General features: G+C 32.8%; 4 protein-coding genes, 1 long non-coding RNA gene and 1 pseudogene across 8 annotated transcripts in view; 2 read left to right on the top strand and 4 right to left on the bottom strand.

The window, feature by feature from the left end:
- The window catches only part of LOC7492378 (plant intracellular Ras-group-related LRR protein 3), a 2,917-nt gene extending 2,311 nt beyond the window's left edge, over positions 1-606 (bottom strand). The window contains exon 1 of the mRNA XM_024609423.2: positions 1-606. This exon is cut by the window's left edge and continues 92 nt beyond it. Coding sequence (XP_024465191.1) covers positions 1-475 — 475 coding nt within the window. The 5' untranslated portion in view covers positions 476-606.
- A 2,856-nt stretch (positions 607-3,462) lies between these two features.
- Positions 3,463-4,925, top strand: LOC112328768 (uncharacterized). Its single transcript, XR_002983917.2, has 2 exons — positions 3,463-3,811; positions 4,717-4,925. It is a non-coding gene; the product is annotated as an uncharacterized LOC112328768 (long non-coding RNA).
- A 4,511-nt stretch (positions 4,926-9,436) lies between these two features.
- LOC7460752 (uncharacterized) lies at positions 9,437-10,684 on the bottom strand. Its single transcript, XM_002315632.4, has 2 exons — positions 10,358-10,684; positions 9,437-10,199 (listed from the first exon to the last, which is right to left on the bottom strand). Exons 1-2 carry the CDS (start codon positions 10,593-10,595, stop codon positions 9,733-9,735), a joined length of 705 nt encoding a protein of 234 aa, XP_002315668.3. The 5' UTR covers positions 10,596-10,684; the 3' UTR covers positions 9,437-9,732.
- Positions 10,685-54,116: 43,432 nt separating this feature from the next.
- LOC7460753 (inorganic phosphate transporter 2-1, chloroplastic) lies at positions 54,117-57,714 on the top strand. Its single transcript, XM_002314562.4, has 3 exons — positions 54,117-55,151; positions 56,337-56,528; positions 56,721-57,714. Exons 1-3 carry the CDS (start codon positions 54,396-54,398, stop codon positions 57,543-57,545), a joined length of 1,773 nt encoding a protein of 590 aa, XP_002314598.2. The 5' UTR covers positions 54,117-54,395; the 3' UTR covers positions 57,546-57,714.
- Positions 57,715-58,075: 361 nt separating this feature from the next.
- LOC7460756 (uncharacterized) lies at positions 58,076-70,512 on the bottom strand (annotated as a pseudogene).
- On the bottom strand, positions 61,445-63,024 carry LOC7460755 (uncharacterized). 4 transcript variants are annotated; one of them, XR_002984231.2, is made up of 5 exons: positions 62,513-63,024; positions 62,071-62,325; positions 61,874-61,932; positions 61,680-61,784; positions 61,445-61,595 (listed from the first exon to the last, which is right to left on the bottom strand). XR_002984231.2 is itself a non-coding variant. In XM_024610269.2 (4 exons), exons 1-4 carry the CDS (start codon positions 62,746-62,748, stop codon positions 61,732-61,734), a joined length of 603 nt encoding a protein of 200 aa, XP_024466037.2. In that variant the 5' UTR covers positions 62,749-62,830; the 3' UTR covers positions 61,591-61,731. The 4 variants fall into 4 exon arrangements, 2 of the variants coding, with proteins under 2 accessions (XP_024466037.2, XP_024466036.2); XR_002984230.2 differs by having other exon boundaries at positions 61,680-61,932; positions 62,513-63,019; XM_024610269.2 differs by having other exon boundaries at positions 61,591-61,784; positions 62,513-62,830.
- Positions 70,513-72,089: the final 1,577 nt, after the last annotated feature.

Genomic DNA, 72,089 nt, shown 5'->3' with positions numbered 1-72,089 from the left:
TCACTCGTTCCACAGCCCCACCACTCTCTGCTTCTCTAAGTATAGCAACAACCTCCTCATCAACTTGCTCACCGCTCTCTATCTCTCTTACAACAACATCCTTATAAACACCAACAAGCATCTCTTCTACTTCCTTTAACTGCCTCTCATATTCCTCATGCATCTCCTCAAACTTCAACACTGCCTTGTATATCTCCGTTTTACCTGGTTCTTGCATCTGGGTCAAGTTGGATCGGGCCATGGAGACAACGTCTGGGTTGGGTCGAGGACCGAGAGATTTGAGGAGGAGGAAGATATTGGTGGCGGAGGAGGGGATGGCTTGGGTCAGCGAGGAGAGGACCTTTGGGTAGTTCAAATAGGGAAAATGGGCTGACAGGTTTTGATCAAACTGTTGAGAGTTTGGATCAGTTTGGGATAGAAGATAGGAAAGAATTGGGAAATCATCGTTTTTTTTGGAAATGGAATCCATTTCCATTTCTTTTCAGATCGAAACAGAGAGAGATGGTTGATGATGGAGTAGCAGAAGTCGTTGAAGAGGATGATCAAGGAGCAAACTGTGGGTTTTTCGGAGGTTGACCGTCACTATGGTTGACCTTTGACGGATTTTTCATTCAGGAGCTTGATAAATGCCACGTAGAAATGTATGAGAATTGACCGTTTGACCGAGCTCCTCTTGAATTAGTTGGTACTTGCTGCTGATATGCATTAGGGAAGAAAATTACATTATTCATTGGATGATAATGGGTGAGCAAAATAACTGAATTATTCATAATATTTGTAAAAATTGATTTTGAATTAATCAAATCAGAGTTTTTCTAAATCTATTGGATAATCTCGGTTAACAAATTAAAAAAAATCAATTCAATTAGTTTTGTTTTAAGATTTTTAAAATAAAAAAATCCAAGAAATCAAACCAAAAAAATCATTATATATAATCAAATAGAATAAACAACCTTCTTTTCTATATATAAAAAAAAAAGTGAAAAAAAGCTCAACTTTTTTTAATCCCATTTAGACTTATTCGATTTAAAAAAAAAAAGATGCAAAATCAAACCAAAAATAAATAAATAACCAAATTTAATCATAGGTTAATGAAAAACTTTCCCTTCAAACAAAAACTTGCTTCATGGATGTTAAAAGAACGCTAAATGTTTCAAAAAAAAAAAAGCATCCTTGACTTTGTTAGATAATAATATAAATTATATCCTGGAACCTCACCTAACAGCTTAAGTTATTGGGTTGAGATGGTTCTTTGACATGGTATCAGAGCCTTAATGACCAAGTGGTCACGAGTTCGAATTTCACCATCCCCATTTATTTGATAAAAAATTAAGCACAAGGTAATGTGGGCTTGTGCAAGTTTCAAGTCCAAAGGGCTTTCACTTGAGGGGGTGTGTTAGATAATAATATAAATGCTATTGGGTTGAGATGGTTCTTTGACAGACTTTCAGTTAAATTTGAACAAGTCCTAATTTGTAATATTAAAGAAAATTTATTTAATTCGATTTTCGGTTTTGGATTTTTCAAAAAAAAAAAAAATCTAGAAACCGAAAAAAAAATTACAAATAATCAAACCAGATAATTAAACTACCCATTTTGATCTTAAAAAAAAAATCAAAACCTATTAAAAATAACACCAATTCTTACATATATCTATCAGTTCTAAAAGGAAATGAATTACCTAATTTAATCACAGGTTAATGAAATGTAAAAATAAATCTATTCGGTTCTATGCAGAGGAGTGATCCCGGCTAATAAATGCTATGATTGGCGGTGCTAGTGGTGTTGAATGATGAAGAGATGGTTGGATGCTGGTCGGTGTTGTTGAAGTTTGCAGTGACGAAGACAAGTATAATTAATTTGTTGGATATTGTAAAAATCAATCCCAAGCATAGTTTTTAAACCCGGTCTGGTGGTCGGCCTGATCAAAGACCCGAGTTATCGGGTTTTGATTGGGTTATCAGGTCGGTTGGGTCAATTTCTATTTTAAAAAGAATTCAAAACGGTGTCGCTTTAGTTAAAAAAAAAAAACAAAAATTAACGGGTTGCAACCAGGTTTTTGACCGGATTTTACCGCCAAATCAATTAAATCACATCAAATCATGATTTATTCTATTTTTTCATCAATGATTTTAGCCGGTTGCAAAACTATGATCGCAGTTTTCGACAAAAGACATTATCATTGTAAATAATGTTACATGCTCGATACTTTCATGGTTTCAAGTTTCAACATAGGGCTTGGGCTCATGGTGTTGTACCTTGTTAGTGTCCTAAATTGTCTGCATATCCTATTCCAACAAGAAACATTATCATTATAAATACTTCAACCATCAATTGAAATTCCTTTTCAATTCATATTAAATCTAATTTCTATGTCACATTATCTATTCATTTATGTGGATTTTTTAACCATATATTTTTATTTTATTATTCAACATAAACATATCTTTTTTATATTTTAAGTTTAATTATTTCACAAATAATTTTACATCACAGCCTCATTAACATCAATAATTCATACATGAAGCTTAATCTATATTACACTAAAAAACTAATTTCACCAATTATGGCATCATTTCATAAACAATATTATCCAAATAATAATAATTCACATTAATCCTACACAATTACAAAACATTAATGAGTTTCAAACACGTCTTCCATTCTCTTCCTATTAGCTTCCCTCAATGTCTCTTTTTTTTTTTTTTTTTTATCATGATTCTTTCTTACTATTATCATATGATTCAACACCGAACAAAAAATGTTTCACTTCAATTGGCTCAATTTAATCAATTTTAATAATTCCTCTAATTTATACCAGAAATCCTAATTTAATTTTTGCTAGGATTTACTCAAAATCAATTAAATTTTGTTTAAATTGGTGTGGACGGATTCTAAACACCTTAACTGATAATAATTTAAACTTCGAATGTTAACTAGTTGAAGTTTGTTGTTCCTCCCTTCTTTTTCTTTTTTTTTCCATGAGTTTTTTTCTGTTCCTCTCTTTTTCCTCACTTGACTTATCTCTTAATTATTGTTTTAAAAGTTTATAGATTCTCATCCCTTCACTGTCTTCTTTAAGTTTTTTTAGTATTTTTTAAGGAATTCTCTAAATTTCCTCTTCTTCTCCTCTTTCTCCTTTTACAGTTTCGGTCGGCTGTAAATGGAGAAAGAAGAATTGAAATTCTTTGTTTTTCCTTTCTTTATAAAAATGCCATTAATGAAATTTTATTTTACTTTTCTTTCTAAATACTGACAGTTTTTTACGGCATTCCCAAACTCTGATCGCTTTAAAACTTTACCAAAAAATAAAACAATATGATAAGAGATCCCTCATAAAATTTTAGCATGATCCATGGTTGTTAAAAACGAGTTTTAACTCGTAAAATCGACGATTTTACGAGTCAAAAGGCATAAAACGTGTAAAATCGGGTTTAAAACTCGAAAACCGGTAAAATCGGTCAAACCCGGTCAAACTCGCATGAAATCGGGTCAACCCGTAAAAAACGTAAAAACCGGTCCGAGTTTACGATTTCTGCTAAAATGAAAAACAATGTGAACTGCCCTTTGTGCTTTATCCTTTCCCCTGGCAACGTCTCCATTTTCCTTTTCTGCTTTACCCTTTCCCCTTTTCTCCCATCCAAATCTGCAAGAACCCCAAAATCACCAGCAGCCAAGCTGATCAAGAAATCAGACTGAGAAGTGAGAAATCGGCTTCACTCTCCAGTCTCCACTCTCCACTCACCAGCAGCGCCTTTGATTTTACACGTTTCGACTCTCCACTCACCAGAACATTATTGGCGAGAAGAAGGTAAGAATTTATAAGGATGTTGTTGTTGCATGAGAATTGTTTCCTTACTGTTCCGTGTTCTGTGTTTTATTCATGTTCTGTGTTTTATTCAATGGTGGTTCATTTTGTCATGTTCTATATTCTTGTATGAGAAAGAAATTAGTAACTGAACCGAGAAGAGTACCTATCAAAATTCTTGGAATTTGCTTTACCTTTTGGCCTGTACCCAAAAATTACCAGAAGAAGATCAAGATCATCAACTATATTTCATTTAAAAAAATAACAAAAAGCAAGTCGGTTGAATCTCTGTCAATATTATGATGATTATGGATTTACTATTGGTAATGGTTTCTGGGTTTTTGAGATTTCACCTTTTGAATTTAACTGCGGAACCATCACAGCTATGCGATTCTCTGCTTTTCCTAGCATTAAGAGGATGCATTCCTATCAAACTGCTCATAGGGTGTGTATGTGCCTTGTAGCATAGGACTAGCTTCCCATCAGCAACTGTATTATGATTCTATTCAATTATTTTAATGCTCCAGATATTGAAGGAACAAATATAAGCTACTAAGAAAACAGAAACTTATTTGAAAAGGAAAAACAACATCATGCCTGTGTATCAGTTATATGCCGCAAAATTCCATAATAATCTCGATTATTTTGGTTGTGATTTCTATGGCTAAAGAAGCTTTCTTTTATTAATTAATTGAACTTTTTTTTTGGCACTGCTGCTTGCTTGTGTGTGAATCTGAAACGAGGTTGGCACTGATGTATGTCGCCACTGCTGCTTATTTATGTAGACATGCATGTTGTGGGAACTAAGTACATTTATTTGGTTGTTGTGTGATTATTAATTGCTTTGTTTTGCACACTTTTGGATAATGTATTTGCTTATTTTTAGAAGCCTAACCTGTTTGAAACAGATTGCTTGACTCACTGTGAATAATCCACGTTTGCCTGTGGAAGTTTGGTGGGGCTTTGTGATGCTTGCAAAGGAAAATGGCATAGCAACTCTGCTGTATAATTGGCCATGGAAATCATTTGGTTGGGTTGATTACAAAAGATATTTCAGGGTATATGGCTAGAAAAAGAGTCTCTTTAATTTTCAGGATTCTTGCTAGCAAAGAGAAAACTGTGTAATAGTTTGGAATGCATTTTTCATATCCTTAATTTTTTACTTGCGATTTTACGATTTTTAGTTAAAAAATTTTACTTGCGATTTTACGATTTTACGATTCGAGTTTACGATTCGAGTTTATATTGCATGTTCCGTGTCGTGTCAAAAAAACGTTTTTGACAACCTTGGCATGATCTAATGATCAATTGAGACTTCTATTTATTAGCGTAAAACTGTTCAGTAGATGATTTTAATTACACAATAAAAATTTAAATTTTATTGTGTCATCCCTACGTATATAATTTCTCAACTAATTTCTAGAGATCATTTTATTATTCCACAGTATCTCCATTTTACATTTTTCATCTTTTATTACTGTCTCACAATAATATTATTAGTTTTATTCGGTGTTTACACAAAAACTTTTTCATGTGTTATCCCTTGATGAAGGGATGGCTGTCGTGTTGTTTGATATTGATGAGGTGTGGACAACGAGAAAGAGTTTTAAGTTTTCTTGACTTTTTGTTCGTGAGACTTGTTGTCCTTTAATGATGAAAAAAGGTTTTGGGGTTTTCATTTTTATAATTTATTTTTTTGTAGTTTTTTTTTTATTTAAATCATGTGTTTTCAAAACAGGATATATTCATCTCCATATTAAATCATGGTATAAATTGATGAATTAGCTTATTTTTTGATTAAAAAAATTATGGTAGTCAAATAAAAAATATTAAATATCATAGACGTATTCTAGTTTAATTGAAAATTAAAGTATTGTAGAGTCGTTTAACCTTAAAATAATCACTTATAATAACTAATTTTTATTCTCTCCTTTAGCTTGTCACTTGTGAATGAGAAAATTGTTTCTCTTTTTGTTTTTTTTTATAGAGAAACTAGTTTAATATTTTTATATTCTTAATTATGTCTCATCTTCAATCTTTCTCTTAAGTCTAATTACTTAATTATCCCTAAATACTAGGACATTAATTCTCTAATCTATTTTTATATCAAACATTTAAAAATTAGCTTCATATGAAATCTCAAGACTAAATTAATTTTTTAAACATTAACTATGAAAATGAAATGAAACTTAATATGACATATGAATTTTAGAACATATTTTTTTAATAAATTAGATGAGGTTTGAGTTTTTTAAAAATATCAACTAGAAAGATACATTAAAAAATTAATAACTTAAAATATAAGAACATGGTAAAATTAAGTAAAAAAGCATTTAACTTGAACTACCTTGTACACAGTAAATAGTATTTGGATGTGATTAATTAGGACAAAACTAATAAAAATAAATGGACACATATATAGTTGATGTTTTTCAGTCTCTATATTTTGTAAGAAGGAAGTTTTTCTACCAAAATAATTATATTTTATTACCAAAATATCAAAATCAGATCAAAGGGAACTTAAATAAGAGTGGCAGTGATAGAATTATATATATATTGCACACCTATATGCCGAATTCATGTTATTTTCTTTTTAATATCATCTTATATATTTGATTTTTATCTTTGTTATTTCCTTTCATTAGGGTTTAGTGAGCAACGTGTAAAACTTATAATAATAATAATAATAATAATAATAATAATATGAAGATTACAAGGACCACGCAAGCATTAACCTAAGAAAACAAACCATCTTCTAATATCCCTGCTCCGTTTCAAGGTAAGGCCACCAGCAATGAATCAATCACGTCCTCGTCAATTTCCAATTTTCCACTGCAGCGACCTGTGCATTAAAGCACACGACACTCGCTTTGTGGGATCCATGAAATACCAGTTGTTTAATTTTTTATGCAGAAATGCTGGTCCTTTCGTTTTTCTTTCTCATGGCCTGGATGGGTGATAGGGCAACGGCATATACTGTTATTATCCAAAAAAACTAACCCCCCTTATTCTTTTATTATCAGCACAGCAACAAAAAATTAATATCAGTTCATATAAACAAAACCACAGACATATTTTTTAATATATGTCAGTGGATGCCTTGCATATATATTTATATATCGAGTTCTATTTGATGCTCGAATATTTGCAATGATATCTGTTGTTTGATGCTGCTGCACTTCCCATGAGAAACAAATTTAAAATCTACCGAAATGTTTGTGCTTGTGGACTTCTTGCTTTTCACAGTCAATGGCTGGTGAGAAATCAATCCCTGCATTCAACTGAAAACCAGGTTAAGTGTCTGTTTTGGAATCCAGCACAACCCGCGTTCCCAATCATTGCTTCCAGCTTTTGTTCGTAAGCCAAATCAAAGAATATGTTTATCAGAAAAAAAATAAAACTAAATAGTGTATCCGTTTCGTTATTGAGAAAATAAATCTTCTTATTCTGTTTTAATGTTTCTGTACTGTTTTTTTTTCTCTTTCTCGAACAGCACAAGTCCTGCTGCTTTCTGGGGGCTTGAATTTAGAAATCCTGCCTGGATGTTCAGTAGATTCTCTTCCGTTTTCGATTTTGAAGTATGAAAAGATTGTAACTGAAATTGTATCTAATTATTTTTTTTAATTTTATTTTTTGTTACTTTTTAGGTTATACTTGGTTATGGTTTTTTTAATTGTTATTTGTTTTGTTTTTTATTATTTTTTTTGTTTTATCCATTGATTGAGAATTTAACTTCATTATTTTCTCGGGTTTTTTTATATAGGTTTATTCTCTGCTTCATAACTCGAGCCAAGTTTCAAATATTAGCTAGGGTTAACTTCTATCTTTTTAGGTTTTTTTTTTAAATTGATTTTTTTTCCATTTTATTCTTTAATGTTTGGTTGGTTAGGGGTTGGGTTTTGTGTTTTTTTTTTTAATATTGGATTATCTCAATCTCATGTCACGGATCGTGAGCTTAGAGGGTTCATCTGGGTTGATCATGATATATTTTTTTTAGTTGATTTTTTTAATTGATTTTTTTTCATTTTCATTATTTAACATTGGATTGTTTGAAAATCATTGTTTTATTCAATGTGCTTTATAGAGGTTATCCCAGTCTCATGACTAGGTCATAGATTTGACAAACTAACTCGCGTGGACTCGGATCGGTTTTTTTATCTTTTTGTTATTTTTTTTTAATTTTATTATTTAATATTTGATTTGCTGGCAATTGAGTTTCAAATTTTTTTTTATCTTACTTTCTTTGAAGTTATCACTTTTTTATTTAATTTTTGTTTCGATATCACATGAAATCATGAAATTTTTTAACAAATATTAAGATAATAGTTTATTATAATATTGAAAGGCATTAATTTTTTAAGTTATTCATTGCCAAGTTTTTTGTGTGGTTCACTTTATGCATGGTTGCCTATTTTTATTAATTATTTTATTAAATTAATCAATTTTATTATCAGTCGAGCCACTTGAGCATCCAATGATTGCCTATTTTTAACTGCAATCTTGGGATTTTCTATCTTATTTTTTTTTAAAAAAAAAACACTATTAGCATCACACGAGCAGCTTTTTAAAGTTGGGAAAATTTTGACCCAGCCAAGCCACCAATCTTTATTTCGAAAAAGAAAAGGATAAAAAAAAAAAAGATCTCACATGGTGGTGGGGTAGGATAACCTTAAATACATTTTATCGTTAAGTTCCAGAAAACTCCCTTTCAATTCTTTTGTTTGGCTTATAAGAGTAGTCCCAAGCCAAAAATACTACTGTCAAATTCTTGGTGTCTCCAAAACTGATCCTCGAAGCCAAGGACGGGAATCTCCCTTTGAATACCAAGTGAGTGGAGATCCTTTCTTAGTTTCTTCGAGCCAACAATCATTAATTAGCTCTCCTAATCTCTTAGTTTCAATATTTTATATTATCATCTCTTTAATTTTATATGTATAAGCTGTCATGGCCCATGGGACACTCTTTTTGTAGCTCTATCCACTGCTCAACCAAAATTGGAAGCCTTAACGGTCCCTCCCTGCAGTTGTAATAGCTATGGAAAGTACCTTCAAAGCATAGATGATCACTCCATTGTATCTGGTCAGAATGAAAAACACCCATCAGCAGCTGGTTATGGCCCATAACTCACTATCACCAGTTCCAGTCTATCTCAATTCACAGAGGAAGAGAACCATAAACGCGGGAAACAAAACGAAGCATGGGATTCATTTAAATTGCTTCTCTGTCATCTTGGATATTGATTCTTTTAAGCTCCGCGTGTTCAACCTGCAATTCAAAGTGTTCGGCATGAGATTTGTAAGACTGAGTAACGTTGATAACAAATCAACAAGAAACAGTAAAGGATTGCAACAAACACATACCCTAGCGCTAACACACATTAAAAAATAGAAGGAAAAACAAACAGAGGAGGGATTATTGGCAAATAACTGGAGCTATCAAAAGCGAACTATGAAAGATGATACAGATCGATTGATAACGAAGCATCACATGAATGACGTATGATGAGCACATTAATTTTAGGCCATAATGGATAAGGAGTAGAGCATGTCACCGAGCTCAACAATGGAGAATCTTGCAAACAACAAAGGGGCATTGATCTACTGTACGCGAAAGGACAAAGGAAATGGCTAGAGATGAATGAAAGAGCTGTTATATATGCACAGTGGTACTGGAAATGGTTATCCAAAACTCACCATCACATAAAGCTTTTTAAGTACCCAAATGGAAATATTGGACTGGAAATTCATTAATTTTCACGGACCAAAAAAAAAAAAAACAATCCCTTCGTAACGATTTACAGTCCCCAAGTACATATATCTCATATTAGCTACTGCCAGCTCCAATATTCTTCCCTTTTCCATGTTTTTTTCTTTAGTTATATATTGTTTTTCTTTCCTATTTATATAAGCCAAATATGCCCGGTCTCAGCTCAATTGGGTCTGCTGTAATTGCCAATGATTCCCGTTGTGAACAAGGTAGACATGGCTAGGATTTCCATGAGCATGGTAACCATATTCATATTGATGTGGAGCAGGTGGAGTCTTCCTTACAGAAAACGCTACCGGCTTCGAGATCTGATGATGGTAGCACCACGGAGCGGTAGAAGTTGAACCAATAGTGGGCCCACCATAACTACAAGAGGAAGAGGAGGAGGAGGACGACGACGACGACGACGAGGAAGAAGAGATTTTTTTCGGGAACGAAAGGAAAGCCCTGATCTTTAAAGATGCAGTTGGTGTTGCTGCTCCAGCTGCTCGATCGTATTCCTCGATGAGATTAGCTAGATCCTCACCGGAGGTGATCGATACCAGAGCGTCTAGATCTTCTTTTGGCAACTGACAACGGAGATTCACCGATGTCCCACGTAACTCTCCAAGCTTCAACAATAACTCTGTATAGCACACACGCAAAAATATTCCACCCCGTATCACTTACTCCATATTCACACACAAATAACACTTGATACGGTAAAAGCTAAAGAAGGAATTAGCAAAAAGAAAAGAAAAGGGGAAATAGTGGAAATTAGTAGTGATATACAATAAGACTGACCAGCAAAGGAGATGGAACGTTCGACGCCGAGGACACGGGTTTCGCCACCGTGGTAACGGAGTTTGCCATCTGGGAAACGGGGGATGATCTTGCCACCGTAACTGCAGAGGAATTTGATGGTGGGGGTGGCAGATGAGGGGGGTTTGAGATGGAGCTTGGTGGTGTCAAGTGATGGTCCGACCATGCTTTTTTTGGGTAAAAGAGAAATGGGGTCCAGTCGAGAGAGATCTGAGAGCATGTTTTGAGAAGCGTTGAGCTTGAAGGAATTGGAAAGCTAAGCTGGCTACTTTAGAGTTGCTTCTTGAAGCCTAACTATGGAACTCTTCGTGCCTTATTTATAGTAGTTTCTTACATTGGTGAAGGTGAACTGTAAACTTGAGGGTGGGGCTCAGCTTGCGTCAGTCAAGATTCCTGGAGAGCCCAGACATTCTGGGATTAAAAGTAAAGTTTTAAACTTCAAAGTTCAAACCATAGACTTATTGACTCGCTGACGTGGTAGTATCGGGCTGGACACAAATGGCGGTCTTACCGACTTTAACGGTTTTCACAATTGAACATTATTGATTTAAATTCTCAAATAATTTACGGTTTTATTAAAAAATATTTTTAATAAAAACTAAACCATTATGCTAACATGAACAATAAATGAGGTAAGTCATAACTCGGCTTTTTAGTTAGTTTGTTGTATAATTTCCTCTTAAAAATATCAAGTTTGCACCTATTCTATACAAGAAAGGAAAAATAGTTATAAAATGTTGAAAGGAATTTGAATGCAAAAATCTTAAAACTAGAGTAACTCTAAATTTTTTTTATTAACGTGGATATTCAGGCTAGCTTGCGCACATCTCAACTAATTTTATGAACTCTGAAGTTAACGATCATATAAACCTCCAGTAACCATCATATTAGCAACCACAAAACTCAAACATGAGATCACATAAGAAGTAAATATCTTGATTCCAAGCTTTTACCAATAAGCCACCTACTAGATAGTTTAGTGTAACCCTAATTAGTTAGCATTGTAGTTGTGAAAATTTGTTCTCATTCTTAATTTATTAATATATTGAATTTAAGTCCTGAAGTCATTAAAAGAAACTTATTAAATTTCTTTAAGTGGATATAGAAAATATATATTTAGAATTATTTGAGAAAACACTTAATTTTAATTAATGTAGACGTAGATTCAAGAACTTCGTTAGCGTGATGACAAAAAACTTGAGATTTGCACAACAGGTCTCGAGTTCGAGTCAGGACATGAACCTCTTGTAAGAGCCTGAGATAGCCAGAATTTTACTCACTCATCTGGGCCCATAAAGTATACTTTTTGAGGACTGGGATTTTCTCAAATCCAAAAATAAAAAAAAATCTTAAAATTGATGGACTTATGATTGCCCTACACTTAAAATATCGAGATAATTGTTATATCGATGCACGTCTCCTTCATCGTATCCACTGGACTACAGAGTCGTGGCCCCTCCACTGTTGTCCATGGTCCACTCGTTTGTGTGGACACGTGTAATATCGACTCGAGTTACCAAGAACAGTAATAAGGCACCTACCAGGTATAACCTGAAGGAATCCCTGTCTCGTAACAACTTGCATGTGAAAAAGATTTTTGAGGCAGAATACATCGCTAAGGTATTGATTTCTCTTTTTACGCATCGTTGCAAGTGTTTGATCTAGAACTCAACAATAAACATGAATGTTCCTAGTTCATACTTGCTAAATTTACTCTTCCTTTTTTCTACTCTTAACCCCTCATCAATGGTTTGGAATTTGTTCAGATTTGTCTAATAATGGTGCTGACTGATTCTCACATCTTTCTCGATTGAATTACATGAAGAAATCATCGTTGGCCATGGTTCCTTCCTTGGCCTTACCTATGCTACGAACAAGCACATCACATCTAAGCCAACATCTATCAAGTTGTTTGACCAGAGTTTTTCCTTCCCAGATGGGACATTTTTAGTACTATGTATAGCCCAAACCAAATATCCCATGCCTATCTACTTCTCCTCTTTGGTGGCATATGCCCTTAGTCAAGCATCGCTTTTAAGAGGATGTTTGAAACATTCGTTCTAACAAACGACATGGAACAATCTTATTTTATGTTTTAAAATATCCAAATATAATGTAGCTCATTCAATCGTATATTTGATGATTAGGATTCTCTGCACCATTGATCAAAATAAGAGGGTTTTTGGCTTGCTGCTCCAAATGGCTTTATGGTGTTTGATAAAATGCCAATATCAAAATTTAAGCTTGCAGAGTTCACCGGTTGAAGAATCTTTTGAGCATAGATTGTGGGTCGATATGAAGTTTATTGGATTTAATTCAAATGAGTTTTTTTTTTTTTTTTATGAAAATGAAGTTGATTTTGTATTGCAACAAGGTGTTTCATAAAATATCATTATAAAAGTTTTAGTTCTAGACAATATTATAATATTAGTTTGATGGAAAAGTAGTAATTATTAATTTGATGATAAAGTTGTGATGTTAATATTGCAAGAGTTTTTTATTCATTAAATATAAAATAAAAATAATCATGTAAATAATTAGATATTTTTTGTTGAATTTTTTAGATGAAAATATTAAGTGCTAATATGGATATTATGTAATTTTGTAATTATATTTTTAATTAAAAATATATTAAAATAATTTTTTATTTTTTTTATTTTTAATATTAATACATTAAAATTATTGAAAAATATTGATTTAATGTTATTTTAAATAAAATATAATTTAAAAAACACTTTAAAAAACAGATTAAACTACAAAAACAAATATACCCATCTGATAGCCTATATTTATAATAATTATAAATTTTTAAATAATCTCTGTAATTTCACGGTAGTTTAAAAAAACTACTCTAATTTACTCGAGATCTATTGATAGAATTGACATATCCTAACTTTACTGCAACAATATTAACAATTAATTGTTTGAGAGAATAAAATGCCATTATAAATATATATTGTAAAACAATTTTAAACATATGCTTCTATAATTTATCTAATTATAGAGGCAATTATAAACTTGGCAATTACAATGGATCAAGAAATTGTTGAGTATCCCGCAAAATATATTTCTTATTTTCACAAAAATATACAGTGAATCCATGTTTTTATAAAATGATTGTAAACCTCAGTTTAAAATCTTCTTCTTGTATTAATAAATTTAAATTTAACCCAGAGATAAAAATAAGTTAGTTGGAAAATAAAATAAAGAGATGATGAATAATTAGGAATGAAGTTTTATGGAATAAGGATACTCAATTACAAGAAAAATAAGCAAATTTAACATAAGGGTAAAATTATAAATAAATGATCATGACACATAATACATAGCTTCCATGAGAAGCTTTAAGCCCGTTTGTTTTTGTGGTTAGAAAGTGCTTAGGTAAAAATTAATTTGTTTTTGCTTTAAATTAATTAATTCTTGGTGTTTTAAAATAATTTTTATGTTCTGATATCAAAAATAAATTTTTAAAATGAAAAAAAATATTTTGATGTATTTACAACCGAAAATCACTTTAACAAAATAATCGATATTATAATGCCAAATAAACTCTTACAAGAAAGAGAGATTTTTTATTATTAATTTTCACCAAAAGTTTCAAGAGAAAAACACTAAAAAAGAATAGAGTGTTTTAGAGAGTTTTAGAAAGATAGAACTCTAAGTATTTGATAGTTTTCAAAGCTTGGAAGTTAGGGTTTTAGAAGGTAAGAGGGAAAGTGAAAAGTAGGGGAAGAAAACTAAGTTTCTTTGCAAATTTCTCTTGGATTTGTTGTCTTTAAAAGTAAGAAACAATATATAATGATTAATTTAAGTTTTCATTGTGATTTAAAGCTTGATAAATTGTGGTTGGATTATGGAATGTTAAATTAAGGATGTTGAGTTAATTAAGTTGGTGTTTTGTGATTGAAATATGTTGTTGTGAATAAAAAAGGATTGAGAAAGGTGTAAATTGAACTTATATTAAGAAGAAAGGTCTAAAAAGTCACCCAAATATAGCGGAATGTGAAATGTATTGTGGATTAATAAATTGAAATGGAATCATGAATGCTAGTGTGTGTGTGTGTGTGTGATTTGTTTATAAAATTATTGTAATATGATCTAATATGATGAAATGATTCAATTGATAGATTTTTTACATACCAAAACATATTTTTATGTTAACTTAGTAAAATTGGTATTGAAATTTATATTACTCCAGATAAAACTTTAAAGATATTTATAATTCTAAATTAAAATGTTTCTTTATAATGTTTAAATAAGCATGCTAGGTAAAATTTGAGTTAATTAGTTCTTGCTTATATTGTTTAAATTACATGAAAAATAAATGTATACTATTCTTGAGTTGTGTTGACGTGAAATAAGGTTCAGAATGGTTGGTCATAATTGTGATAATGATTGTGTGATGTGTATAACGATGACGATAGCTTAATACAATTCAAATATAAAGGGAAGTTTGATAGAATTTATGTAGAGTGATAAAAAAATATTACCTCGATTGTTATATATAAGAAGCAATATTGAGGAAACTATACTTAAAAAAAAAAACTAGGGGTGTTACAATGGTAGAATATGACTTTAGACATACTTTTTAGTTTTTTACTAGTTATTTGATTAGTGATTTGCCATGGGTGGTCGGATAAATATTGTTTAGCAAGACACCTCTCTCTCTCTCTCTCTCTCTCTATATATATATATATATATATATATATATATATATATATAAAACTGTGAATAAAAAAGTTAATACTTACATATAATAAAATAAAGATCATAAGAGTTAATAAAGACGTGTATGATTTCAAGTTAATTTTTAATATAGTAGAAAAATAAGACAATATTGCAATTGCTAAAGTAAAATATTGTTTCCTTTAAGTTTTTATATAATATATTTTTAAAAAAAGTGTAAAGAAAAAAAGAAAAATTACAAAAACAATTATAAAATAATGAAGAAAAGAATAAAAAGAATGATATAAATAGGCAAAGTGAGTGATTAATATTCCAAGTGTAAAGAATAAAAAATAATATTTTTTCAAAAAAAAGTGTAAAGAAAAAAAGAAAAAATTAAAAATAAATTACAAAACAATAAAGAAAAGAACAAAAAAAATGATGATAAATAGATGAAGTGCTAAATATAAATATGTCAGGTATAAGAAAAATAAATTCATAAAAAAAAATTAAAAAATTATAAATTTGGCACTGCTACAGTAAAAACAATCAAAAGTTTTTACAATTATACCATTTCTATTGTGATATACCATTTTTTTTTAGTTGATATATAATTTTTATTGTAATAGAAAAATAAAATAATATTGCAGTTGTTAAAGTGAAATACCATTTCTTTTTAGCCTTTGTATAATAATATTTTAAAAAAAATGTAAAGAAAAAAATGAAATATTACAAAAATAAATTACAAAATAATAAAGATAAGAATAAAAAAAAAACGTTATAAATAGGTTAAGTGTAAAGTGATAAATATTTTAATTATAAAAATAAATAATAATATTTTTTTTCAAGAAAAGTGTAAGGAGAAAATAAAAAAATATGTTAATAGCAATTATAATATATGAGGCCCTTTTCAGTAGGATTTTTAAGACGATGCCATTATGAATCGATTCTGCTGTCGTGCATGTAATAATTGTTAGCATATGCTATATGAACTGAACTTTATATGAAATGTTTAAAGGTGTCCATATATATCTACAAGTAGTATGATATTATATTTAAAAGTTTGGTATATATTTAATCTATTAAACTTTATAGTTGAAATTCAAATAATATATAGTTGAAATTTAAATGTCCATAATTATATAATAACAAACAAGGAGCAGATATTTCTATCGCAACTACTCTGTAGCCGACCTCGCTAGAGAGGGACGGGTGGAGTATGGGTTTGGGTTTTCTAGATTCTTCAATTTCTCTTATTAGAATAATTTAAAAATATTATTTAGAAAACGCGGAACTCCATAGGTTGCGCTTTAATGGATTGTTTTATTAGAATATTATATTTTATATGGGTAGTAATTATTTTTTGAAATATTTTTTATTTAAAAATATTTAATTTTTATTTTTATAATTTATTTTCATATGAATCATTAAAACTAAACTAAAATATTAATTTGAAGAGAAAACATTAATATTTTTGCAAAAATATTCTTCAACTACAAAAATAAACAGGATGGGATAACATAATTATATAAGAAAATGTTTTATTTTTTAAATTGTATTATTCTCGTAATCTTTTAAATTAAAACCAGCCATTAATATGTTATTAGATGAAGTCGTTTTGCTGGATACGAAAGAATACGCCGCACGCATTCTTAATTCCTTTTGAATATTTATTTAATTGCGAGCACTATTTTGACTACAAGGCTGGCTGGCTGCCTGCTTGTTAAGGATAACTTCTGAAGGATTAGGCTATGCTTTAATTAGCTAATGTTTTGTCTTTTTCAATGGTTATGTCATGTAATAATCCAGAGAGAGGTCCGGTCCTGTCCCAAAGTTGTTGTAATATTTCCATAGTTTTCAAAAGGTGCTGAAGCATATCCACCTTCATCTCCTTATCCTCTTCATGAGAGAATCATGCACTTTGCTTGGTTCACTGATGTTACATATGGGACTTTCTTTATTTGGGAACGGCTACAGCACGTTTCGCATCTTTTATTTTCTAGCCTTTATTTATTGTTCGGTTAAAAAAAAAAGTTTAGATAAATCATTTTTAGTTGTAGTTTGTTTAATTTGAATATGTGTTTGATAAAAATTATAATTGAAATTGAGATATAGTAAAAAATATGTGTAAGGTATTTCGATAAAATTATGGTTTATATTGATGTTGCTAATGATATTACCAAAAAAAACAAGTAATTATTTTTTAATTTTCAATTACATTAATTTGCATTTCATTAATATAAAATTTTACAAGCATCCACACAAATTACAACACCTACACCTTTTCTATTGTTTCATTAAACTTGTTGCAATGTCATATTGAACAAAATCCATACGCAAAGACCTATGGTTTCCATGAGTTTATAACTATGGAAATATATCGGTTAAAAAATTATCGGTTAAATGCAATATTTTCTTATAATTTTTTTCTAATATAATTATATAGTGTCATGGATACCACTATAATTTAAACTTGTATTTTGTAAGGAAAATATGATATATTTTTTAAAATTCTTCACTTTTTATTCCACACTTCAAATATACATTCAATGACAGAATATACTAAAAGGGTGAGCATGATTGAAAATTTCTTCTTGTGTTCATGGTTTGTTTTTTTTTATAGGCTTATATTGTATTGCGATTATGAAAGAGTTTGAGAATGCTGTATAGATGGAGGTAGCTCTGGTTTCTCTCGAAGTTTAGAGCTTGAAGAAGCAGTTCACTTTTTACTTTTTTTTACAAATAGCAAGAAGCAGACCAGCATAGATTTTTTTGGTAGCTTTACGAGATGGCTGCATAACAGCTGCGTTTTGAACTTAATTTTTTGTATGGGCCCCGCAGCACAGAAATCAATTTATTTAGGAACCAAACAGATTGTTAGCTGAGGTTTTGACCGTTAACGTGAAAGCTACCTAAAATACAAACACAGTCGAAAGACGACCCGTTGTCGTTTCGCTGAATTTTTCTAAGGCGTGTGAGGCCACACGTGTCAACACAAAGCCCTATTTGTCCCGATATTGACTTTTTTTTAATCTAAAAATGAATCTCAGACAAACAGTAATTTAATCTGGGAGAGGATCCGTACAGTAACATGATTCAGAGATGACAATGAAGATCCATGCATTTTACATTTTTACCTCTACATAAGTGTCTTAATCTTTATTTTTGTCTCTTATAATTTCTTTCATCATCAATTTCTATTAAATAAAACTTTATATAATCTATTAAAATAACAAAATAGTTTACATATATCATACAAAATAAATAAAAAACTATATAAATTATTTTAAATATATATTAAAGATTACAAATATCATACATTATTTTTATATATAAATCTGATTACGAAAGCCCATCAATGTTCTTATGAACAATTCTCATCTCTATTTGTGATTGCTTTCTAAGAATATATTTCTAAGCATTTAGAAATTATCTTTTCTCGTCTTTTTAAAAGAAAGTTTGGAAATGTAGTTGTAATCGTATTTTTAAAAAAATTTAATTTTTTTTACTAAAATTTATTTTTTTTATTTTGAATCAAAACTAATTTTTAAAAAATAAAAAAAATATCATTTTAATGTATTTTAATATAAAAAACACTTTAAAAAACAAATATAATTACACTCTCAAAAGATGCTAAAATTACTTGCGTGCCACATTGTCTATAAACAATTTTTGTGCTGCAAGGACCGAATTCATGTCATTAATATAAAAAAGGACATCGCTCTCAATCTCTCTCGTCTTCTCCAGCCCCCACCTCTCTCTCTTCGGCCCCAAGTTGCAGCTTTCAAGCCTCTTTGAAAGCATGACCTTCCAGTCAAGTTCTAACTTAAATAAAAATCACATGTTGGTCTCTTCTTTAAATTTTGTGATTGCTTATATAATGATCATTGAAGATTTACATGGTCATTAATTTTAGAGTCCATAAAATTAGTCGAAATGCACGCAAGCTGATCCGGACACCCACATTAAACTAAAAGAAATAAAATCACATGGATAACAGAAATGAAAGCTTGGGCAAGAAATAAAATTCTAAAAAGAGGAAGGAAGTGGATTTAAACATTAATATTAATAAAAGAGCTATTATTCTATTATACAATAACCCAGGATAAATTACTTTGCTGTAATATGCATGTAATTAATATGCATCCACACCCCTCTCCTGTCCAAGGTTCTAGCACCTGCCTGGGATATGTTGGGTTCGATCCCATTACGGCTGGAATGGAATTATTCCAAATTAACTCAATGAAAGTCATAAAGACAGGTATCTGTCCTGCCGACGTGCTCTTATTCTGGTACATCACGAGGACGCATTTTATTATTATTATTTTTCAATAAAATTGATCATTGCTTTCCCGAAAGGAAAAAAAAGAAGAAGAAACCATTATTTTTTTTTACGAGATTGCTTATTTGGTATTATGGTAGTTCCTGTATTTTATTTGGAAATACATCAAAATGATATATTTTTTTAAATTTTTTTAAATTTATTTTTAATATCAGCACATCAAAACGATCTGAATATATATATATATAAAAAATTTAATTTTTTTCAAGAACACTTCTAAAACAAAAAACAAATGGGCTCTTAGACTTGTTACAAAACGCTAATACATTTTCCATCGCAATAATAATAATTTAATGAATAATAATATGACTACCAAAAAATTATTAGTTACAAACGGAAATACCGATGGAAAAATATTGTCAGTAAATTATGCTGATATTTACCGAAAGAACATGGCATCGCTATTTTCGTTGTTATTCACGAAAAAAATTGTTTTCATTGGTGAATATCGAGGGAATTATAGGTGAAAATCAAGGAATAAAAAAAATTGGACAGATATTCCCTCGTTATTTCCGTTGAAAAATATGATGTGTCAATATTATAGATGAAATCACCGATGAAAACTAATCGTCACTAATATTCATCGATCAATCTATCAAAAATATTTAAATTATAACCTGCTAGACGACCCACCCTCTCCCCCTCCCCTATTTCTTCTTCATTTTCTTCTTTTTTATTTTGCAAAAAACATCACCCTCCTCTCTTATTTTGTCACAAATCAAGCTCACATCATAAAAATCCGGCCACCCTAACACTTAGTCCGCCAGTATCCCTATCTGGTTCAATTTTGTTTTGAAGATTTGCCATATCAAGTAATTAAACCTATCCATTTTTTTTAATTGTAACCTATTTTTTTATTTTATTTTATTTTGGCATTTTTATGTAGTATATGTAGTTTGTTTCTGTATTTACTTATTTTATAGCTTTTTTCTATAACAATTTATTGTGTGAATAAATGGTTTATACTTGTTAGGGTTTGTTCAAGATTTGAAAAATTGTATTTGTTTGCCATTTGATGGCATTATGTTTGATTTTATAACTTAGATGTTTTTATAATGAAGTAAATAAGGGGTTATTTAATGGGTACATCTCACATTTTATCATTTTATTGCTAAATTAAAAATTTAGGTAAATTTAGAGGAATCTGATTTTTTAAAAAAGAAAATTGATTATCATTAAAGTATACTATTAAAATAGATTGAATAATTTTGAATTCAACTACTGATGACTATTTAATTGGGTATCGATAATTTATTTAGTTCATATTATTAATTAATACATATTGTCATCAATATTCTATATAGGTTTCATATAAGTAATGAATGATTGTTCTTGAATGTATTGAATTTCACTTGAAGGGTTATGCAAGATAGATTATTGTAATGGGATTGAAGATCTTATTAATTACACACTATCTAATAAAAAAATATATTAGTAAAGGCAGATTTAATGTCCATGTAAGAGGTGTAATAATAACAAGTTTTTTGATCCAGATGTTGTTACGTATATCTTCTACAAAAAAAGGTTCATGGAGAAATACTTATATTGGTTTACATATGGAGAACTTTGTGTTCCTTGTGAGTCCATGGCAGAAAGGATGGTTGAAACAACTTATAGTTCTAACAATGTGCGTGAAATAGTAGATGATAATAATAATCATTATAGGAGTATGATTATCGATGTAATAAGAATAAATTAGGGTTATGCATGTGAATGTTTACTTGTAGATGAATAATCAAATGCAGAAACAACTAGGTTTTTTAAGCTTTTAAAAGATCCCAACAAACCATTATGGAATGACTGCACAAATCACAATAAATTATTGGTTGTTGCACATGTGTTCACCATGAAGTTAGATCATGGGCTGAGTGAGGTCGTTACAACAAAATCATTGAATGAATGAGAAGCATTTTACCTTAAGAGAATAGGCTGAAATAGAACTTTTATGCTGCTAAATTCATGATGAAACCCCTTGGCTTAGGATACTCGAAAATTGACATGTGTCCAAACTTCTGCATATTGTACTACCGTGAAAATGCATATTTGATCGAATGAAAAACTTGTGGGCATACTCGGTATAAACTCAAAATTAGTAGTGGAATGCCTCTTGTCGCACATAGAAAACTAAGATACTTTCTAATCACTATTAGATTGCAAAGGTTATTCATGTCTATAAATATTACTGCATATATGACATGACATCATTTACATAATACGGTGGATATAGTCATGATGCACCCTTCTGATGGTGAAGCCTAGAAGCAATTTAATATGGTGTATCCTTAATTTTTAATGGAACCACAGGACTTACATGTTGGGTTATGTGCATATGAATTCAATCTATTCGGGTCATTTGCTGCACCTGATTCTTGTTGGCTGGTGATACTTATGGTTTATAACTTGCCACCAGGGGTGTGTATAAGGCTGGAGTTCATGTTCTTATCTACGATCATAACTAGTCCTAGTAGTCCAAGTAGAAATATAGATGTTTGTCTTTGACCGTTGATTGATGAGTTAAATCAGTTGAGGTCTTTCAAGACTTTGATGTATGATGTCTCAAGTAAACAACATTTTTAGATGAGGTAACTTTGATATGGACTATCAATGATTTACCTGCGTATGAGATGGTTTCTAGTTAAGGCACGCATGGAGAATTAGCATGTCTATGCTGTATAGAAAATAACAAGGCATTCACTTTAACAAATGATGATAATTTTTTCTTTTATTGCTACTAGAGGTTCTTGCCAACCAATCATAACTACAAAAAAAAAAAATAGAAAATGACTTTTTTGCAGGTAAAGTTTAAATGGATGTTGCATTGCGGTACTGTTGGATGGAGAATTATATGATGTGGTCTCATAATACGAGGGCATTGTGTTTGGTTTTCAAGACTATAAGAAGAAGTTTCATAGTTTTGGTGTGACCCATAATTGGGTAAAGCAAAGTATTTTTGGGAAGCTTCCTTATTGGAAGACTAATCTACTTTGCCATAATTTGGATTGCATGCATATAAAAAAAAACATGTTTGGAAATATTTTTAACACAATGATAGATATGAAAGGGAAGACAAAAGATAATATAAAGGCTAGAATGAGTATACCTTTGTTTTTTCTTCGTAAGAATATAGAGTTGGTTTACGATGGGCAATGAGTCCCAAAGCCCAAAGCCAGTTGCACCTTAGATAATAATACATTGTTACTTGTCTACCAATGACTTAAGAGTTTGTGTTTTCCTGATGGATATGCTTCGAACATTCTAGATTGGTGAATTTAAAGAATGATAGATTGTATGAAATGAAGAGTCATGAGTACCATATATTTATGCAAACATTCATTCCACTTGTTTACTGAGATTTATTACTAAAAGGAATATAAGATGCACTCACGGAGATCAATCACTTTTTTAGAGATATATGCTCTTACAAGTTACATATCAACACATGAAGAAGCTTGAAATGAATATCGCCAAAATAATTTGTAAATTTAAGATGATATTCCCTCCATCATTCTTTAACTCAATGGAGAATCTACCTATACATTTATCATTTAAGGCAAAAGTTAAAGGCCCTGTCTAGTATAGATGGATGTATCCATTTGAGAGATTAAGGATTACACATGCATTCTAATTATTTTTTTATTTTCTTTATTTTTTAATTTAAGACATTCATTTAACTCCATGCAAATATTTGTTCAACCCTAAAAAAAGTTAAAAACAAGGTGCATTTTTAGGTTTCAATATATAAGAATTATATTGTTGAAGAGATCTCAATATTTATCTCGTACTATTTTTTAGCCTCACTTAAGAACAAGAATCAACAGCGTTCCAATACATGATGATGGTGGAGAAGAGGAAATTTTTCAATATTTTCTCATCCTGGATGACCTTTATCGAAAAATATAGTTAGGGGAAGATAATTGGTAGAAATCGAATTCAAGCATGCATATAATTATGTATTATTTAACTACAATAAATTAAGACCTTTTATATATTAAGTGCAATAATTATATGTTATTTTTAAACAATTTTTTCTTATACTCTCATAAACTGATAGGTTGAATAATTCTTCATAGGAAACATCGTTAATTTTTACTATCTCAAAATTCGCATCTGACTGAATATTAAAATTTTCAATTACATGATGAATAATTTATCACATGGTTCAAAATACAAGTAAGCAATATTTAATAATTATTAACTCTTATGGTACTTAATTTCATCACACCTTTCTCTTTAACTGTTAATGGTTGTAATCTTGTACCAAGTTTATCAAATGAGAGACAATTCTAGTGGTAGTTTGAATTTACTATGTCAGGGCCCTGAAAAGAAAGGTTAAGTGATGTAACAAGTATTTCATAAATGAATATGTCTTTTATATTGAAGAGTATAGCCAGCATATAAAGACCTATAATAATAGAGTTTGTGTTACGAGATCCACTTCTAATGAGTTAGAAGATGTGATTGAAATGAAATATCATAGCTAGCATAATAGTCTTTTTATTCAAATGTTATTAGTATGATACCACCGATAGAGGAATCGGAGTAGATCATCACCATGATTTATGTCATAACCCATTTCTGGGATATTCCCTAAAATTACATATTTTTTCTTTTCAAAATAAATACTATAAAAAAAACATAAAATAAAGGCTGGTGATGTGGAGGCAGGTAAAGAAAGACTTCAAAAATATATAAAAATCAAGCTGCAATTTTGAAGGAAATTCAATGTCTAATTGTACCCAATTATGCCCAAAAAGGAGAAACAATGCAAATTCAAAGTCAAATTAAATGATTATTGAAAAAATCTGCATAAAAAATTAAGTCCAGGAACATAATTAAATTTTTAATAGTCCAATTTTATTTAATCATGGGCCAAATTAAAGTTTGATTATGTTTGAGAATTAATTTGGGTCCAATTAAAGGATTTAATTAGATGGAAGAACTTAATTATACTTTAAATAGGTCACATGAATTTTATTAGGAGCTTAATTGGTGAAAACTTAAGTTTGGGAGCCTAATTTGGGCTTAGTTGAGAAGATTGAAATTTTAAAAGACCAAATTTAATTTTTACCAAATCAATTGATTGAAATTAAGGACAAAATTACAAGAAAATCAAAGTTTTGGCGTCAATTAAAGGCCAAATTGAAGGAATTCACAACCGATAACCATTTTACAAAAGGCGGAAAACTATAGGGGTGAAATGGATTGAATCCGAAGGTGAAATTGAAGATATTGAAAGTTTAATGGTCAATTAGGAGCTAAATTGAAGAAATCCGAGACCAATGACCAAAATGAAAAAGGTGCGCACATTGGGGGCTGATATTGTACTTCATTAGGGGCTAAATTGTATTAAATAAAAAGTTTAGGGTCAATTAGGGGTGCAATTAAAATAAATTAAAAGATGGAGGACTAAATTGAACTTGGGCAAAAAAACTAGATGATACTGTTCATTATCTTTTTTATTATTACCCGAAAAAGCTATCCGGGTGGCTGCTTTTCAGGGTAATTTAATGCTTCATATCTCCATAAAATTTGATAAAACCTGAACCAAAATGATCACCTAACACCCCTCTACACCTCGATATGGTCCGTTCAGGTCGATTGACACCACGACGGTCGCGATGCCGTCCTAAATTGACCAACTCAGGCAGCCTTGAACTGTCAGATTTAACAGTTCATAGTGCCTACTTTGAACCAATAGTTGGGATCATTTCCAGCTGAATCAATGGTCACAATTTATCCCCAATGAACACAAGATTACCCTCTTCCATCCCCTATAAATAGATTTGGATATCATGACCTGAGTATAGAGAAATCAGTGTGCAAAGTTGGCAAAAAAACCATTTTTTTCCAAGATTTTTTCTTCTCCTCCACCGGCCATACTCTCCCCCTCTTTTTCTCCACCTCTGGCAACACCACCACCACCGATCACTGTGCACGATCTTCCCTGCAACACTAGGAATGCCGCCAACCTTTCTTCTCTCCTGTCCAGGCAAACCAACCTCTAGTTTTTCTCCCCCAAACACCTCACCTAGGCCACTGCATATAGTAACCAAGGTTTTTTTTTTTCGGCTTTAGGTAGGCTGGACCCATGCTGGCCTAACCCACACAAAAAAAGAGCCCAAACTTGTTTGGTCGCCAATCAGCCCAACCCGTATATTTTATAATAATATAATTATAATAGTATATTATAATATTATATATTATATAAAAAATATATTAAAAAATCCAAGAAAAAAATCAAAAATCCTTCCAAAATATTTGTGATTTTCTTGCATATTTTTCTACCAATTTTGCTTAATATTGAGTTGTATTTTTACATTGTAAGATACAAACCTAGTATAAAAATACCATATTTTCTCCGAAATATTTCTACAAACAAATTCAAAACTTTTAAATTAATTTCCCTTTTTTTAAAAAAATAAAATAAAAAAATATTTTATTTTCACGCATACGGTCAAATCCTAAAAAGTTTTCCAATCATATTTTTCATAAAAAAACAAAAAAAGTGTATCTTTCTCATTTTTTAAAAGAAAAAAAAATGGTTATCGTAACCAAATTATGATTGTCCATTAGAATTTGGCCACAATATCAAAATCCCTTTACCGATTTTTTTTAATATTAGGTTTAAATGTAAACTTTAATATTTGAGGGATGTAAAACAATAAAATATAGTACACCTTCAGGTGTTAAAGATACAAAATGTAAAATGAATACGATGCTAAAATTTGAACTTTAGAATGGTTATGATTAAACTCAATGAGGTAGAGACTCTCTCACGAAGGGATATCTGTCTTAGACCTTAGAAAAAGACCAATGAATAGAAGCCTAACCTAGAAAAACAATCAAACAATAATGTAGCTTATCTTAGGTAGGGCGCACTGAGGGTAATGCATCTTCCCCTTGCACAACTAGTTCCTTACTCAGACTCTCGCAAATCATAGGTTCCTAGTAACCATAATACTAGGTGGTGACTCATGAACCTTAATCATAATCTTATTATTAAACCCAAACTCATTTCCTTTCCCAACAACTGTATCTCATTAAGAGGCACAAATAGTTCACCACCGCCCCGGTGTCACGTTGTGACTGTTTGGTCAAAATTAATATAAAGACTAGACTTCATAACATTGATGATATCTTTATTTTTATCAGGCAATGCCAATAAATTTATTACATCTACACTCATTTCTTTATAAAGGATTGTTCTAGGTTTGATTGGTTATCCATTGTGAAAACCAAACCCCGAGGTTGTGTCTAAGTTGTTCATGATGGTAATGATGAAGTAACTATGGGACACGATGTCTTTCAATTTGATGAGTTAATTAATCCATATCGAGCAACTCCATCTACGACTTAGAAGAAAATTTAAATTTTCATGTAGCTAATAATATTTTTGTTGACGCTGAGGAGTTAAATGATATATATCGAGAACTAGTGGACATACAAAAGTTGATGAAGATGATGAGATCAATGAGCTTTAATTTAATGAAGAAGATTATGATGAACATGGCGATGATGAAATTGAAGAAGAAAAAGAAGAAGAAAAGGAAAAAGACAATTCTGATTAAAAATATTTTGAACTGATTTTATATGTATAACATCAATGTGTAATGAAATTGATTTTAATGTAATCTTTTCATATCTTGTTGCTTTACAATGAATTGTGTATTGATTTTAACACAATTGGAATGTTTATTATTGTGATATTATTATTATTATTATTATTATATTATTAAACAGAATTGATGATATTGTGTATTAATTTTACTATATTCACATGTTGTATAGATATAAAATGCAAAACATTAAGGAAAAAGTTATTGTTTTATACTGATGAAACTACAAACAAAATATAAAATACCAACTAATAGACTAAATCCCTCAAAGAGTTCTAGAGAGTGTTGAAAAAAATTGTAAGACTTTGCCACTAACAATTACAAACAAAAATATCGATAAACTAAGTCCCTTAGAAAGTTCCAGGAATTTGAAAAAAATTACAGGATTTTATAACTAATAATTGCAGACATAATTATCGATGGATTAAGTTTCTCAAAGAGTTCTAGAGAGTTGGAAAAAATTATAAGACTTTTCCACTGAAAACTACATACGAAATTACCGATGACATAAGTCCCTTGGAAAGTTCCGTAGTTTTGTGTCATAACATGATGTTTTTACCTTATTTTATCAACAGTTTTTAAAAACATCCAAAACATAGCCAAACAAAACAACAAAAAAATCCAAAAAAATATATTTTTAATGTATTTGCAGCATTTTCAGCATCTTTAACATCTTTTCAAAAGAATTCAAAATTCAAAGATTTACTTTCAACGCGTTCAGCTATTAACGCGCCCATTTCAAAGTCATTTGTTTATTTTTCTCATTGAGTTAACGTTGACATTACCTTTTTCAAAATATCAAAATACAAAAAAAAAATATAAATACAAATAGAAGAGAAAAATCTCAGATGAAGGTATTCTTATTACTTTTGATGAAACATAGATTTTACTTTCTCTCTTTTATGTCTGTCTTTTTTTCAAAATGAATCACAAGAATAATGGATAGGATATCACTACTTATACCATAAATACTATATAATTTTCTCTCCACTGCTATTGCAATTCCATGTTATTATTATTATTACATTTGTATTGGAAAAAAGAATATTAGTGCTAGTTAACAGCTAATTATTCAAGGGCAAGGGAAACAAAGTTTTCAAATCTACTTTTTTATGTGGTTTGAATCATGATTATTAGTAGAGAAACAAAAGGAAGAACTCCAATTGAACTTCTAATTGTGTGAAAAGAAAATTATGTGAAGGAAATGAGAGGGGTAGAAAAAAAGTGAAATTGAGCTTGCTTATTGTATGCGTTATGGATCAAAATTATAAATGTTGGCAATGGGTCGAGGAGAAACTTAATCGCACAAATTGGAAATTAGAGGACCAAATTAAACCAAATGGAAAAGGTTGAGAACTCAATTACATTAACAAAGGGTCTAATTGAAGAAGACAATGAGAATTTAGGACAAAATTGAAGAAAGATATTAAAGATTTGAGCAGACTTGTAAAATAATTAAGTTCGGGAACTTAATTGAGCTTTTTATGGTCTGATTGATCTAATCAAGAATTTAATTAAAGCATAAGTTTGAAATCGATTTAGCTAAAACTAGAAGAATTAATTAAGTTCAAGGATTTAAGTAAACTTTTTATAAGTTTAACTGACTTAATTAAGAACTAAATTAAAGCAAAATTATGTTTGAAAGTCAATTTGGCCAAAACTGGAAAAATTAATTAAGTTCAAGAACTTAAATAAACTTTTAATTAGTTTAACTAACTTAATCAATGACTTAATAAAAGCAAAATTCAGTTTGAAAGTCAATTTGGCCAAAATCAAAAGAATTAATTAAGTTCAAGGACTTAATTAAAATTGTAATGAGTTTAATTAACTTAATTAAGAACTTAATTGAAGAAAAATTAAGTTTAAAAGTTAATTTGGCAAAAATTGAAAGAATTAATTAAGTTCAAATACTTAATTAAACTTTTAATGGGTTTAACTGATTAAATTAAGGACTTAATTGACGAAAAACTAAGCATGGAAACTTGATTCGGGTAACATTGCAAGAACTGAAGTTTTAGGGACCAATTTTTAATCCTTATAAGTTAATTGACCAATTCAAGGGTTTAATTGTGAAGAAAATAAGGTTTGAAAGGCCATTTAAGGATAAAATTGAAAATGTCCAAGACCAAGGACCATGTTGAAAAGGTGTTAAAGTCAAAGGATCCGATTGAAACACTCTTGCACTTGGGATAAGACATCAATCTTTTGATCGTGTCACTCAGTCTCCGCCAGCTTTAGATCTTTGTGTTGATCTCTTCAGCTACTCTCTCCCACAACAAACCATGCCCGTCAGGTCTATTGCTCTAGTGGTTTCCCGACAACACCATATGGTGTTGCGTCCCCGACAGCACAGGTCTGCCAACCTGAGCTCCATTTCTGCCTCTTCGATACCTCCACACTCATGAGTAACATGTTCCTCTTATCACGAACCTTTGAATTTCAAAGATGCTAACTGATTTTTATGCTAGCAATCTGCTATGAGATCTGAAATTATAGTTTTACATGCTAATAACACTTGGTCCTTGGTTCCGTTTAAACCCTCTATGAATGTTGTTGGTTGTCATTGAATTTACAAAATCAAGCTCTGGGCCGATGGTGCTATTGATCGCCACAAGACATGCTTGGTTGCGCAAGGGTTCACTCAATAGAAAGGTATCGACTACTTAGAAACCTTCAGTCATGTTGTTAAACAGACTACTGTTTGGCTCGTCCTCGCCATTGTCGTATCTCACCATTGGCAGATTTGGCAGCTTGATGTACATAATGCTTTTCTCAATGGTTCCTTTTAGGAGGTTGTTTATACGCAACAGCCCACGGGTTTTGTTGACCCTACTCTGCCAGCTCATGTTTGTCGCCTTCACAAGTCTCTTTATGGTTTAAAACAAACTTTACGAGCTTGGTACACATGACTGAGTGACTTTCTTCTGTCGATTGACCTTCGTGCTTCTAAGGTTGATACCTCCTTATTTATTCTGACTGTGAATCATGATATATGTTATCTGCTTGTCTATGTAGATGATATTCTGCTCCCTATTAATAATTCTACTCTGATTCGCTGCCTTATTAGTCTGCTAAGTTCAAAATTTAAACTTTGGGATCTGGGTAATGTTCATTATTTTTTGGGGATTGAGGTCACTCCCACTAGTATAGGGCTCATTCTTAGTCAACATAAATATGCTTTTGATATCATTAGTCGGGCTGATATGTCATCGTGCAAATATGTTGATACACTAGCTTTTGCTTCCAAGATCGGCCTACAAACTAATGATTTATACTCTAATCCCACTCATTATCGGCAAATTGTAGGTGCTTTCCAGTATCTCACATTTATTAGACTAGACATTTGTTATGATATCAACAAAGTCTGTCAATTTATGCATGCTCTTATTGAGAGCCATTGGGCTGCTGTCAAACATCTTTTATGGTTTTTGAAAGGTACGTCTTTATTTGGTCTTCACCTTACTTGTGGCTCCTCTTTATCACTGCATGGTTTTATTGATGTTGATTGGGGGGGGGGAGTATTAATGATCAGAAGTCTATTGGTGGCCACATTGTCTTTCTTGGCACCACTCTCATTTCATGGAAATCTGGTAAGCAACGCACTGTTGCTCGCTCCTCCACTGAAGCAGAATATAAGGCCTTAGTTGATGGTATTATTGAGGTTCTTTGGCTTCATTATCTGCTTTTCGATTTATACTTCTTTCCCAGTTTTGTTACCACCATTTGGTGCGACAATTTGGGTGCTACGTTTTATTTGTTAATTTAGTGTTTCATGCACGTACAAAGCATCTGAAGGTTGATTATCACTTTGTTCATGATTGAGTGGCTAAAAATGAGATATAGATTCACTTCATATCCTCCAAAGATCAATTGACCGATTTTCTTACTAAGCCACTCCTTTACACTGCCTTTGCTTATTTACGGTCCAAGCTTTATGTGAGCAACCCACCTTCAACTTGATGGTATTATGAAATGTGTTGTAATATAGAAAATATTATAATATTTTATATAAAGTTATCCTGCATAGTACAATAAACAATAATTATTATTATATGTTATACACCCAGCTCATGGCCTTGAGACCTTTCCCATCATCCTATAAAACCCACACCAAAACCTTAACCAGGGGGACGACCACAACCACCACATCCTCCATTGTCAGCCCCTAAAACACTTCACGCCATATATATTTAACTTCAGCAAGCCTCACTCGCGATTCCTTGGATGTCAGCTTCAAGGTTGCAACTTTATTAAAGTTGCATGCTTTTTTTGGCTGCTAAGCTCACGGGGAAGACGCTCCAGACAGTTAGGAGGCATAAAAATCATTCAACATCCTCATTATAGAGATCTTCAAGCACACAAAGTTTACCACAAAGGATCCTGCTTTTATAACGCTTTAATTGCTAAAGCGAAGAAAAGTCCAGTGTTAGCAACAGGGAGAACAACAAGTTGTTGTCATTACAGAGGAGAAAACATTCATGATCTCCAGTACAGTCCTATGAGTTTAGCAAGGGTATCAAGCTTTTCTCCATTTTTCCATTCAAACCAGAAACAGACCTCGCCGTCGTTGAAGGACGAGACCCTCATAAGGTCTTTCACCCTCAAAAGTCATCATCTTTGGGGCAGCTACCATAGAGAATATATCTTCCAAGTTTCAATGACAGCGTTTGTAATGGCATGGCAGTGTTGGTTGAGATCCTGCAGGTACCACTCTTACCTTTTTATTCCTACAAAAATGGCTAAGTTGTGTTTGCCCTATACTTGATCTTTAGTTAGTATGCTGCTTGACTTCATCATTTTTGCCACTTTGATCTTATGCAAAGTTATCTCATGTCTTGCTTAGGTGTGACTTTGTTAGTGTCTCGTTCTTTTTTTTTTAAAAAAAAAAAAAGTTAAGGGAATTTTGTTTGTAAATCACCCATTCTGATCTTCTAATGACAAAGCATGCATTTGGTTTTTGTTTATAGATTAGACCTTCCAAACTCCTTTGTTTTAAAATGAAAAAAAGGCTGGGCTATTTGGTTTTTTAAGCCCGTTCATTTCCTTGGACAAAGCCTGTGTCATTTTTGGGCCAGTCTGGGATGCCCGGTCCATGTTATTGGATGAGCCTTTTAAAAAGCCTAAAACCTTGTTCCAAAATTTGTCAAAGAAAAAAATATATTTTTCTAACATTATTTTTATTTTTTATTTTTTATTTTTTATGTTTTACCAAAAACAGTCTTAATTTAATTTTAATTTCTTAAAGTACTATTTTGTAATTAATTTTGGGCTTTTTATACTAGTTTTATTCTTTTATATTTAATAACTGGAATTTTACACTTACACATAAAGCACTTTTACAAAATTAAATAAATTAATTTTTTTATTTTTTTAAAATAGGAAAACAAAAAAATTCCTTCTTTAAAAAAACATACATGTATATGTGTGTGTGTTAAATGCATAATATAAGTTTTTCTTAAAAACATCATGTTTGCATTGATACAAAAAAAAAATATGAAAGAAACATATTGCATAATCTAACATACCAAAAAATAAAAATAAAAATAAAAATAGTTTTTATATTTTGCGACCATCATGGATTTAATAAAAAGTTTATTAAAACCATGAGAACTTGGTCTAAATTTCAAAAACACCAAAAAAATATTTTTTTTATTTTTAATATTAAGGACTATAAACTTATACATAAGACGTATTCCTGATATTAAAAAAGAAATATTTTAACTTTAGAATGATTAAGTTTGGCCCGTAAAACTATATAACACTTTACTATGGTGAAACTGTTTTAACCAATAAATAGACCAATACGTCAAAAAATACAACAGAACCTTAGTAATAATCAAACAAATGAGCAATACAACTTACTTTATGTAAGGTGTTCTAGGTGTGATATTATCCTCCATAAACACAATCAACCCATTTGTACAAACTCTAAAGATCAATTATAGTTCTTACTGACCAAACTATTAGGTGGGGAATCTGAATCTTTTAAAACATAAAAATGCTAAGAATTCATTGTTCTTTCTGCGCCTTTAAATCCTATTCTAAAAGGATAATTATTACGATGTCATACACGTGTGATATATTTTATTCATGTTTATGTCATTTTAGCTTCTTATTAGTGATATTTTCCACGTGCTATCGTGGAATACTTTTAAGATCTGTTTTTTTATTTAATTATATGATAATAAAAATAGATATTCGTAAGAAAGTCAATGAATAAAATTATTGAAGAATTGTTTCTGTCAAAATTGTATTTTTTATCCATGTATTTTTTTTTGTTTTGAAAATAAATATCTTTTATATTTGCAGCATGGTTTATTGAATAAAATTTAGAATAAATAATAAAAAATATGCTAAAAAATTCTAATGATTTGAGTTAAAAAGAACAAAAATATATTAATTTTTAATCAAAAACTTAAATTTTTTATTCACGCATTTCCTTTTTGTTTTGATGAAAATATGGTTTTTTTATGAGAAATGTTTTTTTCTTAAGTGAAATCTCATTATGACCATGAGAGCAGGTTTCCATTAAAAACAATCATGAATAGATCCTTTTTCCGCACATATATGAGAAAATATAAGAATAAAAAATTAAAAATAAATATTTTATTCTAATTCAATATTAATAAGCAAGTTTCTTTAGTTTCTTTTTTACATGTTGCATATTATATTAATAGATAATTCCTTAAATATCATTTTAATTTATTTATTTAAAGAGAATCTTATTTTAAAATTGAGAAAGAAAGGATAAAAATAATTTTATTCTTCAATCGCCTCCTTTGATCCTCATTATTGTTATTCAGGCTTATGTGATGGAGGGTAAACACATAGTCATCATTCGAGCGGGATCAATTGTTTATAGAGAAGGGGGTCCAAATGCCCCCCTTAGTTTTTTGAATTTTCTCTCATCAATCCTTGTACCTTTTCTTATATATTAATTGAGAAAATTATAAATCAGTCCTTTTAATTTTACAAAATGAATTAAATAATTCTTCTAGTTTTCTAAACTATTAAGTTAGTTATTTTTATCTATTTCAAGTTCTTTTTCAATTTTTTTATTTTAAAAATAGAAAATTAAAAAATAAGTAGAAAAATGTAAATGAGAAAAGAAAATATTTTTTTGGAATAAAATAATATATATTAAATATAGTTAACACTTATCGAGAGACTAATTAATTAGTTTTTAAAACTAAAGGGACAATTTAATTTATTTCTCAAATTGAAGAAACTAATTTATAATTGACTATATATTAACTCTATGGTTGATTTATATTAGTTTGTGATAAAAATCCAGTATTCTTTTGGCTTTTACCTTTATATAATTACTAATTATGTGAATCCCTTTACGAGTTAGATATTTTTATTTTTTATAAAAAAAATGATATATACAAATTTTCTGAATGTACTTTCATAGTTTAAAAACTTTAAGTTTAAATTAAAATTTTTTTACATACATGCAATCAAATAAATAAATAAAAAGTTATTAACGATATCAAAACATAAAACTTGAAAACTCGAGAAACATGTTTAAATCAAGATATTTAATCTTGAAAGATAAGATATCTATCAGGTTATGTTTGCTAAAAACTTTTATAAAAATAATTTTTTGATTTAAGCAAATGATAATATAAATAGAGATACAAATTAAATTAATTGAATAAAATAAAAGAGGAAAACAAACACCATGTAAGGCTTTATGTATTAGAAATATTATCTGAAAATATATATATTTTTCAAAAATAAAGCTCATCCATACAAAAGATAAAAAAAAAAAATTATAGATGAATCACAAAAACTTTTTCAAATTTAAATGCATCACAAAAAAAAATCATCATTTAAAAGAGGTTCTCCAAATAAAATGAAAGAGAGAAGGGATACTAATTTAAATATAAATTAAAAACATAGAAAAAAACCATTAATTTAAAAAAGAATTAGAAAAAAACTAAAGGTCATTGTTGGGTCTAGCAAGCCAAGCCAGCCCGCCTGGCCTGTTTTGCTAGGTTCCACACGAGTAGGAACTTAATTTTTTTTGTTTATAATTGGAGCAAACAACCCAAACGTTTAGAAAAAAAATCAGACAACACATCGCTTGCTAAGACAAGTGACGCGTCGTCAGATTTACCCAGATTTCAACCACTAGTGGCTGGAAAATTGAGGCTTAAGTTTTTTTTACCTAAAAACCTGTTTTTCAACCCATTTTGATCCAAAACATTAATAAAACATTGTAGGAACCTTGATAAACTTATTTATGACCTAAAAAAACCCAAAACAAAACTCACAAATCGAAATCAACCCGAAACCAAAAATCAATCCTAGCTCAGATCTTTCTTTTTTTTCACAAACTTCAAAGACAAAAAAACAAAACACACCTAGTATGAACTCATCTCATCAAATGTAACCATTTGACACAAATATTGTCCGCCTTGGTGGCCGAAATCGGTGTCAACCACACTTTTCTCTCTTTATCGTCGAAATCTAGCAACCTCTCTCACTCCTCTCTCAACCAAGGGCTAAAAAATAACAAAAATAAACTTTTTTTTTTATCAAAATTAAATTGTAGAGATATTGAGATACTAAAATTGTATAATTTGCGTGATTTTTAAAGTTTAAGGACTAAAGTGCATATTTTGACCAAACTTATAGCACAACCAAAGTACCAAAACTAAGGTGCCTTTTTTTTTTCATTTTGATCCCTCTTCTTTCAATCTCATCCTTTCATAAGAAATCAAATTCAATTGGTCTTCAATTAGGACTAAATCACAAAAAAAGAGTTTGAGGATCAAAATAAAATGACAAAAGATTTTGCACAACTCATCCACATTAATGTGTGAGAGGATGAACAATGGAGTCTTGTACAGTGAAAAACTCATGCCTTTTAGAGTTATACTTAATGATCTTTATATTTTATTTTTTCTTCGATAATTGATGGATCAACGTGTTTTATATAAGTTATTTTTGCCTAAAATTCATGTTTACAAAAGGACTAAAGGCAGGGTGATGACCTAACATCCCTATAAGGGTTTGACTAGCTATCAGACCTGACATCTCTGGGCTTAGCTATGCACTGAGCCTGAATACATATAGGTTAGGTGAGCTACCAAACTCGAAGTTCAGTTACATGCTAAACCCAGATACACGTGGGTCCAGCAAGCTGCTACATCCCCGGGTTTAGCATCTCGCCGAGCCTAGATGGATGTAAAACTGATAATCTTTCTAGACCCTCTCTTAGGCCATAAGACTTCATTTATTTTTCTCATAACCCTTAACATAGAAGTCTTCAAAAGTCTTCACCTATTGGTCCATAAAATATTAAGGTCAAGGGTATCCATCTCTCTATATCTCTGGATGTACAAAAGTCCTTAAAAGGACCTGTCATTTATCCCTTATTAATAATGTGTAAGGGATATTTATCTTTTTTTAATCCATATATCAAGGAAATTTTCCCTCGTTAATCCCTTTAGAGTAAGATGACACTTCAACTCCTCCTCTCCGTAAAAGGACAAGGTTCATGGACTATAAAAACCCTATAAATCCTTCAAATAAGACAAGTTCACAGTCTCCATTGTTACTGCATATTTTATTTCCAGTCTCCCTCTAAAATACTGTGATCTTTTCTTTTAAAAAGATACTTACTTAAGTATTTGAGAGTCTCCAATTCCATCAAAAAGGACCTTTTACAGGTACTAACCACCGACCACATTGGCTTATCAGGCAACTTGGTTAGGAAGAATTGATCAGATTACTAGAATTAAGAGATTAATCGATTATCCAACATATAAATCTTGTTATTAAGCTAATTGGATTTTCTAGGATATCATCAATAATATATATTTTTTAATTTATACATATGGAATTCCTATTTTATTTGAGAGTTCTAACATTAATTATCTATAAGAGAATTTTCTTTTATCCTTTCAAATTAATTTTAAGATATTGAAGGACATTTTCATTATAAAATGAGAAACAAAAATACATAAAAAAAGAATGTGTTCGATATAAGGATTTATGACCTTCATTTTAAAATTTGGGGAATTCTTGAAGAAATTATCAAATAAATAATGATAAATTTATCAATTAATATGTGAAAAAACATTACTTGCAAGAACTTGTTTTTATTTATTTTTAAAAAGAATTGATTAATTCTTAATCCTTCTATTGTATTTATCAAGATTATCTAATTAATCCTTATAGTATAAAAATAATTGAATGATTATTAGTAGATATTAAACATCATTGATTTAGAATTAAAGAACTTCAATATTGAACACTTGTACTTGAACAATGGGTATCAAAATTTATTTAAATACTAGTATGCATTTGTGAATTTCATTATTAAATTGTTTATTATTTTATTGTTGTCATTTGCAGGATCATTGTACACTGCAGGTCAGGGTTGATATATTAGGGTTAGATTTTGTTGTATTAGGTATATTTTGTATGCACACACTTGTTATGTATATTTAGTAGAATCCTTAACTTTATTTTGTAAATTAATCATTTTGTAAACTCTTTAGATGGAGTACCATGCATTTACTTTTCTTGTTACATATTTTATATGCTTGTCCTTTTGATTTTTAAGATTTATTATTCATAGTTTATGGAAGAAAATTTCGTGCATGCCAATCTTGACTTGTGTTGATGTGGGGTAAGGTCCAGGATGGTTAGACCATGATTGTGATGTTGTTTGGGATATGATTAAAGATGTCGTTAACTTGGTAGCCTCCAAGTATATGGAAAACTCTGCTAAAATTTTGACAAGATCTTTAATATAGTAAGATTATGCTTAGCCACTTATATATATGAATTATATTAAAAAAGAATTGACTCTAATGTTGTATATAAGCATATTACTCGGACACAACATGTGTTAAAAATTAGGATGTTGCATTTTGGTATCAGAGCATTTGGTTATAATTTATAAGGAAGAATGAATTTATGTTAATGACAATTGAATTTCATTCTAGGATGGTACGTACTTGTTAAGGAATGAGGACTACCTCATCTTTTAGATAGAGACATGAGAGAGTGAGAGATTATAGGGATGATCTTTTAAGGGACACAAGATCACATTCATTTGAGATACAGTCTCAGCCTACCAAGAGGGAGCCCTTTATACCTAGAGTTGTTTTTCTATCAATTATAGTAGAGATTCCACGACCAAAGACAATACAGAGGCCAGAACAGGTTGGTGAGCTTCCTTTTATAACTTCCTTGAAGGCACCTCCTACCTTGGATCCTACTTATTTATGACAGATAGCCAGAGCTATTGTATCTAAGATACCAGCGACTGTTAGTGCAGCTAGAGGAGAGGGTACTCATACCTTTTCCACTGAGTTAAGTGTATGAGAGATATTGGTTGTGTACCCTATATGGGAGATGATGATACAAAAGTTGCAGGACAATGACTTTAGTAGGTAGAGGAGTCATTTATCCAAATTTCAATACCTAGGGATATCAAGGTAAATTGTGTGGCACAGTTACTCTCAAATGGTACTCGAATTTGGTGGGCTACTATTAAGACTCGAAAGGCAGGTGAGAAGCTGAGTTGGGTTGATTTATTAAGAAAGTTTGAGACTAGATATTACTTCTTACAACATTAGTGGAGTAAAGGGAATAAGTTCTTGGGATTAAGACAGGGGGGTATAATCGTGGGACAATATGAGAGATGATTCTAAGAGCTTTTTATATTTTCCTATACCTTGCTTCCAACAGAGTAGCACATAATAAAAAATTTAAAGAAGGACTCAAACAAGAGCTAAAGAAGGGATTGGTAGCCCTGCAACGTGTGATAGTTAGATAGTTGGATTAGGATGCTCAGACATTAGAGGTTGTGATGGGATATGAGGAGCCCTCGGGTGGGAGATATGATTGGGTGGATTTGGGGAAGAGGAAAGAGCTTGCATCTTCTGTAGGCAAGCCTTTTTTTCCTAAGAGATGAGAAAGGCCTTAGCATGGTCAATCTTTTTGGAAATGAGGTTTCTCTACTGGGGGATCAGCTGGCAGGTTTCCATAGTTTAGTATGGGAGGATTTCCTTTTAGAGGAGGATGGCTAGAGAAGCATATGGTGGCAGTTCATCAAGGACTATTACTCAAAGATCATTTACTTTCCCATGTTGTGATATTTATAGATGGCTTCATCTTGAAGATTGTAGGGTGATTGTAAGGAGGTGTTTTATTTATAAGTAGGAGGGGCATCATCGGCGAGTGTGTTCATAATTAGAGGAAAGATGTCATTTATATGGAGAGTATTCACATTTCAGATGAAATTGTCCAAATAGGACTTTGGCACTGAGTCAGCCACGGTCAGAGACAGTGGATAAACCCAGTGGAGAGTAGATGAGGCCTCTCTAGTTAGGAGTTGGCACTAGTAGGGGTCGAGGTTAGGGACAGTATAACAGGACTCAGGGCAGAGTATATTAAATGGATCAGAATGCTGCTAGAGCCTCATCAGATGTGGTGGCATGTATGATCACTGTAAATACTTAGAAAGGCTATACATTATTTCAATTAGGAGCCATACATTCTTTTGTATCTTGTAAATTTACCAATAAATTAAATACACCTATAAGAAAAGTGGAGAAAGGGTTAGTTATTAGTACACCTTCAAGGGAGGAGGTAGAAATAGAAGATGTTTATGAAGGGTTTACTATTTTGATAGAGAGTTATGAGTTAAAGGTAGATCTAATACCACTAGATATGCTAGATTTTGATATAATTTTAGGGATAAATTGGTTAAGTATGTACCATGCTAAGATGGACTGTTATGCTAAGATAATTATTCTTAAAATGACAAATAATGATAAGGTCAAATTAAAAAAGGAGAGAAATATGATGTTTAATGGGTTAATTTTAATGATGACTGCTAGGAAATTAATACGAAAAAGGTGTGAGGATTTCATAGCATATGTAAAGGATGTATATAAGAGAGGAAATGAATTAAAAAGATATTCCAATAATATGAGAATACCCTGATTTATTTCTTGAGGAAGTACCAGGATTACTTTATAGACAGGAAATAGAGGAGACTATAGAGGTCATGCCAAGCACTGCACCTATTTCCCAAGCTCCATATAGGATAGCTCCTATTGAACTAGCAGAGTTAAAGGTGCAATTGAAAGGCTCCTATTGAACTAGCAGAGTTAAAGGTGCAATTGAAAGAATTACTAGAAAAAGGGTCCATTTGACCCAATAGTTCACCTTGGGAAGCTGTGTATAGATTATAGACAGCTAAATAGCATAACCATAAAAAATAGATATTCATTTCCTAGAATTGATTATTTGTTTGATCAAATTAAAGGAGCACAAGTATTATTTTTTTAAGATAGATTTACAATAAGGATATCATCAGCTAAGGATTGAGGAGTAAGATGTATAAAAAATAGCTTTTAGGACTCGTTATGACCATTACGAGTTCTTGGTGATGCCATTTGGGCTAACTAACACTCCAACAATGTTTATAGACTTAATGAATAGAGTCTTCAAACTTTATTTGGATAGATTTGTTATGGTGTTTATAGATGATATTTTGATATACTCTTATTCTTGAAACATGACAACATTTGAGAATGGTATTGAAGATGTTGAGGCAACATAAGCTATATGTTAAACTAAGTAAGTGTGAGTTTTGGTTGGATGAGATAGTATTCTTAGGCCATGTGATATAAAAAAAAGCATATATATGGATCATAAGAAGGTAGAAGCAGTGTTAAAATGGGAGAGGCCTATGAATGTGACTGAAATTCATAGTTTTATGAAGCTGGCAGGTATTATAGGAGGCTTATAAAAGGGTTTTCAACTATAGCCTCTCTACTAACTCCGTTAACTAGGAAGGAAGTCAAGTTTGAGTGGTCAAATGAATGTGAAGAAATTTTTCTAGAATTGAATAAGCAATTGACTTCAGCTCCAGCATTGGCACTTCCAAAGGGTTAGGATGGATTTGTGGATTATAATGATGCTTCCATTAAAGGTTTAGGTTGTGTACTTATGCAACATGACAAAGTAATTGTTTATGCTTCGAGACAGTTAAAACCATATGAAGTAAATTATATGGTGCATGGCTTGGAGTTAGTAGCTATAGTGTTTGCTTTGAGAATATAGAAACATTACTTCTATGGAACTCAAGTATAGATTTTTACAGACCATAAGAGTTTAAAGTACTTAATGTCATATAAGGAGTTAAATATAAGGTAGAAGAGGTGGATAGAACTGATAAAAGATTATGATTGTATCATCGATTATCATCTTGGAAAAATAAATGTGATAGTTTATGCTTTGAGTCGAAAGAATAAGACTGTGATTGGTGGTGTCTTAGCTGGAGACAAAATCAAACTTCTAGAATTGGCTAAGTTTAAAGTACAGTTGAATCTGGGAGTAAGAGGATCATTATTAGCAAAATTGATAGTGCAACCAATTCAAAGAGAAAGAATTTTAGAAGCTTAAAAGACCAATAATGAGTTAGAAAAGATAAGAAGAGAAATTGCATTAAAATAAAATACATCATTTGGTATATTGGAAAATAGAATGTTAGTATTGGGAAAATGAATTTGTATACCAAATGACAAGGTTTTAAATGAAGAAATTTTTTGTGGAGCACATGAATCTAGACTTGTAATTCATCTTGGAAATATTAAGACGTATAGAAATTTGAAGAAGAATTACTCGTGGCCTAATATGAAAAGAGAAATAGCAAAATATATGGCAAAATATGTAGTATGTCAGCAAGTAAAGGTAGAACATCAACAACATGTAGGGCAATTACAGCCTCTTTCGATTCTATGATGGAAATGGGAATATATCACTATGGATTTTGTATCAAGATTACCAAGAAGCAAGAAAGGTAATGATGTAATTTGAGTGATTATGGATCAATTAACTAAGTATTTTTACCGAAGAGAATAAGTGATTTGACTCCATGGGATTCCATTATTCATAGTCTATGATAAAGACCCATAGTTCACTTCAAGATTGTGCTCAAGCACACAGCGTGCCTTGGCATAAATTTGAACTTAAGCAGCATTGTTTTTCATCCGCAGATAGATGGTCAGTCTGAAAGAACCATTCAAATCTTAGAAGGTTTGTTAAGGTCCTGCATTTTGGAACTTGGGAGACACTAGGAAGAACATTTGTCATTAGTGGAATTATCATACAACAATAGTTATGAGGCTATTATTGGTATGACTTTATATGAAGCATTGTAAGGAAGAAAATTTCAGACTCCTTTATGTTGGGATGAAGTGGGTGAAAGGAAACTCCTGGGACCAGAATTGGTGCAGATAATTAATGAAAAGGTGAAGTTAATCCGGGAAAGGATGAAAGAAGCACAAGATAGAAAAAAGAGTTACGTGGACAATCAAAGAAGACCATTGGAATTTATGGTGGGGGATCAAGTATTCTTAAAGGTTCCTTTGGTGAAAATATTATGGAGGAGTTCCCAAATTAAAAAAGAAACCTGAGAAAGAGAATCTGAAATGAGAAACAAGTATCTAGAATTATTTTCACAAACAAGTATAAATGTCAATTTTGAGGATGAAATTTTTATAAAAAGGGGAGAATGAAAACCCTTGAATAGAATATACACAAATAGTAAGAATTCTATTATGTTAAATGAATAGAAAAATATTTAACTCCGTGAGGAAGATTATAGCTTTGGGAATTTGGAATAAAATATTTATGTGAGAAAACTATATTGATATATATTCAATGAAAAATCACAATAACTCAGCCTCAATTTAGAATAAACCAATGGTGGATCTAGGGACAATTTAACCTAGAAATAAATGATTAAATCCAAAGAAAACTCTAATTAAAAGAAAAGGATGAAAAATTACTCAACTAGAAACCACACACAAAAGAGGTTCCAATCGGATTATAAATTGTTAGCATAATTACATTAGTTATCTTATTTGAATAATGATAATACTTGTAAATGTTGTCAGGTATTCATGATTATAGCTTATGTTAACAACAAATCAAGTTCCTTTCATAGCACAGGTGTCGGTTATACCATACAGTTGGGCTCTGAAAGTGCCAAGTATTTGTTGTACCAAGGGTTATACAACATAAATCTAGATTATCCATTTAACAAGCAAAGTATTAAAAGTGAACAAGATAACAAATACATAACATGCTAGTATCAAACATTAAAGTCTATGTTGAGTTTATACTATACTTATTCTTACACCATTAGTGTAACCTTTTCACCTTGACATAATAAACTTAGCTAAACATAATGAAAGAGAGAAACATAAATAAACAAGATAAGAACATAAATAAGATATAATTTAACTAAGTAAAGGAAAGGTAATGAAAAGTATAAACAAGAGATTAATATAAACAAAACTTAAGCATTATAAAAATATAAAGAGAGAGAGAGAATTGGTGAAAATATTATGGAGGAGTTCCCAAATTAAAAAAGAAACCTGAGAAAGAGAATCTGAAATGAGAAACAAGTATCTAGAATTATTTTCACAAACAAGTATAAATGTCAATTTTGAGGATGAAATTTTTATAAAAAGGGGAGAATGAAAACCCTTGAATAGAATATACACAAATAGTAAGAATTCTATTATGTTAAATGAATAGAAAAATATTTAACTCCGTGAGGAAGATTATAGCTTTGGGAATTTGGAATAAAATATTTATGTGAGAAAACTATATTGATATATATTCAATGAAAAATCACAATAACTCAGCCTCAATTTAGAATAAACCAATGGTGGATCTAGGGACAATTTAACCTAGAAATAAATGATTAAATCCAAAGAAAACTCTAATTAAAAGAAAAGGATGAAAAATTACTCAACTAGAAACCACACACAAAAGAGGTTCCAATCGGATTATAAATTGTTAGCATAATTACATTAGTTATCTTATTTGAATAATGATAATACTTGTAAATGTTGTCAGGTATTCATGATTATAGCTTATGTTAACAACAAATCAAGTTCCTTTCATAGCACAGGTGTCGGTTATACCATACAGTTGGGCTCTGAAAGTGCCAAGTATTTGTTGTACCAAGGGTTATACAACATAAATCTAGATTATCCATTTAACAAGCAAAGTATTAAAAGTGAACAAGATAACAAATACATAACATGCTAGTATCAAACATTAAAGTCTATGTTGAGTTTATACTATACTTATTCTTACACCATTAGTGTAACCTTTTCACCTTGACATAATAAACTTAGCTAAACATAATGAAAGAGAGAAACATAAATAAACAAGATAAGAACATAAATAAGATATAATTTAACTAAGTAAAGGAAAGGTAATGAAAAGTATAAACAAGAGATTAATATAAACAAAACTTAAGCATTATAAAAATATAAAGAGAGAGAGAGAATTGGTGAAAATATTATGGAGGAGTTCCCAAATTAAAAAAGAAACCTGAGAAAGAGAATCTGAAATGAGAAACAAGTATCTAGAATTATTTTCACAAACAAGTATAAATGTCAATTTTGAGGATGAAATTTTTATAAAAAGGGGAGAATGAAAACCCTTGAATAGAATATACACAAATAGTAAGAATTCTATTATGTTAAATGAATAGAAAAATATTTAACTCCGTGAGGAAGATTATAGCTTTGGGAATTTGGAATAAAATATTTATGTGAGAAAACTATATTGATATATATTCAATGAAAAATCACAATAACTCAGCCTCAATTTAGAATAAACCAATGGTGGATCTAGGGACAATTTAACCTAGAAATAAATGATTAAATCCAAAGAAAACTCTAATTAAAAGAAAAGGATGAAAAATTACTCAACTAGAAACCACACACAAAAGAGGTTCCAATCGGATTATAAATTGTTAGCATAATTACATTAGTTATCTTATTTGAATAATGATAATACTTGTAAATGTTGTCAGGTATTCATGATTATAGCTTATGTTAACAACAAATCAAGTTCCTTTCATAGCACAGGTGTCGGTTATACCATACAGTTGGGCTCTGAAAGTGCCAAGTATTTGTTGTACCAAGGGTTATACAACATAAATCTAGATTATCCATTTAACAAGCAAAGTATTAAAAGTGAACAAGATAACAAATACATAACATGCTAGTATCAAACATTAAAGTCTATGTTGAGTTTATACTATACTTATTCTTACACCATTAGTGTAACCTTTTCACCTTGACATAATAAACTTAGCTAAACATAATGAAAGAGAGAAACATAAATAAACAAGATAAGAACATAAATAAGATATAATTTAACTAAGTAAAGGAAAGGTAATGAAAAGTATAAACAAGAGATTAATATAAACAAAACTTAAGCATTATAAAAATATAAAGAGAGAGAGAGAAAGCAAGAACATGATCTTGATCTGAAAACCAAGATTTCTAAATGCATGGCAAATGCCTTCTTTTATAGGACAAAATTCAGAACTATTGATTTTATGACTAATTGTTGACTGGGTGGCCACATCTTGACTTGGTAACAATTCTTATCTTCTTGTCTGAACAAAACGTCATTGCTAATGTCAGAATTTGAGTAGATAGTCCTCATGAAAGCTCTAGGAAATTGTCTCAACTTTTTAACAAAATAAGAATCGGTGCATTTGGACCTCTAAAACTCGAGATATGGGTTGAACACTGAAAAGTGTCTGGGCTGCAGGACAGATTCTGACTTCTCTGTTGTTGCTATAATTTGAACTTTAAAACGGTCCTTTTGAATCTTGGACTCTTCATAAAAGTTTTAGGCCTATATCTTAGCTTTCCATCCATATATACTAGACCTAAATCCAAGTTCTACAGCTCCAGTTATGATCCAATAACCGAATGGTGTTCCAGTTTGGACTGAACCAGCATCTCTTTTCTAAGCTTGGCCCTCTCTTTGTCTTCTCAATTTCAGCAGTTAAACTCATCAATCAATCATTTGATTTATGTGATAGGCCTGCATTTAAGATGAATATTTACCATAAATTAAAGGTATGTTATATTATTAGACTTGTTATTATAAAATATGTTTTAGTTAAGGAGTTATTGATACTTCAAGTGCAAAATGATGATATAAAACCTTGATAAAAAAAATACACTTTTAAGTACTAATCAAAAAAAGAATGAGAAAAGAGATGGTGTAGCATTAAATTATTAGAAATGGAGTTTAGTGAGCCAATGTAAGAATAAAGAAATATTACGGCCAAAGTAAAGATGAAGAAAATATTTAGGGTCAATGTGAAAATAAAGAAAAATGTAGGGTTAATGTGTAAATAAAAAAAAATATAAAAGGCTAATATGAAAATAAAGAAACTATAAGGATCTAATATACAAATAAAGGATTTATGAGGTATACATAGAAGTTTTGGCTTCCAAAGGAAGCCAAGTTCCAGCCAGCCTTGCATGCTAAAGAGAGAGGAGGAAGCCTTACAAATTTCTTGGTAAACACTAATAGAAACATAGATTTAAGGTATTGGGAGATAAAAACCACCAAGAAAAATTCAAGGGATAGAAGAGAGTATAGGTTGTAAGTGAGGGTTTTAGATGAAGTGAAGGGAGAAAAGAGAAAGTGAAGACAACTTAGTTTATCCTTGCATTTGTCTCTTGATTCGTCATCTATCAAGGGTAATGTCGCACCCTCGCGGCGGAGCGCGGCGACCCCTCGATTGGTTTCGGGGTCTTTTTGTTTATTTGTGTAAAAGGGAGTCGCCACCTAGTATTATGGTCACTAGGAAACCTGACTGGTCTTTCAGAGATTCTAAGGCAAGGGACTGGTTGCGTAAAGGGAAGGTGTTAGCACCCCTAGTACGCCCTACCTAAGGTAAGCTGCTTGATGTTTGGTTTGCTTTATAATTGCTATGGTGTTGGTGTTCTCTTAATTAGTTTTCCTATGATAGGTTTGCTATGATGAATGGATTTGGTTTCAAAGTCTAAAAGCAAGAATCCTTGGCCAATATAGATCATACCTTTAGATATGTCTACAAAGTGTCAAGGGGAACCAATGCAGATCTCTTGAAATCTGTGTTTGATTCAGACTAAATTTATTAAGATAGAAATCTAAGGAGATTCCATGTGCTTTAAAAGCTCATTTTTCCCTTAGTATTTCAAGAGTTTTACGACTCGTAAATCACAAGGAGGAAAGACAAAAAAATTAGAAATCTAAGGAAATTCAGAGCGCTTTAAAAAACCTATTTTTTTTCTTAGTGTTTTATACTCTCACGGCTCGTAAACCTGGAGTAAAAAATTGAAATGTCCTCGATTATAATCAAGGCTTCTTTCAAGAATATGTGTGGATTTATTATTCCTAGAAAATTATTTTGGATATTTACCACTTCGGGTCTCTTTATCCAAATATTTACAGTGAATAATAACAAATTATTCCCAATAATATTTTGGATATTCGTCCTTTAAGGATTTCTTTATCCAAACATTAACGGTGAATAATAACAAGTTATTCCCAATAATATTTTGGATATTCATCCCTTTGGGATTTCTTTATCCAAACATTAACGGTGAATAATAGATGAATTCCCCCAAAATAAGATTTTTGTATTTTTTGGAATATTGGCCAATACCCTTTGGAGTTTTACAAACATGTTGTAAAATCCAGAAATGCAAGAAAATAATTTTTGTTGTGTTTAAGAAATCCATGCGAAAACACATTTTCAAAACTTCAAGTATTTTTTTGTATATAAAAAAAATATTCAAAACATGTTAGGGTATTGGTCGTATGCAACACACAAGAAAACATATTTTTTTTATCGAAACATAAGCATCACAGTTAATCACAATTAAAGACGACAAACCATGCACATATACATATACTCTCAAACTTTTGCAAAAATAAATAAAATATAATAAAACAAAGATGGCCCCTCAAACTTTTCTCAAATAAAATTCGGTTCATTCTTAAACCCCAAAAATTAAACTCTGTCACTGTTCAAGTGAATTATAATTCACTTGAACAGTAACACAAATGCTTTCATTTAACAGCACAAAGAATAACGCCTCCCCCCTCAGAATCTGCCCAAAACCTTACTGCAATTGCAGAAGGGGTTTCCGCGCAATTTCAATTTCCTTCCCCGGCCTAAACTTATCAAAGATACCCCATCCCAAATTATAAAGCATAAAAGGAAAACATCTGAACTAAAGAGGGGGCTGATGACAGCCCCCCTCTCCCGGTTCCTCATGCACCAGAAAGAAAAAAACGAAACAAGGAAACCGCAACTCTAACACAAAAAAGAAACATCTAAACTCACAGCCACAGGAAGAAACAGAAGACAGGCATTCATTGTATGGAAAAAAAAGGAAATAGAAAACGAAAGTGAAAAGCCAGAAGACAAAACAAGTATTTTTTTAAAACATCAAAACAATTAGAGATTTATATACGGCAAGGGAGGAGAAAGTGGAGACTTATACCTGCAGGTCTCACTAGTTTTAGCTGCAGAAGATGAAATACAAAACCTCAAATGAACGTTTCTCTCAATGTTTAGCAGCCAAACTTCCTCTCTATATGCTGCAGATCTCCCCCGTTTCTGCAGGTCTCACTGGTTTTGACAGATGAAAGTTTCTGTCAATATTTAGCAGCAGAGCTTGTGGTGCAGACCAAACATTTCTTCTCCTCCTCTCTTCCTCTTTCTCTCCTTTTTTCGTCTTTCTGCTCTCTCCCTTTCCTGCTTTTTTTCTTCTCTTTCACGTTCCAGTGCAGGCTTTTTAGTATCAAAGAAAAGCCTCCTTTCTTTCCCCTTGTTTTGCCTCCATCTCCTCTTTTTTCCCTCCTCTCTTCTCCCTTTTTCTGCCCCCTTTTATGCTCTTTCTTTGTGCGTTTTTCCCCCTCCCTTTAGGTCAGCAGCCGAGGCTTCTATATAGCCTATACAGGGCTTTACTTAGGAAACAAATATTACATTAACTCTAGGGTGTATTCTCGGGTGAGCAGAAATAGGAAACCAGAATGTTTGATTCTGATTTTGTGATCAGCACTGATTTCTTTCCTAGTTAGAGGATGGTGTGGCTCTTTTCTTTCCTTCCATAGGGCCAGCTGCTCCCTTTGAAATGATTCAATAAAAACATGGTCTCAAGCTCTCCAATCAGCAAGACAAACATGGAAACCAGCAGGAAATTTACAGAGGAAAAAAAGGAAAGAAATCAGATGGGTAAGGGTGCATGCAAGGTCTTATTTTCCTTATTCGGTGTGGTAAAAATCCTATCATTTATGATGATCGAACCCCCCTTTCCAGATTTCAATATCATTCTTCAATTCAATCCCTCATTTTAACACTTTTCGATTCAGTCCTTGGTCCAAAAAAATCCTTCGAATCATTCCCGCGAACTTGGGCTATATCCTTCCCGCAGCAGAATTTTCTGCCCTCACGTTAGATATTCAAATGGGAATATCTTGGGCTTCTGATATCGAAATCAAGTGATTCAAAAGCTCAAATTCATCTACGCGTCTAGGACTACAACTTTGATGAAGGAGTCGAAGTGAGATAAAATCTTTTTACAAAACAGAAACTGACAGTAATCTAGTTGGTCAAAAGGTTCTTGATCTGACAATACTGAGCATCCAAATCTGACTGAGAATCTGCTCTAAGAAAAATGATCCCTAGGACCTAATAAAGGTGTACGTCAATTTTTCAACATGTAATGAGTGACAGGATATACCTAGGATGGTCAGATATCGTACGAAACTGAGTCAGAATCAGAGCCTAAGTTGGAACCAAAAAATTGCGACAGCAGCAGAACTATTTTTTAGTGCAAATTCTGAGGGATTTATTCAACCTTAAAGACCAGATAAAAAAGAACAAATTTAGCATTATGAAGACTCCTGATCAACCTAAGAAAACCTGATGATTTTGGTAGTAAAGGGGAAGGATAAAAAGAGCAGAAAACAGCTCAAACAAGGTTTCAAAAAAACAGAATATTTCTTTCTGTGCTTTTGTCAATCTTTTGGCGAATATGAGCTAAACTCCTACACTCTGTTCAAAAGAGGTATACACCGTCTCCAGCACGTGGGGTCCAAAATTGAGTAACAACAGGTAAGAACTTCATCCAAATTGCTTAGATTGAATAAAGATGTGGTATGAGATGTGTTGAAATTGTGTACGTGAAATTGAGATTATAAACCTTAGTTGTGTTTTGATGTTGTTATGGTGAAATGATGTTGTTTACTATGTGTAGTCATTGAATCATGGTTTGATTGAGAGAGTTTTTATCTATGGAGGGTAGATTTGATTAGTTTAATTTATGTAAAATTCATGTTTAATGGTATTAGAAAGAATATTGAAAGGAAATGGGTGCCTTGAATGATGAAGAGATAAATTAGAACACAGTTGCTTGTGAAAGCGACAAGCTAAAAACATGATAGATTTATCTAGAAATGATACAATTTGAAATTACTATTGCCATGAAAGTTGTAAGTATGAGTGTTAGCTTTCAAATGTAATTGGTTTTATGTAATTCTGATCTATAAAACTCTAGATAAGGACTAAAAACTGATGAAAGGTCTAACCTGGAACCTACTAGACAGTCTCACACGTTACTTTTATGAGAACATTTTGATATATAAATGGCAATATGGATTCATCATCCTTTATAAAAGTCATAGCCTTATGTATTATCTTTCTAACAAAACAAACCGCACTTAAAATCGAGTTCTATAACTCCAGTTATGATTGAAACACTAAACAGTGTTATGAGGGGCTTAGGTTGAAGTGGCAAAAAAAATAATTTCCAACCTTTGCTTGGGATTCGACACTATAGAAATTATGACAAATGAAAAATTGTGTACGTGTGAAACTTTGAGGATTTGTTCTACTTAGTGAGTTAAAATTTGGATTGGATGAGAATTGAAACGACACTTTTATTGTTCGTGGAACTTAACGATGATGTCTATCTTTATTGGTATAGGAGAGGCTGCACTAGCGAGACAACAGCAGGGTGTCGCATCTAGAAGTTAAACACCAAGTAGGTCTTTTTGCACCTTAATCTTTTTAATTTTGTATATTAGTCTTATAATTTCTTATACTTGATAAACCTTGGTAAAGGTGACAAAAGTATAGTGGAAAAGGGGGTTTTGGAAAATCATTGATTATGTTGCTTTCATTAGTTAATGGAAACCAATGTTTGTTGCTTCCATTAATAAAGGGAATTCAATGCTTATGTTGCTCTCATATTGAATGAAAGCCAATATGTGTTGATTTCATGGGAAAAAAAATCGTTGGATGGAAGCAATGTTTATAGCTTCCATCATGGAATGGAAGTCAATGATATGTTTCGCTTACTTCCATTGATGAATGAGAGTCATTATTATATTACTTTCATCATTGGATGGAAGCCAATGCTTATAGCTTTAATCATAAAATTAAAGCCAATGATATGTTGCTTACTTCCATTGATCCATTGATGAATGAGAGTCATTGTTATGTTACTTTCATCGTTGGATAAAAGCCAATGTTTGTACCTTTCATCGTTGAGTGGAAGCTATTGTCTGTTACTTTCATGGTTAAATGAAAGTCAATAATATGTCGTTTCCATTATTAAAAGAAAACCAATAAGATGAATGCTGTGAATATTGAATTTGACTTCTTTTTTGGGGGGGGTGAGGTTATAATAATAAAAAAAAATGAAAATTTTAGATTGGAAGGGGAAACCATGTTATATTAAAAGAATAATTAGTTTCTCAAAGATCATCAAAATTTATTTAAATACTAGTGTGCAGTTGTGAATTTCATTATTAAATTGTTTATTATTTTATTATTGTCATTTGCAGGTTCATTGCACACTGTAGAGCAAGGTTGATATATTAGAGTTAAATTTTGTTATATTAGGTATATTTTGTACTCACACACTTCGTATGTATAATTAGTAGAATCCTTAATTTTATTATTTAAAGCAATCATTTTGTAAACTCTTTAGATGCAGTAAATGCATTTACTTTTCTTGTTACATGTTTTATATACTTGTCCTTTTGATTTTTAAGCTTTATTATTCATAGTTTATGGAAGAAAATTTCTTATATGCCATTCTTTAAGTTGTGTTAATGTGGGGAGAGGTCCACGATGGTTGGACCATGATTATGGTGTTGTTTGGGTTATGGTTGAAGATGTCGTTAACTTGGTACCCTCCAAGTATAGAGAAGACTCTGCTAAAATTTTGACAGGATCTTTAATACTATAAGATTTTGCTTAACCATTTATATAGATGAATTATTTACAAATTAAAAATTGACCCTAATATTACATATAAGCATATTATTCAGACACAACATGTGTTAAAAATTAGGATGTTACAATGGGCATGCATTATACATCTATAAGCTTCCAAGCAATTACTAACTAAAAAACATATTTCATGAATTTATAACATTAAGCAATTTGCAATTATTTTAGTTATTACTAGATAGGTAGTCTATGATACACCATAAGTCGTACCATAATTTTTTTTAACTAAAAAAATGTTTAGATCGCAAAGAATTTTTTTAGTGACTAGTGGATCAATCATGAAACCTCTCAACTCGTATCATTACCTAGTCTATATTTTAAATCAAACTACCTTAGAGTTATCCTAACATGACACAATCAACTTGGCGGGTTCAAAGGTAAGTCAAATGACTAGTAGAAATGTGGTTTGGGTTTAAATATAAATTTCAAGATGATATAATTTTTTTAAAAAAAATATTGAGACGGTGATCTATTTGATAGATCTAGGTTTCATGGCCTACCTCGTCGAACCTATGAATTAGGTCATGAACTCTACTAAGTTTAAAAAAAAATTTAAAGACTATTTTTTATTTAATCATATGATAACAAAAATAGTCGCTTGTAAAATTGAGCACCAACTCAATGGCAAGACATTAGTTTGAGACTTCGATAACTTCATATAAAGCAAATTGAAAAAAATTATGAAGCCTAACTTCTAATTAGTCAAAGTTAACCCGCTAAACCCGTGACTCGGGTTATAGACTCAAACGGGTTCAATCATTTTTTATTTAATTATATGACAACAAAAATACATACTTGAAAAATAAAGAAACAACCAAATATTGAGGCTTTTTGAGATTGCGATAGACCTACAAATATCATACTGAAACAAATTATATTGCCTTTTTTAAAATAAAAAAATATATTAAAGGATAAAATTAGAAAAGAAAAAAATCAATAAGAAGAATCAATAAAGATTCAATTGGAAAGGATAAAATTTTTAAAAAAATCAATTTAAAAAATAAAACAAAAACAAAAAAAAGGTTCATGCGCGAAGGCCTGGGGCAACCCACGCACCTAGGCCTGTTTAGCTTTTTTTTTTTTTTGAAGGGGAGGATGACATGTCAGTCAACCTTTCATTTAAAAAAAAATAGGTGATGCATCGTTTAGTTTTTCAAATTTCGATTACCATAAGTGGATGAAAAGTTGGCAACCAACTCCTATAGGTAAAAAAACAAAAACTCTAATGAACTCAAAACACCCATTTTTTGTATCAAAATAGCATTTAATCGATTCAAAAATCCAAAATCAACTAGAATTGAAAAACAATTCTGAATTCAAATCTACCCTCTTAAGCAATAAGAAGGCCAAAGAACACACGAATGGAACTCCTTGATACCAAAATTAAACCTTTTCGTGGTCAAAATCGATGTCAATCGACTATCTTCCCTTTTTACCATTAGAATCCAACAAATTTCTCTCCTTGCTCAAATTAGAGACTGAAACATAAAAAAAAAAGTTTTGAACTGAAATTGAGTTTTAAAAAATTAAAGCTGAAAAGTTATTAGGAGAACTAAAATGAACATTTCACGTCAACTTTAAAATTTCCATCTCTTTTTTTTATCACTTTGATCCTCTAAGTTGAATCGATTGATTATCAATTTGGGGGAGGGGATTAAAGCGAAGAGAAAAACACTTTCGTGATCAAAATAAATAAATAAATAAATAATCAATGTGAATTCCTATAGAAACCATCTATGCCTTCTAGGTTTTTTTTTTTAATTAATTGTAATTGTAATTGTAATATAATATAATGTGATTTGCTTCTTAAACTCTTGACAACGTTTGCATGGTCTATATATATATCTTGGGTAGAAAACTAGTGGAAAGAGACCTGGTTTTGATGGTTGGGGTTACCTATATCTCTTTTTGGATAAAGAATGGAGATTTTCCCCTTTTTTTTCAACTAATATTTCTGACTACAAACATGTGCACATACAAGTGGAGACCCTCCAGAAGCACAGCCACCACTCATTTGAATCAACCAAAGCAAGCAGCCAAATCCACTCTCAACCTCCTTTCCACCCCGGTGAACAAGAAACAAAAGTTATGCACACTCCTCTGTTCTTCCTCCACCACCTACTCTCCTTTCTCCCCTTTGGCTACAATATTCTTCCATGGCCAAAGAATCTACATGAATAATTCCATATCCATATCTCTTCTCTTCACTCTCTTTACCATCTACTCCTAGACATGACTCTCTTTTATACCCTATCATCTTCTACAAGAAACATTATCTCACCAGAAACTCATGTCCTTCATAATTCTCACTTCTATCTACCAAGAAACCGTTCTTCTTTCTTTTCCAATGAAACCACCCTCTTCAAGAGAGAAACCCTTCCATTCAAGCCTCAGCAGCAGCAACCAACCGGGAGTTTTCCTCCCATCTTGAGACTTAAAAACTCTAAACTCGCACACCCTTTTGCCAGTATATCCTCTTACGCAGAAGCTGGAGGTGAGGAAGAGAAAAACGAGGGAGTTCAAATCGAGGAACATCAAGAAACGGTAAAAAAGAAGGAAAATGACTCTCCTGGAATGGCTCAGGCCTTCGATATATCCTCAAGAACAGCCTCTGCTATATCAATATTGATAGCATTTGCTGCTCTCAGTCTTCCCTTATTTATGAAGACTTTGGGACAGGGCTTGGACTTGAAGACCAAATTCCTATCATATGTGACACTGCTATTTGGATTCTATATGGCTTGGAACATAGGTGCCAATGATGTGGCTAATGCCATGGGGACTTCTGTGGGGTCTGGGGCCTTAACAATCCGGCAGGCGGTGTTAACTGCAGCTGTTTTGGAGTTCTCAGGAGCGCTGTTGATGGGTACCCATGTGACCGGTACAATGCAGAAGGGAATTCTTGTTGCTAATGTGTTTCAGGGAAAGGATACCCTGCTCTTTGCTGGATTGCTCTCTTCGTTGGCTGCTGCTGGTACTTGGTTGCAGGTGCACTTTGCGTTACTACATTCAATTTCTCCCCTTTAATTCCTTTAAATAGATTACATTTTGTATAAGATCTTGAATTTAATCCAAGTATATCCGTCATAATTCAATCAAGTAGTTAGTAGTAATTTGCTTTCATCACTCAAATTAAAAGCCTAGCAAATTCTGCATTAATTGAAGTTATAGAAAGGATGACGATAAGTTACTTGATATGATTAAGTTTTTTTTTTTTTTTGAGATATTATTTGATATGATATTATAATTTTCATAATTAAGCAACTAGAAGTTTGAATCTCATCTTTCATATGCTATCTAATTAAATTAATAAAATTAACCACAAGGCAACAGTAAGTATATACAAATTTGAAGATCAAAAAGCTTTTACTTGAGAGCGTGTGTTAAAGAGTAATATAAAATAATTTTTAAAACCTAAAGTAATAGCTTTAAGCTTTAGGTTAAGATGGTTTTTTGATAGTGTGGCATTACGTCCACATAGAAAGTTTTCTTATATATGAAATCAAACACCTAATAACTTGTGAACTGATCATGAAATTACTCAACCTATTTGAGACAGAGAACTGGAGAAAAGTTTGTGTATGAGGATGTAGTGATGATTATTAATTAATGCTTTAAAAGGCTTTGCTACACAGGTGCCTCTCAACAGATGGGGGGGAAATTACTTGGGAGTTCTGTTGAATTTAACTAAACAGATGTTGCAGATATAATGTTTAGCACTATGGTGAAGTCCTTTTTTGCTCTAGAATAACCAATTTCAGAATTGCAGCTCACTTCATGTATAGACATTATTACATCCTGATACTGCTGATCATATCAACAAAATCTTCAGATGCCACATTTTGTGGCCTGGTTTGTAGTTGATGGTAACTTTCAAGACCTTTCAAATGCCTTATCTTGTAGTAGTAGCTGAAGCAATACTAGTTTCCAAGCCTATCAAGCATATAGTTATGATCTGGTAAGAGCACAGGATTTCTTGAAGAAAATGTATGTTTTGGCAATCGTCATCGTATCTAGACAGCACCCTATTAGATGACAAAATTCGTCCTACTGTGCAAGTTACTTGAAATATCAACATTCGATTTCTGTTAATTTTTGTAGCCTAAAGCTGAATGTGCTACTACATTCTTAATCTTTTCATTTATTCTTAATTTATCATCTTGATTTGTCCAGGTTGCATCATATTATGGTTGGCCTGTCTCTACCACACACTGTATAGTAGGATCAATGGTAGGATTTGGTCTTGTCTATGGGGGGCCTGGTGCTGTCTTCTGGAGTTCTTTGGCAAGGGTAACTTCATCGTGGGTGATCTCACCATTAATGGGAGCAATGGTTTCATTTCTTGTCTACAAATTCATCCGCAGGGTATGTTCTTACACTTGCAGATTTGAACCAGAGAAGCTCATACTTTATATCAAATATTTCTTGTGATATGCTACAAAAAATTTCCACTTATGCAACCAAATGAGAGGTTTTTTTACTCTTTTTTTCGGAAACTTACATTCGAATTATGGCATTCATGTGTTCCGAAATTCTAACCATTTTTAACTTTTGTAGTTTGTATACAGCGCCCCAAATCCAGGACTAGCTGCAGCTGCAGCCGCACCAATTGCTGTCTTTCTGGGTGTAACTGGAATCTCTTTTGCAGCCTTTCCTCTAAGCAAGGTCTTTCCTTTAGCTCTGGCACAGGCTCTAGCCAGTGGTGCAGTTGGTGCTTTCCTAGTTGACCGAATTATACGGAAACAGCTTGGTCATCTCCTGGTGAAAGCTAGCTCGTCACAACCTGAGCCAAAAGAGAATGCTATACACAGCAAAAATATTGGGTTACTATCTGATTTTGCAGGACCAAAGGGTACCCAGTTGGAAATAGTTTATGGAGTTTTTGGATACATGCAGATCCTCTCAGCATGCTTCATGTCATTTGCACACGGGGGAAATGATGTTTCCAATGCGATAGGTCCTTTGGCTGCTGCATTATCTATTCTGCACGGCGGTGCCAGTGGAACAGAGATTGTTATTCCGATGGATGTTCTAGCATGGGGAGGATTTGGTATAGTTGCAGGGCTAATGATGTGGGGATACAGAGTGATAGCAACAATTGGGAAGAAGATAACTGAACTTACACCAACTAGAGGATTTGCAGCTGAGTTTGCTGCAGCTTCTGTGGTTCTAGTGGCATCAAAGCTGGGACTGCCCATATCTGCAACGCATACTTTGGTGGGTGCAGTGATGGGTGTAGGTTTTGCAAGAGGTCTGAACAGTGTTAGAGCAGAAACCGTGAGAGAGATTGTTGTCTCATGGGCTGTGACAATTCCAGTTGGTGCTATCTTTGCAGTTTTCTACACATGGATTTTGACCAAGCTTTTGTCTTACATATTGTGAGAGTAAATTTAAAAGATCCAAATGAAAATCTTGATGTATGTGATTAATCAAAATCACTCCTCTCTCAAAAGAATTTGTGGTATTGGTGTCTTTTTGAGCTATGTGATTTCCTTTAAGAAGTCACAGTTTTTTATGGAAATGAGAAAACAAAATGAACTTTTTTTTTAAACTTGATATTGGTATTTTATGATATTGGCATAAGAAAATAACCTAAATACTGGCTCAGTTCAGTGCAGAGTAAGGATTAAAGATTGCTCATGTTAGAAACCAAAATCGACATTCTAGAGAGAGAGCAATAATCAAACTGCAAGGTGATTCTCTTTTCTAATGTTGGAGAGGGTGGTATTTTTTCTGCACAGCCTTTAGGTTCTATTCTAGTTAATTGTACAGTAAGTTTAGCCATGACTAGGTACAATGCAGTTCTAAGAAGACTATGAAAGATTTACGTCAGCATGTGAATCAAAGTCCCAGAAGCATGGCAGGAACTCTTGAAGCAAATGGCAACATTATTGGTTCTATTAACATTCAGAAGACAAAGTTGTTGATGTTTGATTCAGCAATGGTAAATAATTGAACATTCTGCAAGTTTTAGACAAAGGAAGAAATAGCCCCAGCAGATTCCACAATCATAAGAAGGAACCTCCAGCTCATGAGTGTAAGGAATATAGCACCTATCTATACTTCTATACAAACACAATTATTGTAGTAAATGTTTCTTTAGCAGACTTGTCACAAAACCAATAGACAATGAAAACTGATTTAGAACTCTTACAAAAAGAAGAGAGGAAAAAGAACTGCTTGGAAGGACCACAGACCAGAATGCATGGTGGTATAATACATCATGGAGAAACTTCTTGTACAGAATTCAAGCTGGGTTCCCACCCTGATCCCCGAAAAGACCTTGCCTTAGGAAGTGGGGTTACAAAAGGCTTCTTTGCTTTGACAGTCCTCTTCACATTATATCTTGGCCACCTATCCTTGGAGGTATAGAATTCTCTCGCAGAACCAACAGATTCCTCAGAAATATCTAGTCTCGGATCCCAAGTGATATTCACATCAATTATCTCATCTTTACCTTGTGCAAAACCTTTGACTTTTACACTTCCAGTGTGTTTATGAGTCAATTTCTGAGCAGTGGTGGATGGAATTATAAGATATTTGTGACCAGGCAACAATTTTTCATCTGGCCATATCAGAGACTCCTGCGGATTCTTGAAAACTCCTGGATGGGCAACGCAAATTCCAGGATATTTTTCCATTAACTGAGATGCAGGAACTGCGTGTTGATACAGCTCCTCTCTTCCACCAGGATGAACTATCCTGACACAAATATCTCTCGACTGTATGCATGAGTCCACTGAAATAGGACCTCCTTCCAGTTCTATTTTCCTTCTGGACTCTGTCTGTGTACTTCGACTCGGGCCTAACAAATTTAGACAGGCATTCAGCATATCCGACAATCAAAAGCTGTCAGATCCCAATATTTCATCTCACTATAATGACAAGAATGTGGGCGAGCATTGTTCTGATCTGCATTATTTCCATATTATTATATATTGCAAAGGTTTCATGGCCGGCAGTATATAAGAAGTGTTTTCCCCGCAGAAAGCCAATGATGAAACCGAGGCTATCTAGCGATTATTGACATTGGGGAAGGGAATAATTTCCTTTCTTTTCTTCCACGTGAATATCAAAGTTAGCCTAGGACAGCAGATAAGATACACCAACCCAACAACAACTAGATAACAAAAATATCACATCAATTTGGAATTGTGCTATCTTTGCAGGCACATTCTGCTAGTATCATACTCCCACAAACCGGACACAATCTGTCGGTCCAATTTCTTCATCCTCCCACTAATCCAGTTGTTATGAAGAGCAAGACAACCCCTCATCATACAGGTCTTTTTCACATTTTTCTTCTGCAATAGGTTTAAGTATGCACCGTTAGGGAAGAGGTTCCTATCCAAGAAATGAACAGTCAGATTTGTTTCAGGTTCCACACAGCTGTTATCACTGATACGATAGGATCCACCTTCTCCACACAATGTGTCATAGAAGCTAGGCTGTTCAGACAGGTTTGATGTTGCTGCATGCTTTACCACCTTCTCCATAGCAGCTACAGTTGAACCATTAGAACAAGCAAAGTAAAAAACCAGAGTTCAATCGCCTGGGTAAGTTTACAGGTCCTACAGATATAACAGCAGAACAAAAGACGTTACAATTTAAATTCTAAGAATATAGCAGAGATGAATAAACAAAGTTAACATAGAGTCACCAAACACATTATTCAGTATTAACAGCATTCTAACCCTTTTTTCCCCCTTTATTTTGTACATTTACCAAACATAAGATAGTGTCATTTGAAACAAGTCATTAAAGTCACTTGCACCAGATTTCAACTACATATTCTTGCATTTTAATCTACTAGTTTCCTTTTGATCCCCTTGAATCAATGTGTACTAAGCCAATGGGAAGAAATTAGTTATTTAAGTCCTAAATATTTGAGAGTATTCACCTGTGTCATGGTACTCGTCGGACTGTGCCACAAGAACACCAGGATGAAATGAATAAAGCAATGGTAATGGATTCCCAAACCAATAACATCCACATCACTTAGAAGTACGTTTTACCCCCGAGTTTCAGTATCTTCCAAACCATTCTGGACTTCACTTTGGTGACTCTCTGAAAGCATGCTGTTCCAAAGTGGCAATCGTCAAAGCTGATGTTTCTTGGGGCTGATGGATCATGGAAAACAGGTAAGCCCTGGCAGAAAACAGAGAATTTCAATTGGCACACACAAATAGATAGCAGCTTGGGAGGAAGGAGATCCACAACTAAAATCCAGATAGAACTTTTGGGGCCAATTTTCCAAAAGCATAATAGAATTCAAATGTTAAAATTTTGCGGTCTAAACCATTTGGTGCAACTCAACAATAAGAATTGCACTCAGGCCATAATAAACCTTGGAATTCCTCTGGGCATTCAAAACCATAAATAGAGAACAGTCCACGCAAAGTCCATTCCCCAGATGTTCAAGGTTATCCTAAAATGTCAATTTCAGGCAATGGTAAAAACTTGCATTTTTTTTTTTTCTGAACCAGTATGCTGCCAGTAGCCAAAAACTTGTATACCAGAAGCACACATATGTTTCTCTTTTATGAGCATGTCCCTTTTCACGTGCCTTTAATTGCACACTGAGAACTGACCCCCGATTTAATTGAATTGGAAAAAAAAACCCTATAACTAAAGAGAAACAGAAAGCAGTAAAGCAGTACCTGTAAGACAGAGAACTGATATGTTTCATGATCAAGAGCACAAATGATGAAATTTGTGACCTGGAGGAGGCGTAATCTGCACACCCAACTCATTAGCATGTCCTTGTAACTATATCCAGCAACAGCAAGCACGATTGTTTTATTCTTGTCTGCAGTTATTGAAAGGAGTGACTCCAAAGAAAATGGAAAATCTAATGAGCCCAATGACTTTAACTGATCTCTCAGAAAGCAATTTAATATTCTGTTTTGTGATTTGACATTTTCAGCAGAATCCATATTTTTCCTCATGGTAAAAGGATCTCAAAACCCTTCTAGTCCACTGACTTCCTGTCTGGCACACAGATGGATAAACAATGTCTTCTGTTATGTCAGCAAAAATATATTTCCCCTCACAATTCAAAAGCTTTACTAGACCAGTATAATTAATTTCATGGAAAAACATTGAGGCATATATTGCACCCAGATGGGAATTCCCACTGTCTTCCCAGCTTCTGTTTTCAATCTCTAAAGCACTGGATCCTCTGCCTGACTGTTCAGACCAGTGTTCAGGATAATTAAGAGAGAAACATGAGATGGTCCGACTTGCATCGAAGACAAGCCTAAATTCAGAAAAGACAGCCTCATTGATGATCCAGTGGATGTGAAACCCCTTGCCATACAAGAAAGGAGGAAGTACTCCATTATGTAAAGGTAGATTTCTGTTGTTCCATGCCATAAGCATTCTGTCCTCACAATGATTCCACTGCCAATGATGACCAAGCATCCCCTGCAACTGTCGGAATCAAGAATGAAATCAATGGTACTGGTTTCCCAAATAGGCGGTCACCTTTCAATCTGGAGCAGGAATCCTTCGTACCTCCTGGCGTCTTACCCTTTGGCCATCCTCTCTAAGCCAGTGTTCCCCAGCATCATCCAAATGGAACGGGAAGTATGCAACGTTTCGTAACGAAGCCACAAGAAGCTAATCACGGTCATGTTCGTAAGCATAATTTAAGGTGGAAATGAGGTCAGACACAAGAACCGTCCGTGGATCAACAAAAACTGTAATACCTGTCGTGTATAACCGTGATTTTTCAAGCATGGAATGAAAGAATGGGGTGCCAAGTAACCTAGAAAACATTCGAAAAGAAGAGAATAAGCCTAATGTAAATGACATATTCCTCACATTAGAATCAAGACAACAACCTTGCTGAACTAGCTAGCATAACCAATCTCGAGCATAATCAAATTAAAACAGAAATGCTTACGTGAAATCAGTAGTGGAATCAACCAAAACCCGGGAACCAAAAGCGGAGGCAAAAGAAGGGTGTTGAGTGAACAAAACGACAGTGATTTGAGGGGACAAAGCAAGCCATGATCGAATAGCAAGACTCTGGTTGGAGCCAGGGGCAGTAGGTGCAGAAAATATTGTGATGATTGGATGGCTTAAGCCTCGGGGTCTTGTCTGCTTAAAAGAAGATGGCGGTAACCTCCGAGTGGCATACAAAGAGAGAGCAATCAACCTGCATTCAAAAACAAATCAAATTAAAGAGAAAAGATGAGAGGTGAGGAAACCTTCAAAGTGCTCTTCTGTTTTGTTGGGATTGCAAAAGCGTTGGTTGCGTGTGCTCTACTGCTCTTTCTCCTGGTGGGCAAAAAGAGGGTGAAACTTTAACTGAAAAGCAGGAAAGAAATGGTAGAGGAACAAACCCGCCATGGCCATTAGAAGCAGCACCACGAAATGGTAGAGGAACAAACCCGCCATGGCCATTAGAAGCAGCACCACCAAGACGGGGAATCGCATGAGAAGACGTGAAGTTAGGCGTCACCCAAACGTCACCTTCCATTACTTTTTTTATTATTATTATTACCATATTTTCAATATTATGAACCCTAGATAGAGCATTGGGATCCAGCTGCCTTCCATGTTCCATCCAATCCTCCATGCTCTCTCACCTATTAAAATGCCGGATAAATTACATAAACAAATCAAAGGGCTGTGCTGGCTTTTTATTTATTTATTTATTCTATATGTTCTCGCTTTTGTTTTCAATTTTTCTAAACAAGAAAAAATATGTCAAATGTTGTTTGTTTAGATTTTTAGTTTTCAAATTATTAAAATCTATTGCGGTAAAAATATATTAAAATAATATTTTTTATTTTTTAAATTTTATTTTTAATATTAACATATCAAAACATTAAAAATAATAAAAACTTAAAAATAATAAATTAAATCAAAATATTTAAGAATATGATTAGTTAATATAAAAACTTAAAAAATAAAAACTTTTCATATTGGGTTTTACTTTAAAAAAAATCAAAATAATATTTTTTTATTTTTTAAAATTTATTTTTAATATTATCATATAAAAAAAATTTAAAATACTAAAAAAATAATTTAAAACAAAAAAATTAAATTTTAATAAAAAAATAAATTACAACTCAATCTTAAACACCCCTGAAATCTTGAATGTGAGAGGATCTATCAAGCTCGGACATAAATCTAAAGCGCCTAATGGGCGGCCATGGACAGAATTCGAGGCCCTAATAACCTCCCCTGTTTCAAAAACTAATTATTTCATCCATTTTGTGTTCTTTTTTAATTTAATTTATTTTTCTATTTAAAAAAATAGAAAAAGGAAAAAAACTGAATAGATATTATGAAAAGACTGATTTTCGAAATGAAATAATATTAAATTAAGCATAATCAATACTGGTCGAGGAATTAAATAATTAACTGATGAAGCAAGGGGGACTAATTAATTCATTTCTCAAAACTAGCGGGACCAGCTTATAATTTACTCTCTCACAGATCACAAGCTAAAGTGCTTCAGCTTTCAATGGAAGTTCCACCCACCATCAGATTTCCCCAACTCGCTCATTACGCCTTGTGAATTGCCTCTCTAAGTTGATTCTAATTAAACTACTATCTAAGCTGAAAAATTCCAGTGTCGAATCATACATGAAAATTCACAAAGGCTGTCGTCATATTTTCAGTGAAAAGGCACTAAAATGTAGCCCAACAAAATTCCCAGCTGCATGCTATCGAAATACAACATATTTAACAATTATAGAACGGACAAAGCCTTCATTGAGCACCCCATTAAAGCCCTTATCAACTTAACCTGGACATCACATACCATGCAAATAGATTTTGCATTACCCACTAAACTTCCCTAAGCACGTCACCCAACATACCAGAAATTCAACATCCCGGACTGTTTCAAGGAATTTAGGCCTGATCCCTAATTCAGGGCACATCAAATAATTTCAAGAGGACACATTAGATCTTTTTCCAAACCTCCAATCAGAATTGCCTAGGATTTCAGAGCCTGCATCATTCCAAGGAATCCTCTTCTCTTATCTTAGATCATTTGTGCCGCCTGACAGGTGATTGGGATCTTGATCTCCTCCTGCAAGAAATTAGCACTGCTACTGAACCAGGTAATATTGCAATTCACAAATCAGAAACTCGATGCTTTCACCTTTGCAGCAAATGGTTGTGCATGTCTCAGAAACACTAACACAATCTTATTCTTGAAGATTGCATGGCAACATACCTTGTGGTCTCAAAAGAAGAGTAGGGAGAATGCCTGCGCTGGGAATGCTTGCTATGAGGTGACCGCGATACTTGTCTAGAAATGAAAGCAGCCATCATACTTATTTGGTGAGTTGAAAACATACAACTGAACAGAGAAATACTTAGCCTCATTCTGAATCAAACTCTACAAGAATTTCTGTCCGTGTAAACTTTTTTTGCTACTACTAACATAACAAGGATGTATATATATACTATCAAACACCATCTAGCGTTAACCAAAAAAGCTAACGTAACTATATTTTATCTCTTCAACTAGGAAAGGTAGAAATGTTCATTTAAATTTTAAAAATAATAATAATTTTCTACCAGAAGAGCATAAAATTATAAATTATTTAATTATATCTTTTTCTAACTGAAAAAAAAATTAAAGTGGCCGCTTGGATTGAGCAAGTGCTAACCTAAATCATGAAACAAAGTGATGCTTTGCTAAAAATCCATTTAAGTCAATGTCTGGCTATGCTCTTAACAGACTTATTCTATGATATTTTCAAGTGTGGGGTAGTTGACAAAAATAAAAATGTGCCATGTTCTCAACAGAGGTTGCAAACTACAACCAGGTCAAGACACCCATTGCTTTAGAGACGCAAGAAAAGGAACTACATTAGGGGGGAAACGGATGAATGATTACATACAATGAGCATGTTTACTGAAGACATGAAATGCAATATGCAAAGATGAAATCATATAATGTTGACAAACATGACAGAGCCAACAGTGAGATTGAACCTCACATATACTACAAATAGAGCACACAAAAAAAGTGCCTACAATCTTGTTCCATAGTTCAGTATCTTCGGATCATTTAACCAAATGTTGGCTCCATATGCTATCAACAAGTCAAAACATGTCTACTTGATGATGGAATATGCAAAATTATTATGTATCTGAAACATTGAAGTCTACTTGATAATTATAGAGGCACAAGTATCTCTCATATATGCCTACACCATCTAAAAGTACAAAGATGGTAAGATTGCAGCTACTTTTCTCCCCATAACTCTTAATTTTCCCTTTCTTGCTCTTGATAAAATAACTCCTAATTTTCTTCTCAAAAAAGGCAAACAATTTCAACTGATTTAATTGTTTCCGTTCAAAGAGCGAGCTAGCTAGGTTACTTTATCAGAGCATGCATCAAGGAGAGCAGACTTGAACAATATATCACAGGAAACTTCACTAAAAATTGACCATGAAAAAAATCAATAGAGAAAATCATACTACATTTTGAATTGCTGATGAGAAAAGATCAAAGAATCCACAAAGCATTTAAACGAACAAAAACCTGGGTCCAAACAAGCATATTGGCTTTGAATTAAACTGCAATTTACCCTTTTTTTCATGCTAGTTACATGAAGAGGGACACATTTTATTTTCATGATAGTACCACAGAAGAGTTTTGAGTGTTCAAATGTGTAGAGAAAAATAAAAACATGGGAGACACGATAAGAACAATGAACTTCTGATAAATGAGTACCTTCTTCTAGATCTGACAGGTGATGGTGAAGAACGCCGTTTCCTTGAATGTTTCCTGCAGTACACAACAGAATATAATCATCCACACTGCAAATCCAGAAAAAAAAAAAAAAAGGAACAGACTGGATCTCAGAAGTGAACCTCTTAGAATCATCTGAGGCTTCATCACTTGAATCATTGTCCTTGCTGTTTCTACCCCTACTGCTGATTGATGAGGAGCGTGTTCTCTTGTGCTTGATTGAATCACTGGTAGGTTTATGTCTTGCTTTGTCTTCCTCCTTTTCCTTTGTGCGGTCTCTCTTTCTGATGGCATTTTCTTTGGCACTAGATCTGTGGGGTTTTTCTTCCTCTTTCCTGTCCTCCTTAACTTCAGGATGAGATGACTTTCTTCTTGATTCTGGTTCCTTTGCACTAGCTCCTGTCTTATCATTTCGCTCTTTCTTTCTCTCTTTTGAGCCATTCAGATCATCTGTTTTTTCCTTGCTTGGATGCTTTCCATCCTGTCTCCTGTGACCATCATCCCCCTTCTCATCTGCCCTACTCCCACTACTTCTAGTTTCATGTCGACTGTCTTGATCTGACCTCACCCTGGTACCCCTAGTATGAGAATAATCGACCACAGATTTTTCCACACTGAGACTCTCACCAAGTGGTTCAGATTTCATTTTGGCATGTTCTCCAATTGTAGCTTTGGATGCAGCCTTGTTATTGCTTTCTATTTTTTCTTCTCCATTGACACTAATTTCAACATGTCTGGCTCCAAAGACCACCTCGGAATGCACATGCTCGCTCAACTCACTAAAAGCACCATTGATTTTATTATCAGACCCAATTGAACTTGTTTTGCTCAGATCACTCTCTAAATTTGTAGCTCCAGTGTTCTTTACAAGTTCTACTTGTGAATTGCCATTTTCAGCTGCATCATTATCTTCAGCAATCTCTGGAATGGCCAATGGTTGAACCACAGAATTTTTCCTCGAATTTGATACGCTGGAACTCTGGATTTCATCGTCATCTTCATCAGAGGCATAGTTAGCGAGACCCAAAACATTTCCAGGGGAGCTGGAACTAGATTTTTCATTGACATCTTCATTCTCAAATTCCTTGTTTCCAACAGGAACTCGAACCTTCGCAGAAGCCTTTAGAGTTGAGATAGCTGGGTGAGATGGGGATGATACCTTTTGATTTGAAGCAGCTGGTTGGTGCTCAACTGCAAAGCCAAAAAGGGCCATCATAGACAAGATTTTGAAGAGAGGAATGGAGTTAACATTTGTGGGTAGTTACAGGAAGATATGTAAAGATATGGATAAAGACTTAGATGTTATGGCATTATTACCTTCAACCATCAGATCATCTTCATCAAGAACTTTCGTTGCAATTTCATCAAACAGCTCATCAGTAACCTAATCAAAACATGGAGGTTACAACTACCAAAGAGAGAAGTTAATTAAAAAAAACAATAGAATTTATGCAGCTGTAACCTTCAAAAGAACTTCAGTTAGGATACGTTTGATTTCCTGGTTAATAGCTGCAGTCCTGGCTGCTTCGGCATAATCCTGAAAAGAGCCAAAACAGAAAGACAAAGAATAAGGGGAAAAGGATGTTCATTGTTCAAAATCAAATGGAGAGCATAGCATGATAGGAAAATTGGAAAACTCATAGAAATTATCAAGGAACATATCTAGCAAGGAAAAAGTCTCTGATCATGGGAAAGAAACACCAGAAGTACATTAAAGATCAAAAGATTAAGCAATAGAACCTCATCGTCATCCTTTTCTTCAGTAGAACTTGGGGAATTGATGCTTTTGCTACCTGCTTGATTACCCTTTCCAAATGATTTTTCAACACCTTCATCCTCAATAGATTGTGTTTCCTCTCTAGGATGCTCTAGAGAAGGCCTCATCATGACAGGGGCATTCTTAATTATTTCTTCTTTAAGCCAATTAGGCACAGAAGACTGGAAAATTTCTCACAACTCATTAGTAATCATTTTAGTTAAATGCAAAGCAGCCTAAGAGTGTACCCACCTTTTTTGGGCGTTCAGAAACATTAGAAACCCCATAAGCATCTGCGAAGCCTCCAGTAGGATGAAGTGCATTTCCTGCACCAAGACCATATGGCACACCAACTGGTGAAATTGTGGCCTGAAAACTTGTTCCAGGAAAGTTTCCAAATGGTGGTGCAGCATGCCCAGAAACAGAAGAAGGCACAGATATGGTAGGATCCTGCAGAAAAAAGTAGCAGTTATTAACACATGTAAAACCTCTAAAATTGAAGGAATATTTGCAATATTCACAAAGCCAGAACCAAAACCTGAGGCCCTGGTGGAAAAACTGGAGGAATTGGGGGATAAACTACACCAGTTGTAACAGCAGGATTCCAGGAACTAATTGAAGGCATGGGTGCAGCAGGGCCAAAGCTTTTCACAGTTCCTGCTGAATCATGATGTGCAGCATAGCTTGATTGTACACGAGGATCATGATCAGAGTTGAAACCAGGTGCAAATTCCAAAGGCTGATTACTGAGGTCGGCTGTGGGATTAGCTGCCTGATTGCTGTATGCAAAGGGCTGCTCGGTCAAAACTGATCTACCAGCAGCAGGCAGTGATGGTGGGATATGATGCTGTCCTTCTTGAGCAGAGGAAATGGCCAAAGGCAATGATTTGTAAAGCTGCTCCTTTGGACCTTCAGTCTCTTCTTTACCTGCATACAATTAAGTAGCCAAACAGAAAAATTAAAAATGAACAATAACATATAAAAGCCACAAGAGAAATGGAAGTTTAACTTGGACATCAATAAGCTTGCTCCTAAATGTTCCGCACACAAAGTTCAATTCACTGCATGAATTCTATAGATTTTAATGTAGTTTTAGATATTAAAAATCATGGTAACATTGGACTTCATCCTCTCAAAAAACTTGTAACTCCAATAGGAGTTGATGTTGCTTTATCCTTTTTTTTACAGCAAGAACTGAAAACAAATTCTCCTTAAACCTTATTCATAGAAAAGGCAATACATCTCCCGAAGCCACTTCGTCTTGCATGCCTTTTACATACAGATGGAAAAGTAGAAGTGTTAAAACAAGGTCTCATAGGAGCAGTTCTTGAACACAACCTTCACATGCAAGTACAATATGCTAAATTAATTATTACCTGTAACAGAAGAATAACTAGAAGGTACCTCCTGCTGATGAACAGACGGACTTGCAATTGAAGATGCAGCCCCACCAGTGTAGGGTAGGGGCCTATCAGAAACATATGAAGATTGTCCCATGTTGAAAGATGCATTCTCCTGTGGATAAGCTACCGGTGGCTGGTGCAAAGGAGTGCCTGAAACTGGAAACTGTTGATAGCCCGTTGCAGGAAATGGATGCTGCTGAAGACCTTGATAATGAGTATCGACAGTTTGCGGATACTGGTCATAATACCAACTTTGTTCTTCTGATCTGCCAACTGGTGTAAACTGAGACTGAGGATGCTGGTCGTCAGGTGACACTTTTTTCGCAGCTGCCCATGCTCTGGCCTTAGCAGCCCAATCCTCCACATGGTTATTAGCTGCTATTAAAACATATCATCACAAAGTAAACCCCAAAAATAATTTAAAAACTAAAACTAAAACTCCTAGCAAGGTCTAGGTGGAGGAAAGGTTCATGTTGGTTAAGTATATATAATCCACAATGCTGATAGTAGACCGTCCAAACTCAGGCAATAAAGGGGGGGAAAGGGTGTCAAGAATTGCATTTGGATTTAAGAGCAAACTGACCTGCTGGATATTCCCAAGCTTGGTGCTGTCCCCAATTAGGATTCCCCCATTCCTGCAAACAAACAGAAATAAATAAACATGCAATTGGTCACCAATTAATGTATCCCTCTAAAATATCATAGCGGAAAAAATAACCATAGCTTCACAGAGTGCAAAAGCATAAGATTAAGCATTGGGCGAATCACCTGAGAGTAAGGTTGTGTTGGTGGAGGCACGTGGGGGCGAGGAGGAGGGAAGTTGTGGCTTTGAGGGGGAAGGTGCGTAGGATAAGGATATGAAGAAGAGGGAGGAGGAGGTACAGGCCACTGCTGGGGAGGTGGAGGAGATGTAGAGTGGGATGGTGGTGGCGGTGGCTGTGGTGGATGGTATTGGAAATGGTTGGAGTACCATGTAGTGCTTCCTTGCGGTTGTGGAGAAACTGGTGGTCTTGGCTGGTGCTGGTGGTAGTAGTGGTAAGGATCCGCCGCCGATGGTGGCACTTGTTGTTGCTGTTGTTGTTGCTGTGGTGGTGGCGGTCTCATGTATCCGTGAAGCTGCTGCTGCTGCTGCTGTTGGTAACCGTCCATGTTTGGGTGTTCACTTCGCTCTTTGTGGTTTTTAATTATATGATTGCCTTCAAGAGATCCAAACAAGGGTTTCGCTTTCCGGACTAGGTTTGATGGCAAAGAAAACAAAAGAGAAGCGTTTTTTCTGAGTTTTCTTTTCTTTTCTTTAAAAAAAAGGATGAAACACTACGAGTTTAGGATTGAGTTCTATTATAAATCCAAAAGAATTGTGTCGTGATGTACAACCTATTATGCTTGCATCCTGATTTAATGATCCATTAGCCTTGAATTCTAGCTTAGCATCCAAGAAAATTAGGTCATAACGGAGGATATATTATCCTTGGATCCAGACATCGAATTCAAGAGAATTGAATCTTGATAGGGGATCTAATTCGCTTGGGTCCGACTTCAGATCTCAAGGCTAATGAATCTGGCGTCAAGACCCATTAGACAATTGAACCAAGTGTATTGGATCCGGATGAAACACGCAAGCGAATTGGATGCTAATGTTGGACCCAAGAAAAGTGGGTCCTTGTACAGGACCCATTAGCCTTGGGTCGTGGCGTCAGGATCCGTTAGCCTTGGATCCTGACGCATGACTCATAATCTTGGATCAGGCGGGGCTGCAAGACCAAAAGCATTTGGGTCTTGAGAACTGACCTAAGGGATTTGGATCTTGATGCATGACCCATGAGACGAAAGACACATAGTCTTGGGTCAGGTGGGGCTGCAAAACCCAAGGGATTTGGGTTTGCGCTCATGCCACACCCAAGCAACCTGAATGAGACGCTCGTTTCCAGCTCTAAGTTTCTTGAGTCGGGAAGGAAATCTCTTACCCAAGTTAATAATAATAATAATAATAATAATAATAATAATAATAATAATAATAATAATTGATTTTGTCCTTCAAATCAATTCTATTTTTTTTATATAGTTATAATATTTATTTCAAATTTAATAATATTCATGAATATAATATAATAATATTAAATTCATCTAACTCAAGTTCTTATAGTTTTTAATCCCTTCAAATCAAATTTATATGTTTTTTTCAATAGCAATAATATTTTTTCAAATTTATTAATGATAATAATAATAATAATAATTTTTAATTTTTAATTTTACTCTTCAAATAAAATCTATTTTTTTTAATATTAATAATATTTTTTTCAAATTTAATAAGTATTATATTAATGATTTTAACTATAATAAAAATATTAATATTTATAATACAAATAATAGTATTTTTAATATTAATAATATTAATTATAACAAAAATAATAATATTTTAAGACAAATAATAATATTTTTGATATCAATACTTTTAATTATAATAAAAATAATAATGTTTATAATACAAATAATTATATCTAGAAACCTAAGACCCAAGAACCTTGGGTCTTGACACCGAACCCAAGAGAATTGAGTCCTGACGCATGATCCAACATGTGATTTTGCAGACCTTGGCACTCCTGTCTGCACACCCCAGGCGGCGGGTCTTCAGACCTGCTTGCTTGGGTCTGCAGTCAGGCGCACATGTCTGACCCTAACGCCCAGGGCTTGGCAGCCCCTGTGCCAGGTGTCTGCAACTTGGGGTGTGGCCAGGCACACGAGTCTGCTCCTAGCACCCAGGGCGTGGCAGCCCAGCGCCTGGGGCCTACAACCCCACCCAAACCCGAACTAACCATTTTCTCCCCAACCAAAAAGACAATCCCACCCCCCTGTAGTCTTTGCAACTCTTTGTGGAAAGGGCAGCTTTGACATTACACCGCATCAATTCACGATGCTTTTAGCAAAGAGCAAACCTAAATAGTGCAATCCAAATTGAAATCACTCCCAGTCTACAATTCTTCCAAACAGTGCAATCCACAGTGAAAAAACTCATAGTCCACAATAATTAAAATTTACTA

The sequence above is a fragment of the Populus trichocarpa genome, chromosome 10, assembly GCF_000002775.5.
Source record: "Populus trichocarpa isolate Nisqually-1 chromosome 10, P.trichocarpa_v4.1, whole genome shotgun sequence".
NCBI lineage: Eukaryota > Viridiplantae > Streptophyta > Magnoliopsida > Malpighiales > Salicaceae > Populus > Populus trichocarpa.
Note: the sequence above shows the minus strand (reverse complement) of the source record. Positions and strands in the feature narration are given on the sequence as shown.

Coding starts and splice junctions, on each gene's coding strand:
- LOC7460753 (XM_002314562.4), top strand. CDS start 54,396: ATGACTCTCTTTTATACCCTATCATCTTCTACAAGAAACATTATCTCA. Junction 55,152..56,336: donor CTGCTGGTACTTGGTTGCAG/GTGCACTTTGCG, acceptor TGATTTGTCCAG/GTTGCATCATATTATGGTTG. Junction 56,529..56,720: donor TCTACAAATTCATCCGCAGG/GTATGTTCTTAC, acceptor TAACTTTTGTAG/TTTGTATACAGCGCCCCAAA.
- LOC7460752 (XM_002315632.4), bottom strand. CDS start 10,595: ATGCTCTCAGATCTCTCTCGACTGGACCCCATTTCTCTTTTACCCAAA. Junction 10,200..10,357: donor ACGTTCCATCTCCTTTGCTG/GTCAGTCTTATT, acceptor TGTGCTATACAG/AGTTATTGTTGAAGCTTGGA.
- LOC7460755 (XM_024610268.2), bottom strand. CDS start 62,748: ATGGAGGATTGGATGGAACATGGAAGGCAGCTGGATCCCAATGCTCTA. Junction 62,326..62,512: donor GCTTCTAATGGCCATGGCGG/GTTTGTTCCTCT, acceptor TTTTGAATGCAG/GTTGATTGCTCTCTCTTTGT. Junction 61,933..62,070: donor GATTCCACTACTGATTTCAC/GTAAGCATTTCT, acceptor AATGTTTTCTAG/GTTACTTGGCACCCCATTCT.